The sequence below is a fragment of the Mesocricetus auratus genome, unplaced genomic scaffold (genome assembly GCF_017639785.1).
Source record: "Mesocricetus auratus isolate SY011 unplaced genomic scaffold, BCM_Maur_2.0 Super-Scaffold_100023, whole genome shotgun sequence".
In the NCBI taxonomy this organism is placed as follows: domain Eukaryota; kingdom Metazoa; phylum Chordata; class Mammalia; order Rodentia; family Cricetidae; genus Mesocricetus; species Mesocricetus auratus.
Genome location: NW_024429204.1, coordinates 18,435,043 through 18,507,131, shown reverse-complemented (window position 1 = coordinate 18,507,131; position 72,089 = coordinate 18,435,043). Strand labels below are relative to the sequence as shown.

General features: G+C 40.4%; 1 long non-coding RNA gene across 1 annotated transcript; it reads right to left on the bottom strand.

The window, feature by feature from the left end:
* Positions 1-31,422: 31,422 nt before the first annotated feature.
* LOC106022205 lies at positions 31,423-57,647 on the bottom strand. The gene is made up of 6 exons (XR_001197229.3): positions 57,512-57,647; positions 56,712-56,887; positions 51,054-51,206; positions 42,435-42,474; positions 42,047-42,147; positions 31,423-32,363 (listed from the first exon to the last, which is right to left on the bottom strand). It is a non-coding gene; the product is annotated as an uncharacterized LOC106022205 (long non-coding RNA).
* Positions 57,648-72,089: the final 14,442 nt, after the last annotated feature.

The window sequence follows — 72,089 nt, the reverse complement described above, 5'->3', positions numbered from 1 at the left end:
TCCTGAGGAATCTCCATACTGATTTCCAAAGTGGCTGTACTAGTTGGCACTCCCACCAACAGTGGAGGAGTGTTCCCCTCTCTCCACATTCTCTCCAGCATAAATTGTCATTGGTGTTTTTTATTTTATCCATTCTGATAGGAGCAAGATGGTATCTCAGAGTTGTTTTGATTTGCATTTCCCTGATGGCTAAAGATGTTGAGCACTTTCTCAAGTGTGTCTCAGCCATTTTAGACTCCACTATTGAGAATTCTCTATTTAGTTCTGTACCCCACTTTTTAATTGCATCCTTTGGAATTTTGGAGACTTGTTTCATGAGTTCTTTGTAAATTTTGGAGATCAGCCCTCTGTCAGATGTGTGGTTAGTGAATATCGTTTCCCATTCTGTGATCTGCATTTTTGTCTTGTTGACTGTGTCCTTTGCCTTACAGAAGCTTCTCAGTTTCAGGAGGTCCCATGTATTAATTGTTGATCTCAGTGTCTGTGCTACTGGTGTTATGTTCAGGAAGTGGTCTCCTGTACCAATTCGTTGAAGAGTTTCTCCCACTTTCTCTTTTAAAAGTTTCAGTGTGTTTGAATTTATGTTGAGGTCTTTGATCCATTTGGACTTAAGTTTTGTGCAAGGCAATAGACATGGATCTATCTGCAGTCTTCTGCATGCCAATATCCAGTTATGCCAGGACCACTTGTTGAAGATGCTTTCTTTTTTCCATTGTATAATTTTAGCTTCTTTGTCAAAAATGAAGTGTTCATAGGTGTGTGGGTTAAAATCATGATTTTCAATTCGATTCCATTGGTCTACCTGTCTATTTTTGTGCCAATACCAAGCTGTTTCCAGGACTATAGCTCTGTAATAGATCTTGAAGTCAGAGATGGTGATGCCTCCTGAAGTTCCTTTATTGCTTAGGGTTGTTTCGGCTATCCTGGGTCTTTTGTTTTTCCATATAAAGTTGATTATTGTTCTTTCAAGGTCTGTGAAGAATTGTGCTGGAATTTTGGTAGGGATTGCATTGAATCTGTAGATTGCTTTTGGCAAGACTGTCATTTTTATTATGTTGATCTTACCAATCCAAGTGCATGGGAGATCTTTCCATTTTCTGGTATCCTCTTTGATTTCTTTCTTTAGGTTACCATTATTTACAGTGCTGGATTTAGCCAGTGCTTGCTTAGGTTTTTTTCCCCTTCCTTTCTTATACATTCATTCATTTTTTTTAAAAATTCATGAGTATTTCCTTGCATATATGTATGTGCACCTCCTGCATGCATGGCTCATGCCTGTGGAGGCAAGAAATCAGACGCCTAGGGACTGGATCGCTGCAAACGTCTCAGCCGACTGAAAACTATCAACAAATGCAGCTGTTTTGAGTACTCACATGCTCTGTGCAGTGTTCTTCTCATCTGAATATTCTAAGTGGATCTTTATAGCTGCCATCGACTCATTCTTCCTTGTCGTCAGAGGTTGTTCAGATTTGGGAGACTCTCGGGCAAACAGACCTGTGTTGACACTGGTGCTCTTGTCAGTCTCCATGGGGAAACATCCTGCTCAGGGTTCTGACTCTGGTTTTGTCTGCATTGATTCCATGAGTCCTGCTTAAGATTAGCTCAGCGCTTCCACGATTGCCTTAAAGTCTTTAACGTCTACTGTCCTGCTATTTAACTTACTGAATTTTACTTAGCCTTCATCCAATTTGATTCTGTATGGGAAAAAATCTATGCAGCATATTTTGATCATGTTTCACCCCCCTCAACTCTCCAAAATTAAGTAAGACATAACCTAAACAGATTGAAGTCAGACAGTCTCAATATTGAGAGGGTGGAAGGGATATTGGGTCCTACCTCTAACCAAGAAGCTATCTGCAGTTGATACCCACTGGCAAAGAGAGAATCAGCTCAATAAAGCTCCACTTGAGTTGTTCTTTTTAAAATTAGTCTTTTTGGCAAATTGATTCTGATGACAGTCCTCTAAAGCAGCAATTTTTCCATTATCTCTATTTTCAGCCATTGTGGTATCTGTAAAATTTCCCAAATTTTAAGACCCATTAATTCTCATATTTTAAGGCAGACAGCACAGGCTTACATCATGGTTTGTGAACAATAAAAGTGCCTCCTTAGTTCAATTGTGTATTTATTGTGCAGCTACTTAGTTATTTTGTGTATGTTTTTATCGTGTAACATACACATGCTTGTGTGAAGTATGACCTCTTGTGTATAAAGCATGTGGAGGCCAGAGGTCAATGTCAAATGTCTGACAGCTAATCAAATTACTTTTTGTGAGACAGTTTCTCACTGAACCTAGAGTTCCCATGTCAGCTGCACTGGACAGACAGCAAGCCATTGGAATCCACCACTATCTTTCCCCACCTATGCTATGCAGCCTTTGCTACATAGGTAGTTACTAGGGATCTGATTTCAGGACCCCATGCTTGCCCAGTGAACATGGTCCCCAGAGAGCCATTTTCCCCAGTTCTTATTTGCAATTCATTTCTAAATATGTGAACATGTTAGATTAAGTACCCTTTCCAAGATGGAGTCACAACATTAAGAAAAGCATTTATTTCAGATGGATAAAACTAACCAATCCTAAGTTGCTTTAATACAAGACAAAGCAACAGCCATCATCAGACAAACTTTCCCCTGCAGCAGATGGGAAAAATTCAAAGACCCACAGCCAGACAATACACAGAGAGTGAGACTTGGAACACTTAGCCCTAAACAGGATCCAATTCCTCTAGTCAGGGCTCAGGGGACACTGTGGAAAGGGAGGCAGACAGAGTATCAGAGTCAGAGGTGATAGAAGGTACCAAGAAGAGAAGACCTCTAAATCAACAGAATCTACCTATGTAGGAACTCACAGAGGCGGAGGCAACATTCACAGGGCCTGCACAAAATGGGGTCTTAGAGCTCAAAGAAGAAGTGGACATCCACCCCCATCCCTAACCCGAAGCTATCTCCAATTGATAACCACTTTCAAATAAAAATTTCGTTTTTCCAAGGGAATCTCACTGGAGAAACAAACTACTCTTTTTTTTAAATTTATTTTTCAGTTTAAATTTAGATAAGAAACAAGGTTGCTTCACAAGTCAGTTCCAGGTCCCTCTCCCTTTCCCTCCCCTCCTCCCGTGCCCTCCCCCCACAACCCCCCCATTATCCCCTCATTTCCCCAAGGAGGGTGAGGCCCTCCATGGGGGTGTCCATAGTCTGTCATTTCATTATAGGGCAGGGCCTAGACCCTTCCCCAAGAGTTCAGGGTGAGAGTGCACCTCACATTGTTGGATGGGAGTCCAAAGTCCGTGTGTATACTCGGGATGGGTACTGATCTGCTGCCCAAGGCTCAATAGATTCCCTAGGCCTCCTCACTGACACCCCCAGTCAGGGGGTCTTGATCAGTCCCATGCTGGATTCCCAGGCTGATGCCTGGGATTCAAGAGTTAACCTTTGTCTGGTCAGCTGTTTCTGGGGGTTAAACCAGCCCAATCTTAATCCCTTTGGTCATCAGTCCTCCCTCTCTGTTACTGGCTTTCTTGAGTTCAGCTCAGTACTTAACCAAGGGAGTCTGCCTCTTCTTCGATCAGCCACTGAATAAAGTTTCTGTTTACCAGACTCTCTGGCCATGGGATTGTAGGCTGGCCCTCCCCAGATCTATGTCTAAAATCCATATATGAGAGAGTACATGCCATGTTTTATGACTGGGTTACCTCACTCAGGATGGTTTCTTCTAGTGTCATCCATTTGCCTACGAATCTCAGGATTCCATGAAACAAACTACTCTTAAGAGTAGGCTGCATGGCTGACAGAAGATGGCCAACAGAAAATTCCACAGCATCTTTGCCTGTTCCTTGTCTCATAATATAATTTTCTTTTGTTAAATTTTAACTTATTTTAAATTTAAAACTAGGCACACATATAATACATACATACATACATACATTCATTCATTCATACATACGTATCTTTGTGTATATATTATGGCTTCCAGTTTAGTGTTTTTATGGCATTCCCCTAGGACCAAATGAGTGGGTCTCTGTGTCTATGTCTGTTTCTTGTGTATTTTTTCCTTGGATTCTTTTCTTTCTGCTTGTTTGCTTTTTCTACCCAGATGTGTTAGATTTTTGTTTCATCTCATTGTGTTTTATTTTATTATTATCCCTTAAATGCCTGTTCATCTTCTAGTGATAGGAAGAAAACAGGTGGTTCAGGAGGGGAAGAGGGGTAGGACTCGGAGGAGTAAAGGAGAGATACAGCATGTGAGAAAAAAAATCTATTTCAAATAAAAGAAAAAATAAAAACAAAGCAGGTGGATAAAGAGCTATTTGAAAGCTTCTACTACTTTCTTAAAAGAAAAATGGACAGTTGAAGAGGAGGAAGTGTTTTAGTTGGTGCAGGCTGCTGTGAGAGAAGCCATAGGCTGCATTTTTTTTAACAATAGATGTAAATTCTTAGTTCTGCAGACTGGAATCCCAAGGACAAGATACAGGCAAATGCATTCTCCGGCAACAATGCTTGTCCTTGCTGGCAGACAACAATCTTATTGTTTCTTCAAAAAACAGCAAAAAGAAGACATGTAAACCCTATGCCTCTTCTTACCAGGCAGCTAATGTCATGCAGTGGGTCTTTTCCTGGTGCTGTGAGAAGGGACCCTGACAAGAGCAGCTCAAGGCAGAGGGGATCTGTTTTAGCTCACAGTTAAAGGCGCAGTTCATAGTGGTCAATGCGGCAGGTACACGGGGGCTGGTCACATTGCATCCTTAGTCAGACAGCAGAGAAACAAGAATGCTTACACACACATACACATGGTGGGAGGGGGAAGGGGGAGCAGGCTTTGACCATAAAATAGAATAAAATCATGACATTTCCAACCTCCTGATGCTAACTGAAATGTGAGGGACTCTAAATGACCAATGTCAGATGTTTTGTCTCAGATGATAAGCTGGGTGAACAGCAGGAAGGAAAACTGAGAGGAAGTGGAAGGGAGACTATGAGGATGAAAGGGAAAGAGGAGGCTGTGTGGAAATGAGAAGCAGTAATGAAGGATGGACATGATCAAAGAAATGTATGCATCCACAAAATGTAACAACGAAAGACATTCAGTCATGCAATTAGTACTTACCCTGTGACATCAAATGAGGATGGGGACATCAACATAAGGGTTTTGGTGGTACATAAAAATTCAGTCCACAGAATACATTTGTTAAAGGTGAGGTCATTGCTTCCAGGCCTAGGCATAATATATGACTCCTACCATGTGTACTGCCAAGTCCAAAATCCCGCTCTATTGTTTTATTGTTTACTTATCAGATTTTTATGCAAGTTCACAGTAGTTAATGCAGGCCTTCTCAGTGTCTAATAATTTGTTGCTATTTCACACTAATCTAGATACTTATTCAGTTGGACAAGGAGAAACAGATTTTTCTCTAAATATAATTTACACTGAAATGGGTTCACTTATTAATTCAAATTCACGTACTAGAGCTTTGAGATAATTCGGAAAAAACATTTTCTTCTCTCCAGTTTTTGTTTCTCTTTCATTTCCTCGTGATGCTTAATAAAAAGAGAAAACGTCTTAGGAGGCATATTAAAGTTTGTGAAATTTTGATAATAAAACAAATTCTGGGGCACAGCATTCTATCATACATTATTCATTTTCAGCATTTCAATAGACTCCCAGCTATGCCTGGGCACGTGGATCACACACAACAACTCAGCCGACATAGGTGGGTGCTAACAAGGAGGGCTTTCTCTCCTTTCCACTTGAGAAAGCCCTCTCTCTCTCTCTCTCTCTCTATTTTGGCAGAAGCAGGACTAATTAAGCCCTGAAAGCTATGTTCGTGTGGTGGAAATCTCAAACAACAGGCTCTCCCGTTCCCATCCCCCAACCTCTGTTAAATCCTAACCGGCTGCTTTTTTGTACACATTCCTTTAGTTTGATTAAGGCCTCAGAAATATTGAGGTGGCTTTCCCGGCATTTGAGTGCTGTTTCGTAATAGCTCCAGCAGAAGCCTAAAGGTAAGATGTTATTTTAAGGACACTTGCAGGGGTGCATATGACATGAACTTCTGTAGGAAACCCCAATAAAGTCAAAAGTTGAGTGAATATATTCAGCATCACCTGCTTTGGATGACCCAGCAGTGAGCAGACGTATGCAAGTGTCTCTGCGGTAAGACTTCAGGTCACCCCTGGATGTCTATCAACAGCTGAATGGATAAAGAAAAGATGACACACATACACAAAGGAATCTCATGCAGCCATGCAGAAGAATGACAACTGTAGGAAAAGGAATGGGACTGGAAGCCATGCTAAGCATAATAAGCTAGACTCAGAAAGACACATATCACATGCTTTCTCTGACATGGGGAACCTAGACGTGTGTGTGTGTGTGTGTGTGTGTGTGTGTATGTGTGTGTAAAACCACAATTACTGAAAAAATACCACATTTTTTGAAAGAGAGAAACAAGGGGTGTATGGGAGGTTTTGGAGGCAGGAGAGGGAAAGAAGAACAGATAGAATTATAATGTCAAATTTTAAAAAAAATATGTTTAATGAACTATGAAAAGCTAACCCAACTTGAATTTTTCCAGGCTATCTTTGAGTGTTTATTTAGACATATTTTATCTAACCTAACTCAAATCTTTTCCTTACAAAGCAGGATTAAAGAGTTATCTGTTCTAGGAAGTGACTTAATGAAAAACTTACTTTTTTTTTCTTTTTTTCTTACGAGCCACAGAAACTACCTCCACTATAGAATTTCTCAGTCTCAAGGAAACTGGTATTTTAAGCCAGATGATCTTGTGTACTGGGGGCTGGTGTGAGCATTGCAGAGTGTTGGGCTTACCCTGTTACTAGACCTTCTTCTGATAGGATGAACTAAAACACCTTCCGACATCAGTCACCTTCCCTGAGGGCCAAAATTACCCCCAGTGTTCTACCGTATCTTATAGAAAAGTATGCTGTGTATCTCTCAGAACTTTCAGGAATAACGAACAATGGGGCTTTAGTTCATAAGGCGCACTGTTTTAGTTTAGACAAAACAGAGGCAATAATTATGTGGTATTTTTCTGAATCTCATAAGTGAACGAAGTTTCCCAAGCTTACAATAGTTTTTCCTAAGACATACCTGGAAGATGTATCTGAAGGCATTCTCTGTAAATACGAAGGGCAGAACAAGTACTGGCTATGACTATGAATTCTCTACTGCTTGCCTAAAAGAGTGCTAAGTACTATGTTGGATCCAGAGGAATCAGAGCTCCACAACCTCAAAACATTACAATCCATTCTGTTTAATGGTCAATTTGACTTTGCCATGAAATCATGGTCCTTAACACTGTCCTTCATCCAGAGAAAGCAAGATCTGCTTTTGGCTTTAGATGACGTTATGGCTATTATTAAGAAGGACCTATTAGTCAGAAATAAACAATGGAGCGTTTCCACTTTCTTATTTGGAAATTTATGTAAAGAGAAGAGTAAGTAAGCAAGAGAGGATGGCGATGTGATGGATGGCAGAGGCTCTTCTCTGTGCAGCAGTGGAGCAGTGGTCCAGGAAAAGCAACAACCATGCACGTAGTACTCGTTACTGCTAATGGCAGTTGTGTCTGGCATCCAGAGTAGAGAATGCCCTTGGCGCCATACTTCTCCCTGTGGACAATGACACTGAAGGACTAATACTATAAATAATTCCTGCCACTCAAGAGAACATCCAACCCATTGCTGTAGAGGGAAGACAAAAAAAGTCAGCGAAGTCTGCAGAAGCAACTCAAAGACTTGGAAGTTCTCTTCAGGGAGATAACAAAGCAAAAAGAGAAAACAAGGAAAGCAAGGTCACTGACTAACTGGAGCCGTGATGGCTGCAAAGCACACATAGCAAGGTTCATCCCTGTAATCCTGAATGCGGGCTAAGTTGGGAAAATTACTCTGAGTTTACAGTCAGCCTGGGCTATGTAGTACCGGGAGAGCCAGGACTACATAGAGAATCTCAGACTCATAAAAAACAGAACAAAACAGAACAAGACAACATGTAAATAAAGTGAAGACACAGTTACTATATCCTAAACTTCTATTCTACTTAACATATTATAGGGATTAAATCAAATAATGAACGCATCATTTGTCCATTCCATAAAGGATCCTGTTTGCCCCTGACAGAATTACACAAAGCGTCTTAGTGAATATTAACATTGGTCAGTGTTATATAAGCAAAGAACAAGTGAAGGGAGAACAAACAAATTAGATAAAGAAAAAAAGAAGGGAGACGATAGGTACTAGGAATGTGAGGAGTACAAGGCGTGGCCAAGACAGCTCACACCCTGTTCCTGTTTGTATATTCTGACAAGCTACTGTAAAAACCCCTGTGTGTGTGTGTGCCCCTTAATTAAAAAATAGCAGAATGTGTTAACCTTTGGATAACAGGACGTCTTAACTGAAAGTCATGGGATCCATCATGGACTCCGAGGAGTCTCAATAAGGACATAAACATGAAGCCACCAACAAGACTTGGTGTTCGTGTCTCCTGGTATTCAAGATCCCTAATTGTGTTTAAGCATCCTTTAATTAACAGATAGATTGTTTCCACTACATTAAAAATAAAGACCCTGAGAATTTTCCCATGTGTTGTCTAGAGTCTCAAAAGCCCTAAACTTTATCAAAAGATCATTTACATTATAGTTTCTAGGGAACCATGAGAGGAAATAAGCTGAAAGAGAAATTCACTCCTCCCTGGTTTGGGATGGAAGGGTACCATCTTCTCCTATAGATATAGCACCCTCCCCATTAATAGTCCTAAGAACTTGGCTAAAATACATAGTCAGAACCTTCTGTGTTGAGCCTCCTCTCTCTTTGGGATACCAGTCTCTGCTTTCTAATGCTGAATTAAGTTCTGGTTAAATAGTCTGTGTCTCTTGCCTAAATTCTTTCCAGTAAGAAGATAAAAACCCGAAAGACCCCATGACTTTGTGCTTCTCCTCCACACAGCGACTCCTACAGGGATGCCATGTTATTTCAATCTGTCCTAGTGGCATTTTGACACCAGCTGTAGTCCATCGAGCCTGCTGTAGTCCATCAATACATAAAGGAATAAATGACTGTGAAAGACCGAGAGGGAAGATTAATAGTAGCTAAACGGGCAGATGGCTTTTGTGACTTATTCTCCTATCTCATAAAAAAGTGGGTCACACCATGCTCCAAACATAGTCAGCAATATAATCTGATTGTGCCCAGAACCACAATGGAAGGAGTTTGTTAAACAATAACCCATAAGCAGCCTTGTTGGCCTGACCACCATAAACTCTTTTCCAGTTTGATCTATCATTTAACCCTGTGATGACATTTTATAGTAATATATGAAATTCTCCCACAGGCTCCTAGGGTGAATACTTGGTTTCCAGCTAATGGTGCTATTTTGGAAGGCTATAGTAATCTTAGGAGGTGGGGCATAGCTGGAGAAGTATATACCTGGTAGTGGACCTCTGGAGGTTATACCTTGTCCCTAGTCATTACCTTTATCTGTCATTCATATCCAGCATGGAGTGAATAGATAGATTCCTTAACTACATACCTGCCACAGACTCAGAAACAACAGAGCCAGATGATAGATGGAAATTCCTCAAATTGTCAGACACAATAATTATTTCCTTTTTTGTTTGTTTGTTTTTGTTTTTGTTTTTTTTTTGAGATAGCGTTTCTCTGTAGCTTTGGAGCCTGTCCTGGAACTAGCTCTTGTAGACCAGGCTGATCTGGAACTCACAGAGATCCTCCTGCCTCTGCCTCCTGGAAGTGCTGGGATCAAAGGCGAGTGCCACCACTGCCCAGCTAATAATTATTTCTTTAAGTTGTTTTCTTAGGTATATTGGTTATTGCTATGCAAAAGTAATCCATACATCTAGCCTTGTGAATTCTCCCAGCTCATTTATGTCCTTTATTGCCTGAGAGGGCAGAACTACACATCATAGTTGAAGAAAATGCAGAGATGAGAAAGGAGGGAATGGAAGGAGGGAAGATGGGTTTGAACTCTCAAAGACTTGGGGAATGATATAGCCCAAGTGCCTCATTTTACAGAATAGGGCACTGGGTCCGAGAGGGAAGTGACTTCCCCCAAGGACACATCTTTAAATATAAAACAGACTTCATTCTACTTCTCTTAACTTTTTCTTCTGGATTCTCACAGATACAACAATACTTTAAAAGGCCAAAAGCAGCCAGGTGTTGGTGGTGTGCACACCTTTAATCCCAGCACTCGGGAGGCAGAGGCAGGCAGATCTCTGTGAGTTCGAGACCAGCCTGGTCTACAGAGCGAGCTCCAGGACAGCCTCCAAAACAACACAGAGGAACTCCGTCTCGAAAAACAAAAAACAAAAAAAGGCCAAAAGCTAGTATAAAAAATAATGACGTTTCCAGGTGGCCTCTAATTCTCTATGGCTATGTAACACTATCTAGCATTTTATTGGTATTTTGGGCTCAGGAAGAACATATTTGATAAGTATTCTTTAAGTTCAAACTAACAGTTCTGGTCCTCCACTTGAGTATAGTAATCACCAATGTTATCTTCGCTGACTATTCTTTGTTGAGGCTAAACAAGCCTCTAAAAATATGTGGCAGCTAGGACATAGCTCAGTCAGTCAAATGCTTGACTAGCATTTATGAAACCCTGGATCCCAGCCCAACACCCCATAAACTGGGTGTGTTGGCACAGGCTTGAAATTCCAGCATGTAGAAGATGGCAACAGCAAAGGCAGAAGAAGTTCAAGGTCATCTCCAACTACATAGTGAGTTGGAGGTCTGCCTGAACTTAAAATTCTGTCTTAACTGCATGAATATATGCATACAATATGTTACACATTTTAAATTATACATATAATTTTGTTTTAATTACTCTTTTATTTATGGTAGAATTTTTCAGATTGTGAGCAATGGAAAACAAATTCAGTTTCAATCCAGTGACACAAACAATATCATCAGAGTTTTCTCATCCTGTAATCCATTCATGCCTACTCACTTTAAATTCTCTCTCTAGACTGGCCTTATTCTCCCTTACTGCAAGTCACCTATTTCTATATCTTAAAAACAGTGATCTGTGGCAAGGTCCACCCTGCAAGCTCTCATTGTTTTCTTTTCTGCTGTGGATTGAACGTAGGTCATTGCGCATGCTCACTGAACCTGTCATCTTCTTCCATACCAATGCCCTTCCTCTGTCTAAATGCCCTTTCACTGAGTGTGTGCTCCTCTACCAAGACGTTCTCTCATCTGGCAGTCCTAAATTTTCAACTTGGCAGTCAAAACAAAAGCTTCCCTAAAGCTAAAGTACAAAAGCACCAGAGTGGACTAGCCTAGCTCATTTACTTGCCTTTCCATGGGTGAATTTGGGTGAGGAAGTCAGATGTCTTCATTAGGGCTTCTATTGCTATGAAAAGGCACTCATAAAGGAAAACATTTAATTGAGGTAGCAGCTTACAGTTCAGAGATTTAGTCCATTATCATCATGGCGAGAAGCGTGACACTGGGCAGGCTGACACCGTGCTGGAGAAGGAGCTGAGAGTTCTACATCTTGATCTGCAGGCAGCAGATGCAACTGGGTGTCATACTGAGTAAAACTTAAGCATAGGAGACCTCACAGCTCACCCCCCACAGTGACACACTTCCTTCAACAATGCCACACCTACTCTAACAAAGCTATACCTCCTAATAGTGCCACTCTCCATGGTGACCATTTTCTTTCAAGCCACCACAATAGATAAGGGAAATGACAATATGACAGACAACCATATAAGAATCTCAAGGAGTGAGGAAAGATTCCCTGCAGAAATAGCGAAGGGGCATAAGAAGTGTGCCAAACTGAAGAAAATATTAGCTATTGCGGTCCCCTCTGCTTTCTGGTTAGAAACAAGATATTAAATATGTAAAACCATAGTGTACTTTAATACAGAGCTACTATTCAAGTCACATTCAAAACCTTAGGAACCTAATACACGCAGGGCCAACATGCAGATTCCAGACCTTTTCCTTACTCCCCTCTAAATTAAAATGTCAGAACAGTAGCTGGATAGTCTCTGATATGGTCAACCTGCCAAGTGTCTTCTGTTATTTGTAGACCTGCAATGGAGAAATTAGGTTTGAAGTTATTTTGTTTACATCTACATCTACTGAAACGTAATCTTTACCATTGCCTCCTGTCATAAGGAAAACAGAATTATGCTCTGGGTTTGGGACCAAAGAGATGGATCAGTATGTAAAGGCATTGAGGGCAAGCTTGGCAATCTGAGTTAGACTCTCAGAATCTATGTGGGAGGAAAGAATGGATTCCACAAAAGTTGTCCCCTCACTGACAAATTTGTACTGTAGCACCCACACCACCACCATCACACACACACACACACACACACACACACACACACAAATAATAATTAATTAATTATAAACATTAGGTTGAGACTAGATCCATAAATATTTCCTAACACATCTTTTTCGTTTTTCAGGTCACAAAATTGAAGCCCATAGAGGAGAATAGTTGGAGAAACATATCCACGACTGCACTGAATGAACACTATTAAAACATCTCCTTCCAGGTAACATAGTTGGATATTTATATTATTATTATTATTGTATTCCACTGTACACATTTTCTTTGGTCCTCATACTCAAAGATATTTTTAATGGAAGAAAGAAGACAACAGTAAACTGAAAAGAAAACTTGTCAGATTGATAAATTGTGGCAACTCAATGAAACTTCTTCTCTGATCATGTTTCCCAAAATTCAGTTCTGTAATGCCCAGCAGGTGATATGGTGGCTCCTATCAACAGTGAATTCAAGCCACATGTAGACGATTACAAAGCGATTACCACATGAAATCAAAGTGGTAGGGATCATGAGGAACACCTTTTAAACTTGGCTTCAAATGTGATATGTGTAGAATGTCTCTCTCCTGCTGTGACTACGTGCAATTTTACACAGCATGATTCCATGTGAACAAAAAGGTTCTTCTGATACCACAAACAACTGCAATAGTGTTAAGTCCCTTGATTTTAAATTGTTTCCAAATGTGTTATGGGTAGTAGAAGTCATCATAACTCTCCTTATTTTAGGAGAAGTTAAGTCCTGGTTTTAATTTTTTTTTCTCAAAGCAAAGTATCAGGAACCTCAAAACTGTTACTAGGAATCACAAATTAGAATGAGATATTATCTTTTGACTCTCATGGGGCTGGTATGGATTAAGAATGAAGTGGGTAGCAGTGATTATAAATGAAAGTGTTTGAACTAACAAGAAAACGAAGGCTTCACTCATTTTCCTGGAAGGGATGTGGACTTACCCACAGTTATGCTTTCATGGGTCAATTTGTCAATCTAGATTGGGTATCACTTGTCTTTTTGTGTGTGTGTGGTTTTTTTTTTCAGTTTAAATTTAGATAAGAAACAAGGTTGCTTCACAAGTCAGTTCCAGGTCCCTCTCCCTTTCCCTCCCCTCCTCCCGTGCCCTCCCCCCAACGTCCCCCATTATCCCCTCATTTCCCCAGGGAGGGTGAGGCCTCCATGGGGGTGTCCATAGTCTGTCATTTCATATAGGGCAGGGCCTAGACCCTTCCCCAAGAGTTCAGGGTGAGAATGCACCTCACATTGTTGGATGGGAGTCCAAAGTCCGTGTGTATACTTGGGATGGGTACTGATCTGCTGCCCAAGGCTCAATAGATTACCTAGGCCTCCTCACTGACACTCAAATTCAGGGGGTCTTGATCAGTCCCATGCTGGATTCCCCTCACCCTCAAAGACAGACATTACCTGAGAGTTAAAGGTTGGGAAAAAATTTTTCAATCAAATGGACCCAAGAAACAAGCAGGGGTAGCAATCCTAATATCTAACAAACTAGACTTTAAAATAAAATCAACCAAAAGAGATGAAGGAGGTCATTACATACTCATCACAGGTGAAACCCACCAAGATGAAGTGTCTATCCTGAACATCTATGCCCCAAATACAAAGGCATCCACATTCGTAAAAGAAACATTATTAGAACTTAATTCTCATTTAAAGCCCCACACAGTTATAGTGGGAGATTTCAACACACCACTCTCACCACTAGACAGGAATACCAGACAGAAACTCAACAAAGAAGCAAAGGGTCTAATAGAAGTAATGACCCAACTGGGATTAACAGACATCTATAGAACATTTCATCCACATAAAAAAGAATATACCTTCTTCTCAGCACCACATGGAACCTTCTCAAAAATCGACCACATACTTGGCAACATATCAAACCTCAGCAGCTACAAAAAAATTGGAATAACTCCATGCATCTTATCAGACCACCATGCTTTAAAATTAGAATTCAACAACAACACAAATTGCAGAAAGCCTACAAACTCATGGAAATTGAATAATGCTCAACTGCCCCATCCCTGGGTCAAAGAGGAAATAAAAAAAAAATTAAAGACTTCCTCGAATTCAATGAGAATGAAGACACAACATACCCAAACCTATGGGACACTTTGAAAGCAGTGCTACAGGGGAAGTTCATAGCACTAAGTGCCCACATGAAGAAACTGGAGAACAGTTATATTAGAGAATTAACAGCACAGCTGAAAGCTCTAGAACACAAAGAAGCAAACTCCCCCAGGAGGAGTAGACACCAGGAAATAATCAAATTGAGGGCTGAAATCAATAAAGTAGAAACTAGGAAAACAATACGAAGAATCAATGCAACGAAGAGTTGGTTCTTTGAAAAAATCAACAAGATAGACAAACCTTTGTCCAAACTTACCAAACAGCAGAGAGTGAACATGCAAATTAACAAAATTAGGTATCACTTGTCTTTTAATCCAATAATTCCAATTTACAATAGAAAATTCTTTAAAAAGTATATTAATATTATTTTGAAATGTTAACTATAACATTATATACAAAATTTTATCAATAAATACCAAATGAGAAAATGTAGTTAAATTTAATTAATGATAACATTTTGACTAATAAATAGAACTAACATAATAAACAACTAGTGATTGAATATTTTCCTATTAACAAACCTTATTTATTTGATATATCAGTCTGGCAAAATGCTAATTCACAACTTTAATAGGTAGGAAAAAATTTATAATATTATCATATAATTTTTATAAAATATATGAAATATGTCTACCTAGATGTACAAATATACACACATGAACTGGAAAACTAAGCTACTTTTAAAGATACAGATATAAAAATATTAATAAATTTAGGTCTTCACATATTCAATGCAGCACCTATTTGAATAATGCTGCTATCAAGATTTAATTTGTAGATTGGGCATGGTGCTCATGCTTTTAATCCTAGCATTTCAGAAGCAGAGGCAGGAGTATCTCAGTGCGTTTGAGGCCAGCCTGGTCCACAAAGCAAGTTCCAGGGTAGCAAAAAGAGAACCTATTTCAAATAAAACCAAAAAAAATTAAAGATTTAATTTGTGCTTGTGTATGTATTTTTGTGTATCTGTTTGTCTGTGGCATGTGTTTGGGGGGGGTATAATAGATAGGTAGATAGACAGGTAGATAGACAGATGATATATATGTATATATGTGTGTGGTATTATGTTGTATATGCATATTTTCTGTATGTGTGTGTCATATGTTTATGGCATATATGGACTTGTGTATGTATTGAGTATGATGCTGTATTGTATATGGGGGTATGGTATGTGTGTTATACATATGCATGTAGTATGTGTATCATGAGGATGTGCATATGTGTGGATGTATACAATCTCCTACCAGCCTGGGAAACAGTAGATCTACAAGGTGACTTTGCTTGTCACCTTCTTGCCTTTACTGTCTTTGCCATATGTGACACCCACTCCACAGTGTTACTCCATTCCAGCCTGCCATGGCTGTAGGAGCAGACACAGAGAAATTTCTTGGTAAGAATAAGGCAGGTAGGCTCTGCAATGTCAAGTCAATGTCTTAGGTTGATGTCAGCTCAAGAATGACAGCAGGGTGACAGAGCTTCATCACCCAGCTCCGGATCTTAAGTCTATCTTTACTGAAGAATAGACTGCAGATAACCATTCCCTTAAGAAAATCTCTCTTATTACTTCGTAAAAGCATGAATCAAACCCAGGGAAGGGTTAGGGTCATTACTTTAAAACCACCACGAAGAGTGCCCACAGACACATATTTAGGCCTAATGGATACTGCCCCCTGAAAGAGACATAATTTTGGCCTCTCCTTCCTGTCCCCTGTTGGGTTTCCATAGGAACACATGTCAGGTGGAGGTTGTGTCTACTCTTTTCTGGTTGGGGAGCTAGGGTAAGAGGTATAAAATCTGCCCTTTTTGGAAGCTGATTAGGTCTAACTACAGGCATATATTTGACTGTAACAGAGGAGCTGAAGGCCCTAAGGAGATGTGAGACTTTAAGGTCAGAGCGGTGAGAGCTTCACAAAAGTGTGACATAATTTTCAGTTCCTCCAAATTGCTGCCCGGCAAGCTGCTGTCTCACCATCATTAGTTTCCTCTCCCTTTTGGTTCAAAGAAGAGGTAGATGCTATCTTTACAGACTATCAACAGAAAGAAAGCTTCTTCTACCCCATCCCACTAAGTGACTTAACAGAAACAGAAGCCAAACAAAAGGTAACACCGAAATATCTCTGCCCTGAAGAAATCATTACATCTAGAAACATAAGATGAGTGGAACTGCTGATACATCATTGCCAGTACATATCCCAAAGTGAACATCCATGAGCTAAAATCCTAGGAAAGGTTTGATCTCCTAAAGAATGCAGACTCCAATTTAATTCTTCAGATTTCAAGGCAGGATTTTAGTCTAAGTACAGGTTATTTACCCACAAAATACTAGGGAAATAATTTTTAAAGTAATTGGAAATGTTATATACAAGTCAGAAGGAGAGCTATTTCAAGGCAAACTATATTTTGCCAAAATTCAGGCATCAGTGAAAATTTTGACTGAGTCCCAGATGAATCATACTTCATTGCTATTACATGCCTACTCATGAAAAGAGCTTTAAAATCCATTATTAAGTTTCCTGATACCAACTTCTCAAAACCACTGTTCGCATCCACATGCATCTATCAGAAATGCTAAATATATTGATGTCATAAAAATCTCCAACAATAAAGAAGACACCAGCTACACTTTGGAGAAAATAGAAAGGAGTTCAACCTACAAATCCATTATATTGATGATATTTGGAAGTGGTAGCTTTGAGAACTAATTAGGATGGAATGAGACTATGAGGGTGGGACTGCACAATGGCATTTATTAGAATGACTTTGTCAGAAGAATAGAGACACAGTTATTCGTGGTTGTTCTTTGCTGCCAATGTGATGTCCTCCATCACATCATGATGCAGCAAGAAGTCTTTGCTGGATTCCTAGAAGATGCTCAGCTTTCAGAGCTAGGAGGCAAATGATGTCTAGAAATTAAAAATTACTGTCAGATGACCCTCTTGTTCCTCTGTATTCTTATCACGCTTCTGCTTTTTTAACAGTAGCCAGCTCTTTGCCCATTGCCCCTCTACTCCCTCTCCCCGTTAAAAGCCATCTTGTGAAACAGAGTTTTCTGAGATTGTTTTTGGAGGGGGGAGAACAGCTTCATTTTCTCAGGGAGTTGTTATTAAACAAATCTGATTTCCTCCCTACCAATGCTAGTCTACTAAGTTTTGGCTTTTGAGTGGCAAGCAGACTTCTAGTAACACTTCCATAGTTTATCTTGAAATTTACCACATTCCTCCTTATTTTTGGAGCCAGAAATGTCATCTGCATGTGAAGCTTGTTTACTTAGTAATTTCCTACTTACTGCTGAATTCTTCATGTTATAAATAACAGACACTACATATGTCAATACTCATTCACCCTAACCATGGCAAAAACTAATAATGTCTCAGCGAACTCAGTCTTCTCTTCCAACAGCAGAGAACTGTTGATATGGTTATGTGCATCCATGAAATGGATGCTATATAGTTATAAGAATGATGGCTTGGAAAAGATGTTGTCAATCTCCTTTTCATCACATGTTGTACTCCAAACTCACTATGTACATGTCACTCCTAGCAAATAACCACAATTCCTAACTCAGAGAAAATTAGAGAACACAATTAGGAAATTTCAACTTTTTGTCACCTCACATTCAGAATTTATGAAAATTAAAATTAATGCTAACAGTACTGTGTGTAGTTCAAAGGACATGAAGAGACACACAATTAGAGAAGAAAAGACTTTAGAAAACTTATGCCTAAATGGAGCAACTGTATCACACATGCCCATCCAAAAGACTCAGGTACCATTGTGGGAGAGAAGACAAAGATTCTTCGAAGCAGAGGTAGTGATGGCTATAGTAAAAGGCCATTTGATAGAAAGATTGTCATGAAGTCCCATCCCTATCTCAGAAGGTATTTCCAATCAGTGACTGTTGGAGGAGGGAGACAAGGCTTTCTTTAGGGACGTGACACCTGAAAAGTTGCCCATGCTTCAATCAATGGTTCTACCTGCATGAACATAGAGGCAGCACTAAGTGGACCGGGTAGATTTAAAACTCATGCACATACATGAGGGAGGAAGGGAGGAAGAGAGAGAGAGAGAGAGAGAGAGAGAGAGAGAGAGAGAGAGAGAGAGAGAGAGACAGACAGACAGACAGACAGACAGACAGACAGACAGAGACAGAGAGAGATAGAGAGATACAGAGACAGAGACAGAGACAGAGAGGGGGTTGAGGGAGAGAGGGAGGGAGGGAGGTAAAAGCATCATTGGGATAAGGAAGAGGTTGGAGGGATTGGAAGGGTGGAAATGTGGGGAGGATTTGATCTAAACACATTATATGCATGTATAACAAAAAGAACATGAAGAGAAAGAAGAGGGAGGGTAAACCAGTTCATAAAACAAACTGAAAAAGCAGTAGCCACAGCATGATGACATTTACAAATTATTATAAAATTGTATATATGTGAGAAGAATTTTAGGAAGAATTGTATTTTAGTAAAGCAAATATCTTCTCTATATATTTTTATCTCTTTCATGTACTGAATATATATGTATATATAATCTTTGACACAACAAAAAAGACACTGTTAAAATTTTTCCATGTTTTACCTATAGGTATGAAGTGACCCCGAAACTTCCTTCTCCCAGAGCTTCATCAGTTTAAAACTTACAAGTCATTTTCCCAACTTCTAGGGTATGCAGCTTCCCCCATGATTTCACCTTTAACCATACAAGAACTAAGATGAAAGAGAAACTCACATATGAACAAGCACACACTCCTTATGTGAGGTCTAAACTATGGCTGGAGACAATGACTGAGAAAAATTATAAAATAAGGCAGAGCTTTGTACTTCAGCATGGTGGAACTCAGAGTCAACAGCAGAGAGTAACCCCAGGAGCTGGCTTATGTAATCAAATAAGAAGAATAGATAGTCTGTAATAATTACTCTTCTCTTTTAATCAAAGTGCTCAAACAAAACTTTCCCCCAAACACAGTAGAAGGTTGCCTTAATATGTATTATGAAATTAACGCTTTCCATTACTTCCAAAAAGAGGCATCTTAGGTTGATGAAGGCATATCTTAAAATTAGAAGTGCAAACATTCTATCTTATTGAAATAGCTTAGAAAAAATGAAAGCCAAATAATATAACTAAATGAAAGTCCAAGGAGACAAGGAGACAAAACCAAAAGCACCCTCAAGCTTTTGAAGAAAAGAAATTTATATAGGAGCAACCACACTCCAAGTTCTCTTTATTATAGGCACCACAATGTTTCAAAAGCCTCACAACAACACCTTCTATTCACTACAGAGGAAGACAGAGGTAAAGACAGGGTAAATAATCTGCTGATTAGTTCAACTCCCTGAGTTCTCTTTGTTTTAGTGGTGTGAGGATTAGAAGGAGGACCAAGACTACCTTTTAAAAGGAAATATATGCTTATAAGAGCCCGCCTGATCTTAAGATCCAATTACCTCTAAAGGCTTTAGTTTTTTTAGTGAAAAGGTATAGATAATTCTGCCTGTGCTAACACAGCTTAACTCTTAAGGAAGACCTGATATTTAAACACATTGGTTGTATCAAAAGACAGACATACTGAAAAATTTAAGTGGAGATACTATTTATAGAAGTGTGGATAAGGTTAAGGAAATCAAGAAGGTTTGGCAAGGACTTTAGGTCTTCCAGCATGTCAGCCTTGCCCAGTGTCCTGAAGGTCAGGATGTCTGGGAAACTGATAGACTTGTGGAAACTGAACACAGTGAACATAGTAGCCATATGCCATGTGTCTTCCATGCCAACATCTTGAGAATAAGAGTCATCGTCACAAAGGAAAAAACTTAGAACTTGTTTCCAAAACACCAAATTAGAAGAGAAAAGTCTATGAAATACAACATCTACAGTGAGCTGTGTAATGGAGTGTCAGTGGCCAGACTCAGATGTAGGAGAGCAGTATATGCTCTCAACCGCTTAACTATCACTCCAGCACACAAACTAGTATATTTTTAAATCTACACATAACTGAAATAAAAACAAAATCTTGTGTTGTGTGGTGGCATACATCTTTAGTCCCATTAGGAGGTAGAGGAGAGCAGATCCCTGAGTTTGAGGCTAACCTGGTCTACAGAGCAGGTTCCAGAACAGCTAGGGCTACACAAAGAAACTCTGTCTCAAAAAAACAGACAAATAAAAAATCTACAAAACACATCCTGCACCTAATATCATCCTTCATGGTGAAGATCAGTAGTTTTACTCTTAAGACCAGAACAAGACCAAAACGCCCTATCTCTGCATCTATTTAACATTTACTGATAGCGCTAGATCAAGCAAAATACAAACAAGATTTACAAAGAAGTAAAATTCGGTTTATTGCCAGATCATAATGCTTCTTTCATGTGGAATATACAAAAAGAAGACATTAGAAGGAATGATTGAGTTTAGCAAAGTTCTGAATAACAAAATCAATATGAAAAATAATCCATTCTTTATGGTATTTCTAAGTTGGAAATATGTAGAAAAGCCATTTTACATTAAGTGTAAAATATAAAATAACTAGCGCTAAGTTTAATAGAAAATTCAGGGTGTGGAAGCTAAAATTGACAAAACGGTGCTAAGGAAAGTTTAAAAGTATCTAGATAAATGGAGAGAGATGTCACACCCTGAATGGCTACTGAAGGTTAAGATGTCAGCTCTCCCTGGGGGATTCTGTAAATTGAGTGTGAGCTCATCTCAAATGCCAGCAGAGATCTTCCATGGAAATGGTGTGCCCATCCTAACTGCATGAGTCACCAAGGAGCTCACATAGCCCATAGAGAAGATGAACCAAAGGACACGCACTGTCAAGGCATTTAAGAAGAAAGTTGCCTACATCAGTGCAGAAGTTGAGTATCCAGAATACAGGGAAGGGATACGGCTACAGTGTGATTGTCACAAAAGCACATGCCAGTTTCTGATAGAGACTGAACTGGCTAATGAATTAGCTGAAGTGCTGGGTGCCAGATGCGGAGGTATGGATAATGATTCACAGGAATAGGCTCAAATATTGGTTAAATATAATTGATTTCGGGGAGAAGTCACTTAAACAAGAAGCAGACGGCTGCCACAGGTTCCCGCTCTAAGGATCCACTCGGGCAGTTTCCTGTACCCCTTCTGGACCTGTGCCAGACCCCAGACCTAAAACCACTATCTGTCACATCCCCGCCTGTGACCACGCCTAACAGCTACAGCTGTGGGTGGGGTGGATATCTCACTACACTGAAGGTTCATGAGTTGTAAGTGGTTGTGGCTTTCTGAATTTAAGTGAGGATTTCTTTTCAATAAGTAGACTTTCCCTTCTGTCCCTAGTCACAAGTTTAAAAAACCTTACAGGTTGTATAATGTAGTTATTTAGAGTCCCCTACAAACAAACAAAGAACAAAAAACCCACTACCACCAGCAAAACAAAAGGGTAATAACAGATGGTATGAAGTCTTCAGATATGTTGTACACATCTAAAATAAATAGTCAGTTCCTTTCTTCTTTTAAAACACGATCTCATGTAACTCAGGCTTGCCTCAAAACGGGTGTGTAGCTGAGGATGACATTGAATTTGTGATACTCTTGCCTCTACCTCCCCAGGGCTAGGGTTGTAAGTATATATTACATCAGCCTGTTTCACACAGTTCTACAGACAGATCCCAGGGCGTTGTGCACGCTTGGCAGGCACTCTAATTCCCTAGCTTCTTCCCAGATGCCATAACTATTTCTTATAGCATAAGATCACAGGGTAAATAATCCAATTTTTATGTATATGTAGATAGATGGATGACTGATACATAGGTAGATAGATGATAGATGGATGATAGATAGATGATAGACAAATTAGATATCTAGAGAGATAATGACAGGCAATCAATAGATAGATACATAGATGATAGATAGATGATAGATAGATAGATAGATAGATAGATAGATAGATAGATAGATAGATAGGGAAGATCATGCACATGAAACACATGTGTTAAACTGTGCTTGCCTTTCGTTACACAAATGAAAACTAAAACCATTCAATCCCATACCACACACATTAGTATAACTATAGTTAAGATTATTAGCAGCCATTATGGATGTGCATTTGAAAGAGTCTAAGCTCTTAGTACTAGAGAAACAGACAGAGTTTCTGAGGAAGTCGCATGTACTCCAACCACATGCATACGCTAATCAAATGTCCACAAGTTATTTTCTTGGGGTTTTACACAAGATATATGAAAACATTAGTTCACCCTTGTACACAAAAGCATCTTTGTTCACAGTAACAAGTTGAGGATTAAAATTCTGATCACCATCTAAACGACTAAGTGAAATACAACTCAGCAATAAAAATGGCAAAACCCCACTGATTTAAAACAATAGTGTGACTAAATATCAAGGGTATTTTGTTAAATGAAAGAAATGTCTGTGCTTCTCTCATGCGATGTTGTTCTGGAAAGCCATCTGATAGCACAAAATAGATCAGCGGTTGTCAAAAACAAGGAGGTTGGCGGTTTAAGGAGATGCAAAGAAGCTGTGGAGACATGAGAATGCCTCATATTGTTATCACTGTGAAGTTTACATAATTATGCATAATTATTAAAACCTGGTAAGTATTCTGCTTAACATTGGCAAATTTTATTGTGTGAATTACATTTTAATAACACTGATGCTTTAAAAGAATAAGATGCCTACATCTCTTGAGACTTCATTGTCAATGGAAATTTTTTAAGCTACAAGAATTTATCTTCTCCTAATTAATGAGTTACATGTAATTTGACACATTCTATGGTAATGAGGCTATTTGCAAAGCACAGATTATTCAGAAGCCATGGTAACCAAGCCAACTGCTACTGAGAATATACAGCAACAAAAATCCTCACACCATGATGGACTGGAACCTGGCATAACTTCCTTAAAGCACTTTGCATTATCTATTCTCTCCAATGCGTGTGTAATAAATATATATAATTAATGTATGTATTATATATACATACTATATATGTTCTTATATGCATATATATATATATTCAGCCATTCCAGAAGTATTATGAATCTAATCAACATAAAATCATATGCCATTTAAATAAATTATACTATAATTTCATATATGCTCTATTCATAATTGACTAGAAAGACATAAAATACAACAAAATTAAAACACTGGGCAATTACTGTCATTGGGCAGTGGTGGTACAGGCCTTTCATCTCAACACTCAGAAGGCAGAGCCAGATGGGTCTCTGAGTCCAAGGCCAGCCTTGTCTATAGAGCGAGTTCCAGGACAACTGGAAATACACAGAGACCTCTGTCTTGGAAAAAGAAAAAGGAAAAAGGAAATTACCATCACATAGTCACTTGATAGAATATTACTTACTAATATTTAAAGGACATCTGACTGGGAATATAGCTCTGTGGTAAAATCAGCATGCATGAAGTTTAATTAATGACCCTGGGTTCACAGAAAACAAAGTCATACTGGCTTGCATGGGAAGTTTTGTTTTGAAGAGCTGCAAAAGAATCACTTGAAATACTGCAAAATATTCTATCCATGAAGGTTCAGGAGCCTGGCTTTTTACACATTTTTACAAAAACCCATTGAATTCATTTAAATTTAAAATTCTTATGCATACTATAAACCAGAGCGTGTCTCAAATATTTATGAAAACATTAATAAAAGTTAAAAAGGAAATTGATCTATCTGTAGTCTTAGGATACTAAATGCCATTTGTCTGCTGTGATACAATGCTTGGACTGGGTCAGGGGATATTTTTAAGTATACATTCCTTTGGGGAGTTCTTGTGGGATATTCTGTGGGAAGTTCTAGGCGCAAATGAGTCTTTAGGCCATTGAAGGAAAAAAAAAGCAAGCTTTCATTTGACCAAAATATCAACATTTCTCCTTTTTCCTGTAGCGTTTTTTTCTTCAGTTCCCTCTAGGGGCAGACAGATGGGTCATGCCTGGAGTTGACACTTTAAAAGCCAAGTCCTTTCTACTTCTGAGTGGCTGGGAGCTTTGGGAGAGTCTTGTATCCTGCCTATGATTTCAGATTCTTAAATGAAAAATATCACCATCAATAGGAGATATGAGAACTGTTCTTGGCTTCTAAATATCTGCCATGGCCTGGACACCATGCAGTCTCTCCCAACTCAGTGTCTACAATCTTGTATTTTCATTATTACTCTTGAGAGGCAATGTAAATATTTTCAGAGTTCAGTTTCCAGCACCCATATCAAGGAGCTCGCAAACCACTGTAACTCCAGCTCCAGGAGATATGGTGCTCCAATCTGGTCTCCAAGGGTACCCACACACATGTAACACACACACACACACACACACACACACACACACACACACACACTTGTTAAAAATTAAATCTTTTTTGAAGAAAAACAAGTTATATGAAATAAGGTTGTCTGAGCAAAGACATAGTTTAACTTCTATTTGTGTAAGCATGGACCTCAGTTTCTTAGTCAATAAAATAAAAAGGGAAAAAGACTCTTTACTTTTAATATTCTGGTCAAGATTAGACACATTAAAACGTGAAAAGCATCTGGGAGTTTCCCTTCTGACAAAGGACCATAAAACATATTTGCTACATATAATGGCAGCATTCGTTTTAGATGTGAGATATGAAAACTCACAGAGGTGGCAACATCCCACGCATGGGACAGGGACAATGGTATACTGAGGTGCAGGGGACTAGGTACATTGTCTGCGGGGAAAATTTTAAAGTAAGAAAAATATGACTTTGAATTGTCATCATAGCCCAAAAATTATAGCTCATAACTATGCTCATTGAACACAGAATTCTAGGACAGTTGGTCTTTTCTCAATTGGCTCTTCGAAGATGACTTCCAATTGTCTCCTTATCTGCATTGCCTTCCGTTAGAACTCTGCACATGCTTGCCTTTAGTCTGTATTCAGTGTGTTTTTGTTTCTTTCGGTCTACATTTTATGTGTGCCAGTGCTTTGCCGGCATGTACATATGTGCACAGCACTTAGGTTCCCTGTGATTGTGGAGGTCGGAAGAAGGTATCTGAGCCCCTGGAACTGGAGGTCAAAGGATGACTAAGCATCTCTGGAGCTTTCTATTATCAAATTCGTATCATTGGGATGTGACACAGCTAGTGTGTGGCTGTGGTGAACATTTGCCAAGTTTCTTCCTGGCTTCCATCATCTCTCTCATGTTACCTTGGGGAAAAGTAGAGCTTCCGTCAGGCAGGATCCCAGGGATTCATGGGGGCCATTGAGGAATCCAAGCCTGTAACTCAGCATCACTGATCACCCGATGCCCCTCAGTAATATGAACTCGCTGTCAGCCTCTTTGAAGAGCTTATCGTGTTCTTCAGATCAGCCAGGAATACAAAGCATGGAGTGGGAATTCACCTAGGCACAGAAATCAGGCAACTCTAAGTGGATGGCCTTTAAACACTGGGTGGGAAGTGGGACACTATCAATAAAGCATCTTTTGGAAAATAAGTTGCAACTGATGTGGAGGCAATGCAATCCAGTATTGCAGTTAAATCACTGGTCTGGAATGTAAGACAGATCATGTGACGTTTGCAAGACCCTCTCACTCACTCTCTCTCTCTCTCTCTCTCTCTCTCTCTCTCTCTCTCTCTCTCTCTCTCTCTCCTTACTCCATTTGTCTCATATTTATAAAATGAAGAATCACATACATGAAAATATATGAAATGTTTAGCAAAGGCTAAAAGGCAGGTGTCTATAGAGCATATCAATACATTGTAAAACATATGAATCTAGAAAGTGTATGCATTTCACCTCAGTTCAAGAAAGAATTTGAAATTAATTGAAAAGATCGTTTGGAAACAGGGTCTTTGGAAATGGGGTTAGCTAAGATTGGACATCATGTAGAGGGTGAGTCCCTACTCTGACATGGCTGGTGTCCTACCGAAAAGCAAAAATGTGGACATGATGGGGATGTCTTCTGTACATAATTCTCTCTTACTGATTGATGAATAAAGCACTGTGACCAATGAGGCAGGAAGACAGGCAGGTCTAGGAGAGAAGGAGGATTCTGGGATGTATAAGCAGAGTCATTCACCATGTAAGCTGCTGGAGGAGTACCACCATGCCAGGAATTACTGGGTAAGCCACAACCTCATGACAATACATAGATTGATAGAAATGGGTCAAGAATTAAGACAGAGCTAGCCAATAATAAGCCCAAGCCATCAGCCAACAGTTTCATAATTAATATAGCATTCATGTATTTACTTGGGGGGTTACAAGGGGGCTGCAGAACCAGGAAGGAAATTCCATAACATGGACACATACCTAACCACAGGGAGAAAGACACATACAACTGGAGTGAGTACTACAAGCCTAGGAACTGCCAGAAGTCAGAAGGTCCCCTGCAGTAGAGGGCAGCTTCCTCTCTAGTGTGTGCAAGGCATTCTCCTATTGAATGTATTTACATGTCACATGTGTGAAACATACTGATTTTTTACATTAGCCTATAGATTGTTACTGAAATGAGAAGCACAAATAATAAAATGAAAATAACTTTATTTTTGAGACAGAGTCTCCTCCTTTGTGGCCTAGGAAGAACTCATGTGCCTCTTGTCTTATCTTCCAAAGTTCTTGAATCACAAGCTTGTGCCACGACACTTGTCATATGCTTTACTTTATAATAGTAAAAGTATTTAATGAAAATTAATAAATTCTCAAAAGTGAGATAGAGGACAGAAAACTATTGAAACAATTAAAAGATAATTGATATCTGTCTTCCATGATAACAGCACGAAGATAAGCATTTGTAAAATGCATGTGAGCTGTAACATAGAAGCATTTTGTGTACCATAGAAAACCCATGGTTCGAATCTGTCACTGAAAGAATATTCCCAATGATGCTCCCAGCAATGGCTTTGGATAGATCCTTAGGCAGTGCATACTGTTTCATGAACTGGTCAAATGAGGTTACCTTGATGGACCACTTAAGTTTGATGCTATAACCCCTCAGTAATACACTGGAGATACCGACTAAATGCTGTGGAAGAAGCTAAATTAAATGTAAACAAGACGCGGAATTCAATAGAAGAGTGAAGTAAAACACAGTCTTAAGAAATATTGCATTGCATATGGGAGTCAAACTTGTTTAGCCATTATGCAAATGAGTATGGCAGTTCTTCCTGAGGATGGGAATTAATCTACCTCAAGTTCCAGCTGTATCCCTGTAGGACTTATACCAAAAGGGCAATGCATCCTACCACAAAGACACTTGCTCAGCCGTGCTCATTGCTGCTGTGTTTAGAGTAGCCAAGATCTGGGAACAATATCGATGGCCCTCAACAGAGGAATAGATAAAGAAAATACCATACACTTACACAATGATGTATTTCTCAGCCATTAAAAAAAATGACATCATGAAATTTGCAGGCAAAAGCATGGAACTAGGAAAAAAATCATCCTGACTGAGGTATTCCAGACTCAGAAAGAAAAATATAGAAATACGGTATGTACACTTACATGTAGATATTAGCTGCTAAGCCAATGATAACCAAAGTACACTACATAGAACTGTAGAGGTTAGGAATGGAGTAAGGGATTAAAGGATACAGAGAGGTCTTGTTAGGTAATAAATGGGTGGTTTTGGAGGGATGACTATGAGTGAGTGGGAATGCTGGAATAGGAGGGTGAAGTGGGGAGAAAAAGGGAGTAAGAAGACAGACAGCTAAAAATAAAAACCATTTGAGGACTAGTATGGGAGAGGGACCAGGCCCTGGCCCAACCTATTGTGTCAGACTATGTTGACTCCTCATGGGAGCCCTAACTCTTGAGGGGAAGTGGACTGGGGGTGGGCTGGGGGGGAGTGGCGAGGGGTGGTGGGAAGAGGCGAGGGGGACCGGGAGGAAGCGTGGGAGGGATTACTGTGGTTGGAATGAAAAATGAAATTTTGGAATATAAGATGAAATTTAAAAATTAAAAAATATTTCTTTGCTACTTAATAACTAATTTTGCTGCTACTAACGAAACGTAGTATAAATATCTGATATGCAGGATATGGTCGCAACCCACACAGGTTGAGAACCACAGCCCCCTGAGCATAATTAAAATCTTACCAGCTCAGCTTGAGTGCACTGCTTCCCCGTGATCTCATGTACAACTTTTTGCAAACACCTAGACACATTCTTCCTTGCTCTGAACTTTCTCAGCTCACAATGGCTGGGACTGTGAGGCTGCTGCAGGTTTTGCTGATGAGTTGTAACCGTCAAGGTGGCACAGACTAGAATCACTTGGAAAAGGAGTGCTAATGAGGAATTAATTAGATCAGGTTGGTGGTGCCATATCTGTGGGGCATTATTTGATTGTTAATGGCCCAGATCAGTATTCTATAGGCAGGGCATCTTGAACAGCATAAGACAGGAGAAAGCTAACTTAGAGTAAGCAGCATGTGAGTGTCTAGTTCTCTCTGCCCTGGATGTGGATATGCAGTTTCTGCCTTGGTGATGGACTGTAACCCACTGTAAGGCAAATACAGCCCTTCTTTCCATAGGTATCTTTTGCTAGGTATAGGCATGTTGTCACAGAAGCAGATATGAAACCAGAACATGGGTGAAGTATGACGCTGAGCTACCGTCTAGTTCACTAATCCCACTGACCTCCCTGGGACGCTGAGTTAAGAGGTTAGGGTGGTCTTGGGAAAAGTATGTTTCCTCATCCTCTAGGACAGTCATCTTTGATCCACTCATCATTCCTAAATCAAATTGCCAGGAGACAAGTATATTTTAGGAGTAAAACTCAAGCGGGCAAACTATGTTCTGGCTTCTTTGAAAAATGTATTTTTGAAGGTATATTTGAAAGTTTTTGAAAAATATGTTCAATTCTTTCTATTCTAAAATACTGGGAGTCTATGTAATGCTAAACAAGACTGGAGTTCACCTAAGTTATAGTGTACAGTTAGTAAGTCGTGAAGGTTAGAGTGTGCTCCAAAAGAAAGATGTGACGAATAAATTGTTAAATGTTGCTCCTATAAAAATATTTTTTTGGAACTTGGAAGATGGGTCTGTGAGAAAAGAGCACTTGCTTTTGCAAGCATGAGAGCCTGAGTTTGAATCCCAGCAGCCACAGAGAAGCTGAGCATGACTCCACATACCTGTAACCCCAGCATGAGGTTGCATGCTGGAGATGATCTGAGAGCCAGATCAGAAATAATAAGCTTCTAATTGAGTAAAAGATTCTGTCTCAAGCCAATAAAGCTACAGAAAACACCAGGCATCCTTCTCTGGCCTACACTGGTGAGCACACAGGAGTAGATATACCAGTGCACTCACATGCACCACACACACACACACACACACACACACACACACACACACACACATTTTGCAGAACATATTTTTTCATCTTTATTTCATTATGTCCCCGATGTTAAAATTTTTCACATAATTTGGAGTTTTACTGACAGAAAAGCCAAACTAAGAGAATTTTTTTGAATTATTGTAATTCCTAGTATATTTAATTAATTCTAATTCAGAAAAATGTACCTCTTTTGGGGCAGCAGCAATTGAAACTGTCAAGGAATATTTTGAGCAATATTTAGATCCAGAAATTCATCATTATTTTATGTCGTGTTGAAATATTTTAATGCGATCACATGCAATAAATTATCACAGAAGATGTCATCCAATATCTCAGTTTTACCACAGAAGGCACAAGAACATTGTCATTGTGTCATTTTTATGTGAATTATTCTATCATACAATATTTTTGGTTTTATTTTATTTTTTATTGAAAATAGATTATTTTCTCAAACAATATATCCTGATTATGGTTTCCCCTCCGTCTACTCAGTTCTCCATCTCCCCTCCCATCTGTATCCACTCCCTTTCTGTCTCTCATTAGGAAAAAAACAGGCTTTTAAGAGATACCAATAAAACATAACAAAATAAAATATAATAAGATAAAACAAAGCTATCACACTGATATTAGATAAGGAAAACCAACAGAAGGAAAACAATCAGGAATTCAATTAAAAACATTAAACTGGAAGCTGTAATATATAAGCAGAGGACCTGTGCAGATTTGTGCAGTCCTGTGCAAGATCCTTCAGTCTCTGTGAGTTCATGCGAGCTTTTGCCCATGTTGATTTAGAGGGACTTGTTTTCTTGGTGTCCTCCATCTCCTCTGGCCCTTACATTCTTTCAGCCTCCTCTTCTGTGAGATTTTCTGAGCTCTGAGGGGAGGGATTTCATTGAGACATCCCATTTAAGGCTGACTGTTCCAAGGTCTCTCTGCATAATGTGTGGCTGTGGGTCTCTGTATTTGTTCTCATCTTTGATGGCGGCTGAACAAGGCACTAATCTGTGAGTGTAGCAGAGTATCATTAGGAGTCACTTTATCACTACATTTTCCTTCCTTCTTTTTTTTTTGACAGCATCATTTAGTTTTACCCTAGGTTATTGGGATATCTACTCTCTGGTTCTTTTCTGCCCAAGGAGTATCAGAATGGCATCCCACCACAGGGAATGGGCTCCAACAAGCTAGCTCATGTACTGGGATTATATCATGGTCCTACTGCCACTGAGCATGGGATTCCACTCTAAGGAATGGACTCCAACAAGCTAGCTCATGTACCAGGTTTATATTGTGGTCCTACTTCCAGGACCCCTCAACTAGTCCAAGCTTCACATACAGAGGGCCTAGTTCAGTCTCCTGGAATCTACACAGTTGTAGGTGTAATGTCCATGAGTTTCCACATGCTTGGTTCAGCTTTCTCTGTAGATATCTCCATCATGGTCTTGACCTCCCTTGCTCATATATTGAATCCACAAGGAGTACCCCCCAGATAAGACTCCTAGCAACAGTGGAGAGGATGCCTGAACTGGCCTACCTCTGTAATCAGATTGATGAATACCCCAACTATCATCATAGAGTCTTCATCTAGTAATTGATGAGGCCAGAATCAGAGATCCACAACCAAGAACCAGGCTGATCTCTGAGAATCCAGGCAAAGAGAGGGAGGAACAAAGAAATAACTTTGTGGCTGGAGGCCACCACAACATGAAGAATTGTTTTAAAGGGTCGCAGCATTAAGACGGTTCAAAACCACTGCTCTGGGGTCTATGTAGGAGAAAATGTTTGGTAGTAATGTGTTCTTAAGCCCTTCAGGGATTGAGAAAAATCATGGACTTCTTTCCCTCCTCTCTTCTCTTGGCCTATGGCTGGATTTCTCTCATTTGAATATCATGGTATAAGCATCTTGATAAGAATGGAGATGTTTTACAAGAGTCACTTGTGCACACCCCCCCAACCCCCGCTGTGGCTGTGAGGGTATTAAAACAATGTTCCCTAAGGACTTGGATTTTACCTGGAAATCTCATGCTGGGAGAAGGAAAAGTCTGAAGGCTGCTGCCAACTTGAGGTGAAATCTATCTTTCAAGAGGAGATTTCATGCATTTCTTTTTTTTTTCAAGAGAGATGGACAGCAAAGACAGACCTTCCAATCAAGCTGACAAATGCGTAGCCCAGGCTGGCCTCAAACTCGTGATCCTCCTGCTTGTGCCTCCTTCAGCAAATCCTATCGTGTGTGCCACCACAACCAGCCATGCATTTCTTACAATTTCTCACACTGTCTTGCAACAGAGAATGGAGCACAGGCAATGATGATGGATCATACCACATCTTGACCAGGGCTGCTTAGCTATGCATTATTCCTGCTTAGCTAAACCTCTCCTTAGGATCACAAAGGGAGTGGTGGGACTCACTAAACCACCTCCTCCTCCTAGTGTAGAAGCATTGAAGGAAACTCCTTCTGCTGCTTTTCACCAGTTTTTATTAGCCGACAGAAGACTTATTGGTGGTCCAGTCTAGCTCGTGATGGCTCCTGAGGCTTCAGGCTGTGGCAATTTCAGTAGCAATGGCTCAGGTGTAATACCATCGGCAGGCAGAAGACTGGGAAGAATTAAACACATGATTATGAATAGTCCTCACTGCTCCAGTAGGTAAAGATGCTGCAGTCTCCTGTTTAACCATTGCTCAGTCACGCAAAACTTCCCCTTATAGACATTTTCCTCTTTTATGTCGTTCCACACTCCAGGTTTTACTATAATTTGAAAACAGATAACATAAGTCCTAAAGAAATGGTTATTTTACAATCTTTTATTGTTGACTATCTGGGGAACTATCCATACCTGGACCGGTGGTAGAGTTGCATGGTGGGTTACTTTAATCTTATTTACCTGTTTTTCTGAGAATTTCACACATGTGTGTGATATATTTTGATCATATCCACCCCGCCCCTTCATCTGGCTTTGCCCATATTCACCTTCCCAACTCCCTGCTCAATTTCATATCCTCATCATTTTTTTTCTGTTTATTTTGTAATCCATTGTATCCAGCAGGTGCTGCCAATGTATACATGGGTCTAATCCATCCACTGAAGCATGGGCAACCTTCAGGTAACATCCCTGAAGAAAGTTGAATCTTCATCCTCCAGATACCATCAATTGTCAAGTCCTTTCACGTAGGGATGAGGCCTAGGAATCCCCTTCTCCATCCATGTTGGTATGCTAATTGTCCTAATCTTCTACCTGGCTTGTTGAGTCATTCACAGCTGCTTTGACAAATTCATGAACATAATGGCCCAGCCATGTCCAGGAAACACTGTTTTATTCCAGTCCTTCCCAGCCTCTAGCTCTTACAGTCTTTCTGCTCTCTCTTTCTGTTTCCTGAGCCTTGGAGGAGGGGTGATATATACATGTCCACTGAGAGCAGACCACTCTACAGTCACCTATCCTACACTTCGATCGGTTGTGAGTCTCTGTGCTAACTAACCACTGTCCACTGCAATAATACACTTTTCCAATGAGGCGTGAGGATTGCATTGATCTATGGGTATATGGATAAGCATTCAGGTTAGAAGACAGCTGACACCATGCCAGCTCTGTGAAATAGCAGAAATAGCAGGAGTGGATTCTTCCCCTAGTAGTAGGTTCTTCCCTGTCTCTTGTCATGAGTGATTGATCAGGTTTCCTAGATCAGGTGTGCATTTCTGCTGATGCTGCAGGGCTTAAATCCAATCTAAAGGGTTTGTTTTTGAAGGATATTCACTCTGAGAAAAAAAAAGACAAGAAGGTCCCTCTGGATTGCGTTCATCCTGGGTAGAGCAATGATATTTTGCAATAAGGAACACCCTCCCATTCATGCATCCTAAATGAAACCCAAGCTCAAGCCAGGCTGCCCATCCCATCCAGGGCCATCCCTGTTGCCAGTGGAGAGAGGCTTTGATGGAACTGTTCATTTGAAGGCTCCTGGCTCGGGTTTCACAAGAGCAGCTGCTGTTGTTTGGACATCTGAAACCTTTGAGCATTGTCCGTGAGATTATCCATCAGGCTTACACGGGAAGCTCTATGTTCTTATTCAGGAGATAAAAGAGCATTGGGAGGGAAAAGCTAGAAAGAACAAGACCGAGAACAAGGCAGACATCCGGGGTCTTGGAGGGCAGAAAGAGGAACATGTTTTAATGTGAAAAGGGAAGGAACCCTCTCAAATGAGTGTGCATTCAGACAAATATTTATTGCAGGAGTGTCTGCGATAATACCTGGCTCAAATGAGGGTCAGGAGCCCGAGAGAGAGAGAGAGAGAGAGAGAGAGAGAGAGAGAGAGAGAGAGAGAGAGAGAGAGAGAGAGAGAGAGAGAGAGTTGTGTGAAAGAGAGGCGTTTCCCTCCTGCCAGAGCTGGAAAGGTGAGCTAGAACACAGAAACTACTATTGAATATTAATGGTGTTAACCAGGGGGGTGAAAGGCATGGGTGCCTATGAGTGCATACATGAATATGAATGCTCGCACATGCCTTCCAGTGCTCGCACACACACACACACACACACACACACACACACACACACACAGCTCAAATACAGAGAGCTTATAGGTTAAAAAATAGACATGCAAATAATGCTTTTAACTCTCAACCAAAACTAAGAAAAAGAAATTCTATTCTTATTTTATGTGTATGGGTGTTTTGCCTGTATGTATGTATGGTACCTGCATAGGCCTGCAAAGGGTATCAGAGACCGTGGAACTGGAGTTACAAACAGTTGTGAGTCAACATGTGTGTGCTGGGAGTTGAACACTTGCCTTCTGGAAGAGCAGCCAGTGCTCTTAACTACAGAGCCATCTCTCCAGCCCAAACTTCTAAACTTTTTCTAGTAACAACTAATTTGTTCAAGTGCATGAGAGTGATATGAAATGTCTAATCAAGTTATAAGTATAAATTAATACATAGCATATAATTCTCTAGTCCTTTATGTATTTTTCCTGGAGTTGTGGGGAGACGAGCTGTGACAGAAAGCCCCAGAGAAACAACTTCCTGTTGCTGCATATTAAAAATAGTGAAGTAAATTGCATGTTCTTTTAGTGTCCCAAAACACAGGACAACCAATTGACCGGCAGCTTATGATCTGAGAGCATTAAGGCTTCAATTCTGTGGCATTACATTTTAAATTAAGGGATTTTTTATCTAAAAGAGATGCGAATAATTTCTGTCAAGTGGAAAACTTAATTGCAGAGTCTAGGTTACTAGTCTTAGGACTATCCTCGAAAAATACATTTTAAAGTGGCTTGCCAAGGCAAAAACTTATTTCTGATTAAAGGTGCGTGCCACTCACAGATGCAGAGGAGCAAGCCTCTTGTCCTACCCAGACATCTTATTTTATTCTTCAAAATATTTCAATTGAAATACACTTACATAACTTTATCCCTACTTTCTTCCCTCCAATCCCTTCCATAGCCCTACTCTCAAGTTGATAGCCCTTTTTCTTTGATCAATATTGTTATATATACACACACATATATATACATGCACACACGCAAATGTATATATGTATATGTATAACTATATACATACAACCTTCTGAGTCTAGCTTTATGATTATGATACAAAACGGGACTCATTCCAGGGAGGGGCTCATTTTCCTTCCCCTAGCGGTCATTAGGTTCCTGTATTTCTTTTTCCATGTTACTTTATCTATAGATATTGCCATTGTTCTGGCCTTGTTTACCTGGCCATTTCTAGGAGGGCCTGATCCACAAAAGATTTCCTGGTATTCTAGCTCTTATAATCTTTCCACCCTGTTATTCCTAGAAATTATTTTATGTAGTATGTAGTGGCATCTTGTTTCACCATGCACTTTTGGTAGAGGGCGTGGCTTCAGGTGTGCAGACGTGACCCCTTTAACGGAAGAGGAGGGGTTGACTGGCTCTCTTGGGCGGTAGTAGAACTCCAGAAGGGCAGAGACTGCGCCTTTCAGGAGCAGGAAGACCGCGGCCGTTATTCACTATCAATTGTGTGAGCACTTCTCTAATAAATACCTGTTCATCATTTATCCTGCGTCTTGTGGACTCATTTAAATCTCACCTTCAAAAGTACGAGTGATTAAGGATCGCATTCCATCCCAAATAGCAAGACTCTGAGAAAAAAAAGAATGTTTTCTTATGGATGAAGGAGTTTATGCCCCTTTTCTCTGTGAATAGAAAGCTCAGGAAAAACAATTCCGACCCAACGAATTGGGTGATGGATCAACAAGGTGCAAAACATGTTTCTGCATTGATCTCCTCCGCCTGCAGTTTTCATTTTCAAAGCGTTGTTTTTTTTGTGACTGTAATATGAGTGTTCATTCTGAAGTTTGAAGTTTATAATCCAGTAGAGTGACCCGCAAAGCTGAAGGGGTAGAGGATGAATACAGTTTAACTAAATGAGACTCCTTTTAAAGGGCTTCCCGGAATTTCCTCTTAGCATCTCTTAGTAACACCTTCTGAGGGACAGAGTTGTGACACACAACCCCGTAGTTTCAGGGCAGAACTGGAAGCACCTAGTTCTCTTGAATTAAACCAGATTCTCTTAAGGATGAAAAGAGGAAAGTGTAGGGTAGGGATGTAGACATATCCACCATACCTTTTATCATTTCTATTTTGATAATTTTCTTTGAGCCCTGATTTATTTCTCAACATTTATAAACAATCAACAAAGAGATAAATATTCATATGACATTATTTGAAGTCAGATGGTGCTAGACATCGGGACAAATAAAGTGGAGGATGGAGAACAGCCTAAACTATCAGGTATATTAGACATGCTGGAATTGAAGCCTAATCATGCGGTTTACTGACTGTAACACCTCTTACAAATTTGTCTTAGTGTTATCACCAAAACAAAGATAAAAGAATGTCATTTGCTAAGGTGAGTTCTTTAGAAAACAGATACCATGACAGTCACATGTTAATATGCTTATAAGTTCCAGTGTCCAGAAGGCAGGCCTGAGATGAAATGAAAATAAGAATTTTCAATGCCGTTGTAAGTAATGTTATAATGCATTTTGGAATACTGAGACAAGTTCTGTTCTATTAGTTTTACATGTAATAAAATTATAGGATAACTTTACTTCTGAATGTTCCTACTGACAAAAAGAAAAGAAAAAAATAAGAAAAGAAAAAAATAAGAAAAGAAAACTGCCTCTCTATTAGTTCCTACTACTTAAAAAAATATTCCTGTTCATTTGACCTTGAAGGTTTCATCTTCACATAATATTAACAGATAAAGATGAGGTGTTCTCTATTTAAAAGACTCATATAGCTTCCAGAAAAATGTCTAAGACTCACTATCTTTAAATAAAATTCGTGTTTCTTTTAAAGCTATTATATATACAATTCCTTTTATTTTTTTGATAGTTAACTCACTCTCAGGACCCTCAGGACAAAGAGGCCACCAATTCCTTTACACTAATAAAAGAAACAAAACTATGTGGTCGCAATAGTCACTTTTCCATTGTTATAGTAATAAAACACCATGACAAAAGCAACCAAAGAAGAAAGAGTTTCTCTTAGCTTATGGCTTCAGAGAAATAAGAATCCATGATGGAAAAGTGGAGGCATGGCCACAGACATTAGACTTTGCATGCAGTGGCTGGAACGGCAAGCTGAGAGCTCACATCCTACAGCAAGCATGAAGCAGAGAGCTACTGGAAATGGTGCACATCATTAAACTCTCAAAGGCTGCCTCTGGGAACATTCTACCACCACTAAGGCTATACCTCCTGAGCCTCCCCGAAGACAGCTACCAACTGGGGACCAAGCGTTCACTCATATGAGTCTATGAGACATTCCCACTCAAACTACCACAATGGTTTATGATAAAAGTCGGTGTATCATAAACCAAGGACAGTGCATGGATTGTTAGGTTTTCGCAACTATCTCTAGCATAAATTTATCTGCTGGCTCCTAAATTCTGCTGTCTTTCTTTGGTCAGTGTTCACCCCCAGTGTTTCACACAATTTTGTAATTAAAGCTGTCAGATATATACACTGGATACCCAGCACATTCAACTCTTTTTTCCTTGTGCTGATAAAACAGAATTTCTACTGGTAGGAGAATGAAAACAGATCTGCATTTTTACTCCACACCAAAGTGCACCAAAAATCCTAATTTAAAATCAGAAATGTTAAAACTGCTATAGGAAAACATGGGGAATGTGCATAAGGATATAAATATTGGCAACACTTTTTGGATGGGACCCCAATAACACAAGAAATGGCCCAAAGAATTAACAAATGAAATTAAAGTTTCTGTATAGCACGGGGAGCAATCAACAGAACAAACATATCTTGCACAATAAGTGAATCAATGATAGCTATACTTCAGAAAGTGGTTTAATATCTAGGCTATATAAAGAACTGCAAAAATAAATGTACAAAGTATCTAACTAACAAATGGGCTAATGAAATAAATGCATAGTTTATTTTAAACAAACAAATCAGAATATGACAAAACAAATAGAGAAAAGACCAAAGAAAAAGCATCACACACACACACACACACACACACACACACACACAGAAATCCTATTAAGATACAAAATTGGAAGCCATAATACATCAGTAAAAAGACTTGTAAAGTTAAAAGAAACTTCAGATGATTTTCAAATAAGAAGCACAAATAGCCAATAAGTACTTTTAGAAGGATTCACCACACTTAGACATCAGAGAAATTCAAATTAAAACTACTTTGTATTTCATTTCACTCCAGTCTGAATGGGTATCATCAAGAAAAGAGATACTAATGCATTTTGGCAAAGATATGGCAATGAAGAACCATTATTCACTGCTAGTGGGAGTGTAATCTAGTATAGTCATTATGGGAATTGGAATGGAGTTTTCTCAAAAAATTAAAAATAGAATTATTTGTTTATAATACTTCTGAGATGAATCCAAGGACTCTAAGCCCTACTACAGAGATGCCTACACATCCATGCTCATGGCTGTATTGTTCACAGTAGCATGGAAATAGAACTGTCTCAATGGCCACCAATGAGTCAATGAATGGATGATAACAATGTAGTGTCGACAAACAATGGGAGTTTACTCTAGTTGTAACGAAAAATGGCATTGTGAAATTTTCAAATAAATGAATGGAATTAGAAAGAATTAAATTAAGGGAGATGAACAAAACTCAGAAAGAAAACAGTTGCTTATTCCCCGTCATACCCAGAGCCTATTTTTTATTTAAATTACAATCTTATTTTATATACCAATCCCAGTTCCTTCTCCCTCCCATCCTCCCACTCCCCCCACGCCCCCATCCCACCCCTTTCATCCACTCCTCAGAGACGGTAAGACCTCCTATATGGAATCATCAAAGTCTATCACATCATTTGGGTCAGGACTGAGGCCCTCCCCCTGTATCTAGGCTGAGAGAGTATCCCTCCATAGAGAATGGACTCCAGAAAGTCAGTTGTTATACTAGGTATAAATACTGGTTCCTCTGCCATTGCCCCATAGATTGGCCAGGTCTCCTAACTGACACCCACATTCGGGGACCTGGTTTGGTCCTATGCAGGTTCCCCAGCTGTCAGACTGGAGTCAGGGAGCTCCCACTTGCTCAGGTCAGCTGTTTCTGTGGGTTTCCCCAACATGGTCTTGACCCTTTGGCCCAGACCTGCTTTATAACATTTATAGACATATGTAAATATGAGAAAAGATCAACTAGAGGGGAAGTCGAGTCACTTAGGTGGGAATGGATGACTAGTGACATGAACGAGGGAGGCAGCTGTGGGTGGAAGGGTACGAGGTAAGGTCATTGGGATGGAATGGAAGCAGTGGGGCAGAGAATCTACAAAACAACCTTTGCTTGAAAAAGAACTCAGCCAAATGCTGTGTATGCTAAGTAAACTTTTTTTTACATTTAAAAACAGCATAGAGCCGGGCGGTGGTGGCGCACGCCTTTAATCCCAGCACTCAGGAGGCAGAGGCAGGCGGATCTCTGTGTGTTCGAGGCCGGGCTGGACCCACAGCCTCCAAAACAATACAGAGAAACCCTGTCTCGTAAAAACCAAAATAAATAAATAAATAAAATAAAATAAAAATAGCATAGGTCTGATTAGTGTATAAATGCATCATCAGTCATAACTTGTCATAATCCTGTGGCTTCCCATGAGAAACTTCTGAAGTCATTTAAAAATTTGCGTTATCATCATTATTAGGGAATGAGCAGGGTGGTCTGAGAAGAGCGGGTGGAGCCAGTTGTCTGAAAGAGGAATCACATATGCTCCCCACTCCCTGAGGAGGCTGAAAGAGAGTGTCAGCAAATTAGCTCTCATTCTCTTTGCTGCAACAGGTGATAGTGTCTTGTTGAAACAGTTGCTGAGAACAAATACTCAGTAAGAACACAGCAGAGCCACACGGAGTATAACGGAGCCAAACAAAGCTCAAGGGATGTTTTATTTCCTCACAAAGCAAGATGCTAACACTAAAGTTCATTTGTCTTTTAATGTGCTGGCACCATTAAGGTGTCTCCTCTTCACCTGTGGCTACTTGTTTTGAGGGCGTTGGCTTTAGTTAAGACCACCTAAAGGACCCAAGATAGTTGACAGTGAGGGTAACATTCATGTACTTCCATGTGTTGTCCTAGAGAAATGGCTTGAGCCTGCTGGTCAGACATTTGAAGCTGATGAAAAAGTGATGGGTGATGTGGAGTTATTGGTCTCCATCAGCAAGATTGTGAGGACCGCAACAGATAGGGAGCATTGAAAGCCCAAATGTATGTGTCCTGGGTGCATGCATCTCTCTCTCTCTCTCTCTCTCTCTCTCTCTCTCTCTCTCTCTCTCTCTCTCTCTCTCTCTCTCTCTCTGTGTGTGTGTGTGTGTGTGTGTGTGTGTGGTCTACTGTGAACTTGTTCCACTCACTTTCCTGTATATCCAGAACTTAGAATGTATAGCTTGACTTTTGAAACATGTACTTTTCCAGCTTGACATTAGCACAGCCATGAGAAAAAGCATGAAGCTCTAAACACTCAGCAGTTAATGCTGTGTGGCCCACAATGTATGACATCATATTCAAGTCCATGATCATGAATGTGATGTAATAATAGTTTAAGAGATTTTTATAATGCTGAAGTGGTCAGTGGAAAGGTACCCTTGTTTATATTCAAATATTAGTACCTACCCTGGATTATGGGGAGTGCTGAAATATCAGTGTTTCGGGCACAATTTAAAGAGTTACATTTCCCTTTCATCTTTATCTCCACGTTGATCACCCGTTTTATGAATAAGAACATTTTGAGCTATGCCTTCCTTATTCAGATCCTCCTATACTTTAACAAGTTACACACCTGGGTAATTATTAATAGGACTTAAACAAGTGTGTATTTTCTTTTGAAAAACCACAATCTTATCACAAAACATGTTCTTAGGAAAAAACACCTTTCCGTGTAATTCAGATGATGACCGTTGTTCACAGTTACTATGTGAGTGATTTTTGTTCCAATCTCTTTTTAATAATGAATCATTTATTTGGTACACAGTTATGAATGGAAATTTTTGTTTAAGAACTGGAAGGAGACAGTAGTGATTTATGTTAATGTGTAAGAAGAAAGTAGAAGCAGGAAGAAATGAAAACCAGAATCAAAATGTTCCAATCAAAGGTTCAGATTCTTCCATCAAACTATTCCTAAACAGTTCCTGAATTTAGTCTCTGTCACTTTTATTTTCAGAAGGGAGTCAATTTCAGTTGTATCATGATTTGTTCAGAATTTCTCATCTGACTTTCCTAAGATTTAGTAAGCATTAGTTACACCATCCTTGAACATCAATATGGTTAAAGCTACGGATGAGGTATTGAACTCTTCCACTATGTTCTCGTTACACCCTAGGGATTTTGTGGGTTTAAAACAGTCTTCTTTACACCCTTATACACACTTGTGTTGCTAATTTTGTGTGGTATTTTGTCTTCAAAAAACATGGTCCAAATCTTAAGAGTCTTGTCTTGACCCGAGTCCTGATAGTCTCATAAAAATTAGATTGCCTTGTTTCTGCTATGCTTTCAGTATAAATCTTTGAAGCTGTGAAAGAAGTATGTTTTGTTTGCATTTCCATTCCATGATTTCTAGTTGTGTGACCCTAGGCTGATGATCAGTAAAAAGAGGGTGATGTTGTCTCTTAGCACATAGTAGCATTTCAAGAAGCTTGAATATGATGACAAGTGTGTAGCACTTCCCATTGGTAGGAAGCAACTGATAAAATACTCATCACAGACAAATCAGACATCGGAATGAATTCCTCCATAGTTCTAGGAGAAACTGCACTTACCATGGAGAAGATGTAGGCACTTGGAGGGGACACCAAGGAGCAGTAAAGTCTCTTAGAGATTCTGCAAGGTGGGGACCTCAGCATGTTGTTTCGTGTTTAACCTGGAAACAAGAAGGGACAGAGAGACGGGAGTCTGAACGAAAGAAGATGGAGGGAAGCCAAAGCCTTTCCCATTGCTTTCCAAAGACCTGTGGACAACCACCAGGCTCATCACAACTGCACTTGAACTTCCAGAACCCAAACATCTGTTGACTAATGAATATTACCAGGAAGCCATCTAATTGCTATGTAACAACTGTGTGAGAAGAAAAAACTTCTAACAATTGTCTGACAAATGAACCTCTGAATTGTGGTGGCAGCTTGTGTACTCTGTATGATCAAGTTTTACCGTCTTTTGGTCTCCAGTCTCCCCTTCAGTTTGATCCACCCTGAAAAACAAAAAAATCAAACACTTGAAGTTGATGAAAGGCTGGTGGGTTGATGTGGAGCTATAAGTAGCTACTAACAAGTTTGTAAGGGCTTTAAATTAAGCTGATATTATTTGGTCCTGGAATTTGACTCTATTTATGTTTCCTCTTGTTGTAAACTTTTGTACTATCTACTTCTGTGATTGGCCTAGGAGTGGACCTAACACATGTGAATCCTTGGTTTCACAGTTCAGAGAGCATAGGAGATAATACTAAATATAGGAAATGATGATGACGAAAGTAAGACAGTACAATAACTTAGTTATCTCCCTTCATAAGAACGAGGCATGTGCACACATGAATTACCAGGAAACTGAAGTTATCCTCTCTAAGTTTCAATACTGTCATGATTTATTCCACCCCTTCTTACATAACACCATTTTTACATACTTTTGAAGTAATTTTGAACATAGTGTTTACCTTTGTTTGAAAACTGGAACATCAAAACTTTGCTGACAATGTCCTTTTAAATCTTTCTCTCATTCTCCCTCCCTCCCTCGCCCCCTCCCTTCCTACCTCCTCCTTCCCTTCTTCCCTCTGTCCTTCCCTCCCTCCCTCCCATCCCCTTCCATCTCTGACACAATCTCATTGCATAGTCCAGATTGACTGGGACCTAACTTGCTATGCGTGCCAGGTTGGCCTGGAATCCAGGTTCATACTGTCCCCATCCCCTGAGTGCTGGGATTACAGGAATGCACCACTGTGCCTGGCCCCTATTTCTCTGCATCTTTTCCTTCTCACTATGACTGTAACAAAATGCCAGGTAGTTGTTAGTAAGGGTGCCGTTTCTTTTAGCTTTGCCTGAGTTTCTGCCTTTTCTCATATATTGAATGTGTGTACTGGTGCAGTGAAAGGGACTTGTGAAAGATCAGTGTCATCTCCAAGTGAGAAACATTATAAAGGCACTTTGCAAAGAGGTGGAGACAGCAGAAGTCGGTGTAAGAGCTGGAGCCAGTCTCTGGGACAAATCAGATGGGGGCAGATCTTAGAGACTGAGAAAATATGGAGAATGGTCAGAGCCAAAGCCCAAGAGACAACAGGAGTAAGTACCAGAAAGGAAAAGAAATAAGCCTATGACAGCTTGGTAATCTAGCTACTCTTCAGATTACCACCATGTGATTTCTGTGCCATCAATAAGCCCTTTCCTGTATGTGCTGAGGTCTTCTTCTCTCTACCCTCCACTGTCTCCTCTGACTGCCATTGGTATGGGTTGGAGAGGTGGTACACTGACTGCCTAGTTGAAGGTGACAGGGGAATGAGCTCAGAACAGTCATTTCTCTGGGTAACTGATTGATGCTGAATCTCTCTCCCTAAAGGACAGTCATTTGCTGGACCACCTCTCAAGGGCATGGCTCTAGTAGTTATTAATTCCCCTAATTATTCAGGACTTTAGTCTTACAGTTGATCCCTGCATAAACTTTATGAATGGTATTTGTATACCCCCCCCAGTTGTTAGCTTAGCTGGTCTAGGCACTATGGTTTATTTTCTCTTTAGGTAATGGAATATAAGTTTGAGGGATTTTGATGTAATATGCCCATATTCATGCATCTAGTATCAGGCAGTTCTGGAACCATCTAGGTTTGTTTGTTCAAAGCCCAAGTCATATGCAAAGCACCACAATGTGTCAAAATTCACATAGGAATTAAGAATAGTCATTTTAACTGAGAGGAGGTAACATTGTGGGATCGTACTGTTGGATACAAAATTTAAATGGCTTGTTCCGTCTGAAATTTGCTGAATTTTAATTGCTCCTGATGTGGTAGTGGAAGCTTTATGGCCATATAGGACAATGAAATATCATTTTCAGGGAGATCAATAGTACTAGAGATCATCGTGCTGAGTGAATTAACACAGATCAGAAAGACACGTATGTTTTCTCTCCTATGTGGGGTCTGAGAAAATAAGATGACACGAAAGTGGAAGAAGGATTATTAGAGAAGAGAAAACAGATCAACAGGAGAGCAGATATGATCAGAGGATATCATACAGGTGCATGAAAACGTCACTATGAAAATCACTATCCTGTATAATCAATTCTAATAAAATGAGATGATTGGGTGATTAGAAGGGGTCAGTGCCTTTTTGCTGGGGGTATGTTCTTCTCTGCTGGGTCTGTATTAATTATTATATGAGTAGACTATTGTAAAAGGAAGCTGTTCTTTGTGATTTTCTTTTTTTAGTGTTGGTCCAATTACCCTTTAGTTTTCCTATGCAAAACTACCAGATTTTGGACTGTTCTATCTTTGGAAAATGAAACAACGTACTTCTAGCTTCTTTATAGGTCATTGGGTCTGGAGTGTTCTCTTGAAAACAAAACTGAATGGGGATGGAAAAGGACCACATTTTATACTGCCACTTGACCACTAAGATTTGGAGCCTATAGGATCATGAAACGTTAAGGCCCTTATCTGTATTGGTTTTCACATTGTGGTTATTGGATGCCTAGCACGTCCACTTAGAAGCTTCTGGGATTTCCACTGGACCAAATTGGATAGTAGGAGGATTTGGGATATCCTCATTGGCTTCATCAAGAACCAGTACAGCTTAGTTACTTTTATTGTTTTTCTCTAGATCCAATGGACAGGAATCGTAAAAGCCAAGGTCTTCAGGTTTCTCTTGTGCTTTAGAAGTTTTGTCATTTGGAAATACACGCAAGAGAAATGGTTTATGAAATAAAGGTTAATTACAGTGTGTGGCTTCAGAGGCTTTGGTCCCCGTTGTCTGGCCATTGTTTCTGCAGAGTGGTGAGGCAGAAAATGATAGTGGCACGCCGGGCAAAAGGCCTGTGATGCTCACACGTGAGCAGGGAGGCAGAGAGCAGCAGGGAAGGAAGGCACGCCTTCCAAGCCCACTTGTGAGAGCTAATTGTCACTGTACACTGTGAATCCCCCAGGAGACGATGTTGCCTGTGTCTGTTAGGTGTCTCCAGAGAAGTTTAAATGAAGAGCAAAGACTAATGGGAATTGGAAAACAGGAAGGAAGGATATGGTCTGAACTGAATCAAAAGGGCAAAGAAGAGTATGAGTTGGGTACCAGCATTCATCTCTTTCTGTTTCCTGAATGTAGATGCACTGTGGCTACTCATTGTGGTTCTGTTTTCACATCTAGAGACACTTTTTACTACCATAGTCCACAAGAAACTCTTTCCTTCAGTCTCTCTCTCTGTCTCTCTTTTTCTCTCTCTCCCTCCTTCCCTCTCTTTCGCTCTTTCTTTGGCAATTTGCCAAACCCACAGAAATTTAGCTGAGTACACCTAGCTCTGTCTTACCTCCTAAAGTTTCGACAATCTCCCAAAACAGGACTACCAGCTAGGGACCAAGCCTGTCAGACAGAATCCTATAGAAAATAGTACAGATCCAAAGTATAATACATTAGTTTCCACATTAAAATGAGGCTATAAGTCCACAGAATTATTGAGGCTATTAATGAAATATCACATATGAAAACTCTGTTTTTTAGTTAAGTTCTACTTCTCTAATATTTTCATTCTTTGTGCATGCAGTCAGGGAGAAAAAGAATCTGCTTTAGGGTCTAAAACTTGTAATTTGATCCCTGATTTAGTTGCATTTGGCTAACAACCAATAGTTTTCTACATGTGGCTTTGTTCTGAAAAACTGTAGCAACTGGAGGGTGGAGGAGACAGATGTAAGCTTACCCTAAATCTTGGCATGACAAGCATGTGCTTTGTGTAGGAAGATGTAGTGGTGACCACTCTGCTTCATATTAACACAGATAATAAAATGACTAATCCATGAACAGTACTCTTGTACCCACTCATAAGCAGTCAAGCAGCTGGTTCTAATGCCTTTCAATCCCTCCCATGGCACTCTGTTCTTTTCTTAGAGCCGGCTAAGTACATTTTAAGTTGGAAAATATGCTTGAGTAGTGTCTGTAGCAGTAATGTTTGAGAACAACTGATCTAGGTGAAGTAACTCTATATAGATATATATACTCTATATGTGAGTACACAAATACTCATAGAACACAAGCGTACTAATTCATTCTATAATGTAATGTTAGTTGCTAAGGAATCAGACATAACAAGCCAATGACTCTCAAGTTTGGTTGCCTAATACAAGCACAAAGAGCATTTTCAAAGGATCAATATCAAATGGCTACCCAGATCATTTAAATCAGTAATTCTGGAATTGGGACTCCAAGTTTCAAGTTAAAAATGGTTATAGGTTAGATATTTGTTTATGAGATGTCTTTGAGACCCACTGGCTTTTTTTTTTATGAGACAGGGTTTCTCAGTATTGTTTTCGAGGCTGTCGGTCCAGCCCAGCTTCAAACTCACAGCGATCTGCCTGCCTCTGCCTCCCAAGTGCTGGGATTAAAGGCGTGCACCACCACCGCCCGCCTCCACACACTGGCTTTTTAAGAAGAAAAATTTACAACTTTGTGTAAGGTGTTTTCTGCTGCTCGTATGATAGGATACATGTGAGGGGACTTTCTCACTCAGTAAACAATTAGAAAATTCTGTGACAGATATGAGGTGACAATCTCTGGACACTAAACAGTAGGCAGTGCAGGAGTCTGATCTCCCAATTAAGGGAAACCAGGAAGATGAACCTCAAGTTCTGAAGGACAGTGCAGGATTGAGGAGTTTTGAACCAGAGCACAAAGCACAGGGGACAGGCTGGCATTTTAGGGTGAGATGTTTGTAATCTAGAGGTAGAGAGAGCACTAGAAGAGAGGAAGCAGCTGGACAAAGACCTCTGAAAATTGCATAAAGACTGCCTTGAGTGTTGAAGCTAAGCCAGAAGGAACAAAGAAAAACAATTTGAAGAGTACACAAAGGGTAGGAAGATCTGGGAGTTCTGGTCAACCACAATGAAGAGATCTTGTTGAAGCTCTGAGGCGTTCAATGTAGACATTAGGCAGTCAGATCCCACAAGAAAAACAAACTAGCTCTGGGATCAAGGACTTGCTCAACCTTCCCTAACAAAGCTTGCAAGAACAAGTTTGAAAAAGCTCAATTTTATTTACAAGTGATTTCAGGGTTTACCACAATCTTGAACAAAGTCTTAAAGAAAGAAAGGCATATTTAAACCTCAGTACCCAACAGAATTCCCAGGATCAAGTAAAAATAAAACAAAACAGAAAATAAAGAAAAACAACAACAAACAAAGCAACCATATCAAACAAACAAACAAACAAGGCCAGTGGAGTAATAGAAATTTCAACATAAGCCAAGTGACAAAATTGTCATTAGAAACAGTCCCCAGTTGGCAAACAGGGATCTTGAACAGATTATAAATACTTTGAAGATTTGAAGAATAAAAGGTTAATGAGAGGGTGAATGATTTAAAAATAGAATGGTATATGAAAGACAAATCTTCAGTGAAGGAGATTGACAACTGATTAACATAAAGATGGAAAATGAGTATTAAACCATTGCAATTGAAATAATATAATGGAACAAAAGAGGAGAGAGACAGGATTGAGCATGGATTTAGAGCCCCAGGGATGACATAAGACACTAACTTGTGTGTAATTTGAGAGTTTTGATAAGTAGATTGAGAAAAGAAAGTAAAATTATGGAAAGAAATGATTTTGCAAGTTTGCTTAAAGCTACAAATCCACATATCCAAGATGTTGAACAGAACCCCAACCAATGTCACCCAACTAACAGACCAGCATGTGTGGAGAGTGCCACCCACTTAACAGGCTGAGAACAGAGTGTCCCCATCTTGCTTCCAAACACAGGCTCTGGGTATACATTGCTCAGGCATGGTGTTATTATCTTTTATTTTTAATTTGTTTATTCATCTATTTAGTTTACATCTCAGGAGCAGCCCCCTCCCTTCCTCCCTTCCATGCCCCCCCAATCCCCTCCTCCTCCATCTCCATTCAGTAAAGGAAAGTTTTCCCTAAGTATCAATAAAATGTGGCATATCGAGTTGCAGTAAAACTAAGCACTTCCCCATGTATTAAGGCTGCACAAGGTGACCAGTAGGAGGAAGAAGGTCCCAAAAGGCAATAAAAAAAGCAGGAGGCAGCCCCTGTTCCTGCTGTTAGGAGTCTCACAAGAGGACCAAGCTACATAGCTGTAACAGTATATGCAGGGTGCCTAGGGCCAGTACAATGCCGGCTCCCTGGTTGTCCATTCAGTCTCTATGAGCTCCTATGAGCCCAGGTTAGTTGATTGTGTGAGCCTTCCTGTGGTGTCCCTGACCCCTCCCTCTGGCTTCTATAGTCTTTTCTCCTCCTCCTCTGCAGGATTCCCCAACTCTGCCTAATGTTTGGCTGTGAGTCTTTGCATCTGCCTCCAACAGTTGCTAGACGGCACCTCTCTGATGACAACTGGGCCGTGCACCGATCTGGTCACAGGAGACAGGCAATTCAAGTGACTTATCTGCTATTTCTAGGAGTCTAAGCTGGGTTCTTCCCCAAAGACTTCTGAGAAATTCCCCCAGGCACGGTTAAAAGCACAACCTTTAAACTTTTGTCTCCCATTCCACAAAGTCCTTGTGTAGTCCAAGGTACTTCAGGATGGTCTGAAGAAGTCGCACTGGTTCATAGTGTTATCCAGTTATAGACTTCTAGCCTTGGGAGCCATAAGAGAACAAGTATCTTTGGTTTTAGGTCTGTGATCATTTGCTGCATCAGCTCTATTTAACTCATATATTACCTCTGTTTCCAAGTTCTCATTTGGGGCAGCAGAAGAGGTGGCAGAGTAACACAGACATCTTGACACAGAATCAGCCAGAAAAACTTTGAGACTATTCCAATGTTTGCCCAACTTCAAAAATGTAGGCATTGTCATCTAGGAGGAAGCCCAGAGGTCTGTACTTGTAGAACAGCCCTGTGTAGCTAGAAGGAGCAGCCAGGCTTACAATTGTTTCAATAGCACTGGCTGTCATTTCCCAAATCAAAGGCATGGAATGTGTGAATATAGGGGAAGAGGCTCCTTGGGAAGCCAGGAAAAATTCTAATCAGCCCAGGAGAAACTAAGGAAAGACTGAGTGGTCTGCAGAGACTGAAGAATTGCAAGGCAAACACTAGCATAGCATCAGGCTAAACGCCTTGTTTTCCTGGGCCTCATGAATTCATCATCACCTCTACAGGAAGAAACACTTCAGAAATGTGTGATTTGGGGAAATATTGTATCAAATGGCAGGCCAATTTGCTTCTGTGCTCTGGCAGAATAAAAATCAAAAAGATCAGCAGGAATTCAAAGGGTCCCCTTCCTACAAAATTCATTCCTGCATTCATGAAATGTTTATTGGGTAATTTCTTACAGGTCATTCAACATACAGTCACTCTGCGTGCTGCCTATCCGGCATCTTGCTAGAAGTTTGAAGTCAACCAGTAAGCCCAATCGAGTGTCATATTATCTTTCATAGAGTGTTAGGAAAGGAACACTCTGTAATGAGAAATAGATCAGGCGTGTGATAAGCAAATGGGTAGAGGTGGGATGATAGTATGCATGTTTGGACAGGGAACACCTCACTGAAAATAAATGTAAGCAAAGCCTCAAGTGGGGGAAAGCAAGGACCATGGGCATACGCTTAATAAGCTTCCAGTCACAGGCAGCATGCTTCAGAGTCATGGCCACATCTGTCAGTGAATCTAGATCACCACTCCCTCCCAGAACTCCATCATTTGATTAAAGAACCAATGCCCTAGTTCACACTCAGTTGGAAGTGGAAAACAGACTGCGTCTGTGAAGCTCCGGTGTTTTGAGAAAGAACAGGGTCTATCCACCAGACCCTTTATGCATTTTAGCAGTGGAGACAGCAAAGGGAGTCTTTTCCAAGCCAACACCCCCAAAGTAAAAATTAAGCCATTGTAGAACTTTACAATCCAAAGGGCACATTCCTCAGTGAGTAGCTCCAGGGAGGAATGGGACCAGGGCAGCAGAAGCCACCAAGCTCCTTTGCAAATTGTGATGTGATTTCCCTTTTATCATTTTTGGACCAGTCCCCTTTCCAATTAGGGACCACAGCTGCTAAGAATAAAGTGGTGTCTGTTCAGCTGGCAGAAGGCACAATGGCCCACTCACGCCATCAATGGCAGTCATTGTTCAGAAAATATTGCCATTGAGATTTTTAAATGCTAATGGAATTAATTTCTCTTTCAATGTTGATTGTCACCCAGCTTCTTCTTCTTTGGAAAAAAAAAAGAACATGGGAGGATGGGCTTTATTTTCATTGAATAAGACCAAAAACACTTTCAAAAAATACAGATTCAGAATTTTAAAACCACTAAGAACTTTTGGTATTATTTATTTACCCAACTCACTGCTAGAAGAGATCATAGACCCCAAAATGCTGACCATCTTATTTAGTAAACACTGTGATTTTCATGGTACAGTCAAAGTCAACCCCTTCCACTCCCACCCAGAACTGTTTCTAGGGGTCTGTACCAGCAGAAATATTTCTGTTTGAGGGATCTACAATTCTCCACTAGATTCCCTTTGCTATGAACAGATGTCAAATGAGTACCTCCCTGAGCTGTTGTTTTCTTAAGGGATCAAATAAAAGATTCATATATATATTTCTGATAGTTTTCCTCTGCTTGTAATCCACACTACCTTTTTAGACTCCAAGGAAGATCTTCTTTACACATTGGACAGTCCAGGACCAGCAAAGACCAGCATGTCCTTTGGCTTCTGTAGACTTCGTATCTCAAGATCAAAGATTTATGGGTTCATCTTCTTTGGGCTGCTCTCACGTAGTCCTATAAACTGGGTGACTTAAAAAAATTAGACATATATTTCTCATGGACAAAGAGAGAAAATTTCCATTTCCAAGGTTGAGAGTTAATTTTGACCTGGGTGAAGGCCCTCTTCACATCCAGCCCATTCACATTTCCTTATTTGATAGAAAGAAAGAGACTATTATTTTGAGAATACTAGTGGCACTGCACACATGACCTCATCTAAACCTAATTGCTCTCAAAGACTCCAGGCTCCATCTTCAAACACGAACAAATTGGGAAGGACTTCAGTGTGTGTGTGTGTGTGTGTGTGTGTGTTTGTGTGTGTGTGTACTATATGTATGTGTGTATAGCTGATCACACCCATATGTATGCATACAACAGCTAGAAGAGGACATTGGGTATCTCCTCTTCCTCTCTGCCTTATTCCATTGGCATGGGGTCTCTCACTGGGAGCAACATGGGCACAGAATTTTGGGAGTGTCTTTGCATTTGATGAAGGTCTTTCCTCTCACCTCAGGTGGGCTTAGATTGGGGCAAATAGGATACTGGAAAACGTAACAGCCCCCCAAAACTTTCCTGAGCCTTTGGATTCTTGTCTTCTGAACTCAAAGAATGGAATTTACAGACCACAGAGGGTGGGCTATATGGAGAAGTTTATAATAGATTCATAGGAGAGAAAGCAGAGTGTTTAGACCAGGAATAGGTCCCTGTGAACGAGGTTCCATTGAGCTAATACCAGGCTCTTTTTAAAGGAATTACATCAGAAACTGGGGTGAGGTATGAGGAAGAGGGAGATAAGCTGGCCAATCCAGTGGGCCCAACCATGAGGTGTCTCATTTCAGTCACGTTCTCACATACAGCTTTGAGGCAATAGATAAGAAAGCAGGAAACAAAACTCTCTTCTGGCACGGCTGGCCTCCAGCAAGGCATTCTGGGAATTGCTGCCTTGGGGTCCCTGACCCACCTGACCAGTTTGTGTCTTCAGCTCCCACCAACATAATGTAGTCCTTAACAGGCGGGATCCTTTGCTCGTTCTAGACCCCTCCGAGGTAGTCAAGATCAATCCCTCAGACATGGCAGTAACTGAGCCACAGGGAAGTGACCCTAGTGTGTGAGGCCAGGAGGAGAGGGTTTGGAATTCAAGCCATCTCTTCTCATTGTGAAAGTCACATATACGTGCATACGTGCGTACGTACATACACACATACATACACGAACTTAAGGGAGAACAGAGGTGAGGCAGGAGGAACTGCAAACCCTTGACAGAAACTAAGCACACTGGCTCACATGAGTCCATACACTTGCAACGATGTCCATCTTCTGTCCTCAGCAATAGAAATCGTCTCTGAAGGCCGGACACCTTATCTCCAGACACAAATCCCAGAGCCATCAAAAGCAATAATTGAAATTATATCACCAGGTCAATCGGCCTGGGAATTTGACAAGAGATATGTGGTCTCCACTATCATTTTTTCTAGGGCCAAGCAATTTCGGGGTGATAAACTCAGATACAAAAAGTTTACCTGAAACTCACAGGAAGAATTTCCAGGACTGACCCTATTTCAGGCTTAAACACTCTTCTTCCTGTTGTTTCAATCGCAAGTGAACATAAAAAATGAAAGAAAAGCCTGAAAACCCAACCAAAAAAAAAAAAAAACCCGAAAACCTTCCTAATTCGATAAATTCTCTATAACATCATCTATCCTGGCAGAAATTGTGGGAGCATAGGTTTCTGGAATTTATTCTCGTCTTCCCTTGAAGGTGACACTGGGGCCTTAAATGCAAACACAGACTGAAATTAACCTCATAGCTGGCTTTGACTCCAGTTACTGAGGTGTTTGCTTTAGCTCTTCTGACAAATTTACAGCCACACTCCCATTCCCAGGTAATAACCCCAATCCTACCTCACGGCGACCTTGAAATGTTAGTTTGATTACATCTTAGGCAGAAGAGGTGTGCTCTGAGAGATGAATCAACCCTCAGATGTGATTTTATGGGAACCGGCTTTCTCTGGGAGCCTCCAGTAAGACCATCAGGTTAGGAACGTACTAAATGAAAAGAGGAAAAATCTAACAATGGCTGAAGCCAGAGGCCAAGTCTAGAAAGTGATCAATAGTTGAACATCTTTTCAATTAACTGCCTGGAACCAAAGTTTAGCACCAGCCTCTCTCTAATGTGGAAGGGTTTTTTAAACATTTATTAAAAAATTCAGTGTTATGTTTTCATTGTGTTATTTTGTGTGCATATGTGTGGTGTGTGTATGTGTGTGTGTTGTGTGTGTGTTTGTGTGTCTGATCGAATCTTTGTTTGCATACAAAGGACAGAGGGGTCATTGTGTGTGTTTTATTATTCATTCTCTTATTCCCTTGAGACAGGACTCTCGATGAACCCAGAATTCACCATTTTGGCCAGGCTGGCCAACCACTGAAACCCTAAGATTCTCCTGTCTATGCTTTCCAACACTGAGGTTACAGAGGTGACCATACCTAGGATCCAAATGAATACTGGATATTCAAATTAAGCCTCTCATACTTGGACTCAATGAGTCATCTCCTTAAGCTCTCACAGTATTTGTCAAGGTTTCCTTTCTGTTGTTTTACATAGGTCATCTGCCAAAAAGCATGGGTGGGTTCCAATGGGCACCAACATTCTTGGGGCCCACACATAGGCCCCATGCACAGTGCAGAGTTACTTGTTTGTTTCTTTATTGCCAGACTGCAAAATATCAGTGTCTCTCTTCCTTTTAACTCACCTCAAGATCCTTCATTCCTCCTTCTGTTTAGCCATACCTTAATATGTAGCTGGAAAGGTAATATCCCATTTAGAAGCAAGATGACCAATACCTCACACAATGACATTATTTGCATTTATGTGTCAAAGTCTTCCCCCATTGTTCCATACTGCCTGGGAAGGATATCATAGACACGTCTAGCAGTGTGCTTTCCTAATCTCCTAGGTATTTCCAAATGCAATCAAGTTAAGAAAATTAACCATCACACACAATGAAAGCAAACATACCTAATGCCATGCTGTAGACGGAACAAAATGTATTATACTCAGCACAGCTTTTCCTTTCTTTTTTCTCCTCTTCTCCATCCTCTTTTCTCCCATAGTAGTCAATAACTAATAAACTCCTTCAATTAAGTCAAGTTGACAGCAGAATCACTCAGTGACTAGCAAATCTGTGCCCACACTCCTGTTCCAGTAATCCTAATATAATAATTCCAAAGCATTCTAAAAAAAAAAACCACCACCTTAGCTAACAGAGATCTTTTGTTGGCCTTATATCAAATGGGTCTTGAGTCCAATTAGACAGCTGTAGGTTACTCCAAAGATATAAGGGCCACTGTTGCACTGCTGTAGATACCCTGCCATTCCAGTCAATGTTTTGGTTTACAGGGTTTACAGCGAGATAGGAATACCAGTTGCTTCTCTCCCTTAGCAACTAGCATAGCAACACTGGATACTGTGACAGCCCATCCTCAGGGAAGGGGAATCCAGGCAGGTCAATTCCCTCTTGAACCCTCAAAGTCCTATGTCCAAAGTCTGTGATGACTTCAGCAGTAGTTTCTTAATTTGAAGTTCTGGGAAGAAACCAAGGACAATGGAAATATTCTACATTGTCCTAAGAGTCTCTTAGATTGCCCTGATCACCAACTCAAAGGGAGGTTACTCATGCCTGACACTGGGTCTCTTAAGGGGAACGATAGCTCTTGGGGGAAACATTACCATCTCATGAGGTATAACTTAATCTAAATTATTGATATATGCATGCACATACACATATATACTATATTAAGTAGACATAAAGTTATACACTTTCTGTGGCTTTTCCAATGGAGGAGAGAGGGATTCGGTGTTCTTTATCCCTCCTTTCTTGTTCTTCTGTCATCTTGCCATCCCTCCTCCCTCCCCAGATGAAGTGTTCCCCCATTTTTCCCATTTCTCTTCGAGTCCATTGTGGACCACGTAAGTCTCTTTCCGTCTACTGGTACTGGTACAGGAAGAGCAGTGATGTAAGGAAGCCAAGTGAGCTAAGTGAAAACCTGAACATAGCTGCACATAGAACAGCTCACTGGGGCCTTCAAAGAACCGGGGCAAGAAATGGTGCCTAGAGTCTAAAATTACAGTATCAAAGAGCCGAAAACAGGAAGCTTATTCGAGACACGTCTGGTCTACACATAGAGTCCAGACCAACCAGTGCTACAAAGCAAGACCCTGCTTCAACTAACAATGGTGAAAACGAGACAGGGGCTCCACTCTTCTTCTTCAGCAAGCCCATCATTCCCACAATGCAGCCTTTGTTTTTCCGCTTAAAGTGAAAATGCAGTCTTAACTCTGGTCCTTAAATACATGACCCCAAGCAAGCCTCTGACCTCTCCACTGAGGAACTAAAGATGCCTAGCCAGCTACTTTATTGCAAGATTTGAATGGGTCTCGTGTCTGAAGGTGACCAGAATTTTGTGATTAATGTTATTAGCAGAGGCCGGCTGTCTGCATACATGGATGAGAAAATGGAGCAGGAGAAAGGGGAAACCACATAGCTTAGGAAACATCAAACACGTATTTAGAAGTCAGGTACTGGTGTTGATATTTGGTTCCTCCCACAAGGGAGAAACACTGGCCTTCTGCAGAGTATGCAGAAGCAAAAGCTTCTTTTTTGCAGGATTTTAACAAGTGTTGGGTGAAAGAGAAAAGGGAGAGATGGAGGCAGAGAGGCAGAGACAAAGAGAGACAGAAAGAGAGAGGCCACTAAAAGAGAGCAACAGAAAAGAAGGATGGGAGGGAGGGAGGACAACGGAGAGGGAGAGAGGAGGGAAGCAGGAAGAGAGAGAGGACAGGAGGGAGGGAGGGAAGGAGGGAGGAAGGAAGGACGGAAAGGAAGGAGGGAGGGAAGGAGGGAGGGAGAGAGGACAGGAGGAAGGGAGGGAAGGAGGGAAGAAGGAAGGACAGGAAGGAAGGAGGGAGGGAAGGAGGGAGGGAGAGAGGACAGGAGGAAGGGAGGGAAGGAGGGAAGAAGGAAGGACAGGAAGGAAGGAGGGAGGGAGGAAAGAAGGGAGGGAGAGAGGACAGGAGGGACAGGGGAAAGGAGGAAGGGAGAGAGGACAGGAAGGAGGGAGGGAGGCAGAGAAGGAGGGAGGGAGGCAGGGAGGGAGACAGAGAGGGAGGCAGGGAGGGAGGGAGGAAGGTAGAAAGATAATGAACAGGGCAACTGTGGTTGATATCAGTCAAAGACACTTTGAAGATTTCAGCATTTATAAACAGTACGATGAGTGATTATTAGGCTAAATGAATAGAAAGATGTTGGAATTGCTAAATGCATGTGGTTGCAGAAACATTTCATCCCAGAAAGCATCTCTCTCAGACACAGAAAAAGAAATGGATATTTCTTGCAGAAAAGCGAAAGACTAGGTTATGAGAAAGGTGGCCTCTTACTGGTTTCCCAAGACAGTCTGTGGAGCACTCTTCTCAGACGCATCTTTAAAATCCTCAGGGGGAAAGTGTGCTTACATTTTTCATACTCACTCACCAGGACACACGCATCCGGTATCTGTTCAGTCTCATTATCCCCTGTGCTTTTGTTCATGTATTACTTTGCTTGCTTGATGTTAAGACAAGGCCTTACATTGTCCAGGCTGATGGTGATCTCACAATGCTTCCTCTGCATTCCTGCGGCAGGCTTTCTTTTGGGCTACCAACCAGCTCCTAAATTACGACATGGAGACAATGCTAATTGTGAATGCTCAGCCTTGTCTTACGCTTGTCCCACAAACTCTTATCACTTAATTCAAACCTGTTTCTCTTCATCTATGTTTTATATCAGAGCTTTTTAATCCTCTCTTTTTCCCTCATTCTTTCTTCCCTCCCAACTTGTACACCCTAAATTTCTCCTCCTACTTATTCATTCTGCCCGCCAACCAGTCCTGCCTATCCCTCTGCTGCCTAGCTATTGGCTGTTCATTTTTTTACTAGACCAATCAGGTACTTGAGTCAGGCAAAACAACACGTCTTTACATCACTCATAAATGCAGCAACCTTTACATAGTTAAAGGAATATTCCAAAACATAAGCAAATGTAACAAAATTTTTACATAGTTAAAGTAGTATTCCACAACATCCTGATGCTGGGGCTATAGGCTTAGCTCTCACACCTAGTTTGCCCCTTGAATTTTATCTAGTTTTTCTGTCCTTAATTAATTTCTGGGCATCTGAATAATGGACAACGTTTTTTTGATGTGCACCCCCCCAACACAGTTGTCTCATGATTTTCTCTTCTGATTCATCTCCCTCCTCTCTAACTGGCTACAAAGAGGCTGAGAAGAAGGGTACCTCTGTCTTCCTGGACTTGGGCCAGGTCTGGCATATTCTTGTCTTCCCATAGGATCCTAAACTGGCCTGTGCTGCGAGTTCCTCCAGTACCCAGTCAACTGACGTTTACAGAATGTGAAACAGGCTTGGAAACGCTGGAGGAAAGAGCAACAAATCAAGACTTGCTGTGAAGAAAGCAAATTATATTTTTTAAGAAAGAAAAGAAATAACAACAAACTTTCAAAGGGGAGTGGAGGGGAAGGGGAGGGGAGGAGAGGGGAGGGAGGCAGGCAGATCTCTGTGAGTTCAAGCCCAGCCTGGTTTATAGAGACATTCCAGGACAGCTAGAGCTACAAAGAAATAAGTGTGTCCTGAAAGAGAAAATAAAGAAAAAGAAAAATTAATATTGCAGCTTAATCCTGCTTCTGGACAAGCTAGAGATGAAGGAGTTCTCCTCTCCTAGTCTGTGGTTTCTGTTGGCCTCTGGCTTACTAGGTTATGGATAAAATAAACAATTATCTGGTAACCTTGGCAACATTTTTCTACTATTAAATTTTGAGCCTCAGAACACCTTTCTTTTGGAGAACCATGCCCTTGCTCCCTCTTGGTTCATATACAATGAAACCGCAGAATTTCATTTTCCCTACTCCTTAGAAATTCAAGTCCAGAGAGCTCTATATGTGACTTAAATAGATCAGTTGAGGGATAGTTATGATGCCAGTGGTTAATGAGTGTTGACCCTCAGGACCTCTGTTCACACTTGTTCTCTGTGGTTCTGAGCAGTATCGTTGTATGTGGTTTATGATAAGGAGTCTTAGTGACCATGTCAACTATCCTCCTAGACATGGCTTCCTGGGAATGAACAAAAACCGGGGAACGTAGGGCCAAGACAGAGAGATTAGGACATAGTAAGAGAGCTGCATTCACCCTACTGGATCTGACTTCTGGAAGTCACGAAGGAGCCCTGGCTTGCCTGTCATCTCATTAGCTCACCCTCTCACTCAGTTGATAATACTTGAGAATTGGGATGTATACGCTGGCCTCTTTGTGAGCTTTTGGGTTTTGTGAGTCCATTTCCTCCTTGTACCAAACCCATTGTATGTCTAAGACAGGCAACACACACACACACACACACACACACACACACACACACACACGAAACTCACAGAAACACAGATACACACACACACACACACACACACACACACACACACACACATGCTCAGAGTTTTCTCAGGATGAACATATCCATTCACTGTCTCATTGTTCCAGCACACTCTTCTTTCTTCCCTTCAAAGCAATGTTGTCCTTACTTTAACTAGCACTGTAAGTGCTTTTAAAGAGAGTTGTTTATTCCAGCTGTGTTCCTAGCAAAGTAAGGGTTTAACAAGGAATCTTAGAACTGTGTTTCTCACAGTAAAATGCAAGTCGTCTTCATACTGGCACAAACAACTCCTCAAAATCTGTACTGTAAGTGGCATTGCAATGACAAAGGAAAATACAATTTTCCAGTTGACCATTCCTTTTTTCCCAAAATGCTGTTAGACTAAAAGTCTAAGAACAGAGAGCATATTTTTTGAGCCTTCTGAGTCATCTTAATTAGTCAATGTTTTTAAAGTCCTTTTTGAGATGAAATCATTATTCATCAGCAAACCCAAGTTGGCTTTTTTGTTGTTGCTGTTATCATAATGATGGCTCTTTTGAAAGATGCTAATTGACCCACCTGCCATGAAAGAACAACTTTACCTTTGCATTAATGACTAGCAACAACATAGGTGGGTATCCTGTTTATTAATTCACAAATTAAAACTTCATACCCAAGAGCTATATACACTTGCTTTTCCAGTAGCAGTGCAGATTGTTGCAGTAGGAAGAGTATATTTTGGCAACTCTGAGAGCCTCCTGAAGATAGGATGGTGTATGTATGGGAGCCAAAAGCTAAAACCCATTGTTTTCACACCACTGTTTCTATTCATGAGAAATGATTTCATGTTTATTAACAGCTTAGACCTAATTGAAACAATGCATTCTCAACACCTGTCATATGGATGTTATTTTATGCTATTACTGTTTTCTTTCTATGGAAGAAGAATTATCAAATTCCATGTTTATTATTTAATAAAAATTGATTTTTAAAAGCATATGTTTAGAAAGACTATCAAAAGGCAAGCTATTTCTCAGATTCTTTCCTGGCATTAAAGAGAATATTATGGCCTCTATGATGTTGTCCAAATAGTACTTGGCTTTTTAGAAATTATATCCATGTAGTATTACACTGAATATCAGATATTTGATATGACATTTGAAGTGACTTATTTTTTCCCCTGTGACTTAAGTGAATTCTTAAAAATCTTCTCTGCAGAATCAAAAATGTTTGCAGAGCAACACTAATATCCTTCTCATCCCAGAAGACAGAGAGGATACAAAAATCTAGCAGAGAGCCAAGTACAGTACAGCTCTTTTACCTTAAATCTAAAAATAAACTGTTTCACGACACTTGTTTGAAAAGAGCTGGTCCAAAAAGAATATTCTAGAAATAAATTCAACACAAGTATCTCTTTTTTTAAAAAAAAGTTACCTTTGAAGCTTTTGTTCTATAATAAAATAGCCTACATGGGAGCAATTTGCTAGTGGCAGATGTTTTCGGACACCAGTTGTCTCTTTCCTAGACCATGGTGTCCTTGCAGGATGGAAGTACTCATTTGTTAAAATGGCATCTCAAGGTCAAACAGTGGAGGGAGCACTGAAAATCACCTAAATTACTGTCAGCAACCAGACTGTTCTGGGATAATCTATCTGGTTCATTTCTAAAGTAAAGCCAACTGAATGTTTAAAAAATCTGATAATCTATAATGCTGAGAGTTGGCTTCTGGATAACAGTGAGATTTTTGTTTGTTTCAAACGGCTTTATTTCCTTTGTGATTACATGCAGGTGTGTGGTTATGTGAGCGTGAATACTATCACCTAAGAAGTCCAGAAGAAACTGTTGGATCTCCAGAAGCTGGAGTTAAAGGATGTTCTAAGCTTCCCAGTGTGGGTGCTGGGAACTGAACTTGGGTCCTTTGTAAGAACAGTGAGCACTCTTCACTGCTGAACCATCTTACTAGGCCCCTAGACATCTGGTTTATTTTCAAATACAAATCAGAGTGGTTTATACTATCCAAACCCTTGTCTGTCGTGGATTCTCTATATCAAAGATAGCATTTAAAGCAACTGGGCAATGAACTCTCTGACATCGAGACCATTTATCAGATGCATTTAAAGGGCTGTAACTTAAGACTTGGAAGCTCCTACCTCTATATGTTTCATTGTCGTGAGCAAGTAAAAGATTAATGGAGTAGATCTGCTTCTCTTAGTGGTCCGAAGACTGAAAATGAGGTGCCCTGTAAATCGGCAGTTAGATGAATGTGTAGCAAATCTGTAAGAGGATGCTAGTCTCAGTAGCTTGCTGACAAAAAGGGAAATAGTAATCAGCTCAAAGTAAGTAGCCAGAGAAGGTGTTTCCTCCCTCCCTTTCTCCCTCCCTCTCTCCCTCCCTCTTTCCTTTCTTCCTTCCTCTCCTCTCCCTCCCTCCTTCCCACACCCTCCCTCTTTCTTCCCTTTCTTCCCTCCTTCCCCGTCCCTCCCTCCTTCCCTCTCTCCCTCCTCCTCTCTTTTTCTTTCCTTCCTCCCTCCCTCCCTTCCTCCCTTCCTTCCTTCTTTCCTTCCTTCCTCCTTAGTGTATTTTCCTGTTGCTAGCCTAAAGTACTTTAACAAAAGCAACTCAAAATGGAAGGATTTATGTCAGCTCACAGTTCATCACGTTGGTGAAGTCAAGGCAGCTGGAACATCACACCCACAATCAGGAACCTGAGAACCATGAATGCGTGCTGGTGTTCTGCACTCTGTCTTCACTTAGAGAGCAAATGGCCACCTTAAAGAGTGTCTCCACACCTCAACACAATCAAGGTAATCCCCCCACAGGTGAGCCTTGAGGCCCATCTTGCATGCAATTACATATTTTTGCCAAGTTGGTAATTAATCTAAGGATCATGGTTTCCTTCTCTCTACTATACGTGCCCCCTTTTTGTGACAGAGTTTCATGTAGCCAAGTCTGACTTTGAATTCCTGATCCTCCTGCCTCAGTCTCTTGAGTACTAGGATTCTGGACTATAACGCCATGCTCAGCTACATCAGATGTTTTCAATAAGATTGAAAGACAAGGAGAATGATGAGAATCCCAGCAGAGGCTTGAAACATTATGGCAGGGTTAGGAAACAGTGAATTTTATGTATGATGGGAGCCTTGAGAGCACCTAGGGGACCGTGAGAATTCACGACCCAAGGACGTATGTGCACATGCATATGTAGGCAGTTTTCCTGTCCCAACCACCTGTTCCCAAATAACCATCAGCCACTTCCCAAATAACTGACTCAGACACTTAATATAAATTATAAATGCTCAGTTGATAGCTCAGGCTTGTTAATGTCATCCCATCATTCTCCTAGTTTGGTTGTCACTCTTATAATTCTTGCATGGATACCAGTCAATCAGAATTTTATTAAACTAATGTGAGTGATAAATCTTTACAGTGTACAAGCGTATTATTCCACAGCACAATATTTATATTTTAATATTTTATTCTTTTAAGTACATGTATTTAAAGATCAAATTATGTTAAGAAGGGTACATTATTTGAAAAATTCTGCACACTTAATGATTGAAAACAACATAAATTTATTATCTCAATTGTTCTGAGGCATGAAATACTGGCCACACCTTAAGTGAATCCTCTGCTCAGAGGCATTCTGTGTGAATCTCCTATTCCACTGATTTACATGTCCATTTATTTCAAAAGTACCCTATCTGTGACAATTTCATCAATGTGTATAGTGCATTCCGGTCAATGGATCTCTCATCTTCCTCTGTCCCAATCCCTGCTGCCATCTTCCAAGTGTTACCATTCCACTTCCTCATCTTTGAGTTTGTTTTGTGTTGTGACCAACTGAGTAAACCATGGGCACGGGAGTCAAGCTCCCCTTGGAGCATGAAAGGCCCACTAACAGCTACATCACTGGAGAAGATGACTTCCTCTCCTGCAGCAGCCCTCTACATCCTTTAACTTCCCTTGGCAGGACCCCCTTGAGCCCTACAGATATTTACAACTGAATGTTTACTTGCTCAGTCTTGTACAGTGCAATTACAGCTGTTGTGAGTTCATGAGGGTCATGGCTATAGAATGCCCACAAAACAGTATTCCTTGGCCCTCCTCCATACTGTTTGGCTCTTACATTCTTTCTGTGCCCATTGTTGGTGCTAGCCTCTGGTCCCTGACAGAGATGATGTGAGTAAACAGGTTTGCTTTTGTGTCCGTGCACTGTTGTATTTGCTCTTTAGTATGGCTTGAAATCAAATATGACATTGGTTGTAGCATTATTCTTTTTTGCTCAGGGTTATTTTGGCTGTTCAAAGTTTTCCTGTGCTTCCACATAAATTTTAATAGTTTCCCTGTTTCTGTGAAGAATAACACTGAAATTCTGAATGTGGTTGAATTCAAAATAGATGGCCTTTATGTTTATACTCAGAGAATGCTGTCTCAACTGTGGACTTCTTGTTTCTAGATCTTTGAGCCTATTTGTAATTTACACAACATCCACCAGAAAGCAGTAGAAACAGAAATGTCAGTTAACGTCTATCCTAACTATATAACTATTCGTTGAATTGTATAGACTTTGGGTCTTGCTAATTTTGATGTGTAATCTTTTAATTTATCTGCAAGATTATACAATAAAAATTACACTTTTAATCCAACTGCCAGCATTCTTACAATTTGATTTCGGTGATCTATCAGCTAAGCATAAAAATCTGGACTCTCTCCTCTGTGTTTAGAAGAAGGAGACCCAAATGAAAGAAATTTCTAAGTATTTCTGCTGGTGTGTTTTTTTAAACCTTTGATAATACTTTTTCCTTTTGTCCTATAAACTAAATTACACCAGTTAGTGTACAGGTGTAAACACTGGAACCTGTCCACCTAGTACTGAGAGCCTGCACGCACAGCTCTTCACATCTCTCCACACTTTTTTCTCCCACTACTCCCAGTCCAACCCGTTTGCTCTTGGCTTCTGACCTTTGGTTGGATGTCTTGTTTTTGAGTCTCTCCTGCCCTTTGGACAGAAGTCAATATTTGTCTTTGCTGGCCTTCACGTTTCGTGATGTTCCAGTTTTGCTTCTGTCTTTCCCGTTTGGCCTTGAGCAGAGGAACCATGCCCCAGTTTCGTCCTGTTAGCCTTCCCAGATAATTCTAGAGTGTAACCACATATTCAAAAGCCATTAGCTTAATAGAACTACTGATCTGAGCTCGCCACCCTTTGGTAGTAGATATCATTCCAAACAATACACCATCAGTCATCTAGTCCACCTGATACCAGAGGTGACAATGTCATATTCCCCTCACAAAGAGGAAGTATTTATCCCCAGAAATCCATTAAGTTTGGGAGCTTTGGAGTAATGAAGAATCTAAAAAATAACTTCATCATATCAAAATGTAGGGGTGCTAAGAAATAAGAATTATATAAGGTGGAGCACACAAACTAAAAGTTATATAAAAATAGCATTTCTTTTGTACTCCTCTGTCTAATGCCAACAGGTTGAGAAAATATTCAGCCACTGCCATTATCAGGGACTTTTCTCATCTAGGACTGCATCAGAGTATGGGCTATCTAATAACTATCAAAAGATAGAGCAAGAAGAAAAGTTAACAAGATGGTCATATTCAGACTCAGAGTTAGGGTCCAAGCCTGCAATAATCCTTTTGCCCCCTTGTATTGTAGGATTGTTATCATCTTGCCATTGATGGGATCTGGAATCTCTTCCTAAGATGAGGAACCTTCATGACAGAGGTCCCACCCTATGAACTCTGAACTTTAACATATATGTTCTTCTTTCAAGATAGCTCCAAAGCAATAAATAGCAAACATAGATCTCTTGATCTGGAGACAAAAAAAATCTCTCTCCTTTCACCTATTGTGGGGACCCTTTTCCTTTGTCCTTCAGGCTTTCCCTTAGGACTTCTCCTTTTAAAGACAAAAAGAGTCAATGGCTTCATGGTAATTTTTCCTAAGGCTCTGGCTCCTGCCAGGCACAGAAGGCAAGATTTGGTGCAAGAGAGAAGAATGGGAAGTGTGGAAGGTAAAAACACAAATGGAACAAGCACTGTGTGGAGCCTAGCAACTGAGTGGCTCTGTAAAAGTGTTCTCAGTAGGACTAGAGTCGTGAACAGAGACTATACATTATAAAAACGAATGAATGATTGGGTGGGTGAATGGAGGCCTACTCAACACAATTTTCATTGAACCAGACTTTTCCAAAACTTTATTGAAGTTACAGGATCTCCATCTATTCTTTTCTCAGGATACCTGTATAAATTGATATGCCCATGTAAATTAAATCAACAATAAATAAACAGGCATTGCAGCTATGGTTTGAGCTTTTCAGAATATGAGACATGCAAGACATAAACCATGACACTGAAAACTTCATTTTAGCAAGTGTATTGGCTTGTTTTTTTTTCTCAATTTGATACAAGTTACAGTTATCTGATAAGAGGAGAACACAGGTGAGAAAATACCTCAAATAGATTGGCATGTAGGCAAGCCTGTTGGTCATTTTCTTAATTAATGATTCGTGTTGGAAGACGAAACCCATTGTAGGTGGTGCCATCCCTAAGCAGGCGGTCCTGAGATGTATAGGAAAACAGGTTGAGCAAACCATGAGGAGCAAGCCAGTAAGCAGCACTCCTCCATGGCTTCTGCTTCAGTCCCTGCCTCTAGATTCCTGCCTTGAGTTCCCACTGTTGTTTCTCCCAGTGACAGATTTATAAAACTACATGGTAAAAACAAACCATTTCCTCCCCAAGTTGCTTTTGGTCATCGTGTTTGATCACAGTGATAGAAACTCCATCTAAGACACCAAGCAAGAAGCTGCAAGGCCCGTCTTCTTCCCATCCTCTTATGAGAAAACTCTGTGGCAAGACAGTTAAGTTACCAGCTGATTTTCATAATGCAAGAAGGTAAAAATCACTGGAAGGGAAAGAAATACTGGAAAATCAGCATCTACCTACAAAAAAAAATCAATGAAAAGATGACTTGGTCAAGGCTGTGACACCATCATCATGTTCCCTGGCTGACAGAATTGCTTTGTCCTGTGAGTAATTGTGTGTGTCATTGCTGTCATTCCTCCCTTCAAGCTTCCTTCAGCATAAGAAAGTATATTTTTGAAAGAATATTCCTCTAAATGTACTTGGGATCTGTAAATGGTCAGTTTTGTTCTAACAACAGACTCCAAAATCTTAACTTTAAATATGTACCCCTGGGCTGGTACCATGAGTCGGGGGATAAAGGTGTTTGCTGCCAACCTGCCAACCTGTGTTTGATCCCTTGGACACATTTGGTTGAATGAGAGAATTGCCTCTGATGTCCAGATGTGGAATCACACACATCACACACACACACACACACTCACACACTCACACACTCACACACTCACACACTCACACACTCACTCACACACACACACACACACACGCACACACGCACGCACACAACATATGAGTAAGTAATTGTAATAAATATGTAGTTCTCAGTGACATTATGAATGGGTGAGAGGAGGCAAATGCAGCTAGATCCAGGTTACATTTCCACATCACACATCTTCTCATTTCAGAACGGCTATGGGAAAAGGGAAGAACAAGAGGGCTGATGCTGTCTGTCAACTCCAGTCGTATTCTCTTGTCTAAGGAATGTCAATAGTCAAAGCTGAAGTCAGGAGGATGACCATGTGTGCCTCCACCTTACAGGGAAGGAGCAAGAAGTAATTTTTCACAATAATGCACTTTGCCATAGATCCTCCTCATCAGTCCTCCATAACTCCAACATTTCTTGCATTGAAGAGGGCAAGTCATCCTAAAAATACAACTTCCCTCTACCATATAACTACTCTACTTTGCCCCAGGATTGAAGAGATACCCACACTACCATCTCGATTCCTTCGTCAGCATCCCACATTGTGACATTTCCCACTCTACCAACAAAACTTTGACAAGGTTGTTGCCAAGGTTACCAATCCCCATCTAGTTGCTAAGTGCAACAAGAACTTATTCTGTCTTCATCTTCCTTGACCTCTGTGTCAAGACAGAATATTGTTAACCCTCATGGAGGCTGTCACTGCATTTAGTAACTGTAATATATGCTTGTCTGCTTGCTCCCTTCTCTACAGATACCAACTCTACGTGTGTTTTGAAAACTCCTTTTCCTCCTGTTGTGGATTTGGAGAGGGCCAACAAATGATGCTGTTTCTTTTGCATTAGTATATGACCAACTGAGACAGGGGAGGATAAAAATTTGAGGTGTATGTACTGATAAAGTTGTATCAGAGATGTGATTTTCACACACAGGAAGATTCCTAAGTCTGAAAGGGAGGCATCAGCTGTCCCTCAAGTCAAAACAGTGGTTAAACTCCCACAGCCCTCTGAAAGCAGGTGGAAGTTCTTTGCTTTTCAAAGATGACTTCTCAGGGTGAGCCTGTCCTCCTGTGGAGGACTTTCCTCTTTCCAGGCTCACCAGTCTCTTGAGGAACTTTACCTTCTGCTTAAGAGAAGAGTGACAAGTCAGGGCTGTCACCTAACGGAAATCCCTCATTGAAGAATCTTGAGTCTGAGGAGAGTTGCTTCCCTTGCTACATCTCCTGTGGTGTGTATTTCCTTAACCTGTGTTTCCCTTCTTATGCATTTGCTGTAGCTGACACTGAAAGACTAGCTAACTAGTCTTACGGAACTTACACAACTCAGTATTTTCCTTCACAGCTCAGCCTCCTGGCAAAAGCCTACAGTCCTAGCTAGTTGAGACTCTGAAACAGAGGGATCATAAATTGAAGGCCTGCTTAGGCTGATTAGTGAGTTCAATGCCAGCCTGGACTACTTAATTAGACCCTGTATCTGAAGAAAAGCAAAAGAGGGCTGGGAATGTAATTTGTGCTGAACAGCTTGCCTAGGAGGCATGAAGCCCTAGGTTCTGTCTTCAGTATGGCAATCTCTTTGACTTACAGCTGTTTGCCCTGCATTCTGTACACTTGCTTAGTTTCTCTTCCTCCTCTCATAGGTCATATTGGATTAGGGCATTCCCTATCACTCTCCATTTTTAAAGCGAAGACACTATCCAGTGGGGTCTTTGTTTAACACCAGACTATAGTTTGCTTGTAGTGCTACCACAGCAAATCTGTTCCAATATAGGAAAAGAGTCTTCCATTCTCTTCCAGATGCAAAAAGTGGCTTGTGTACAGTGGGGAACATATTGTCTATCGGTGCCTCATGGCTTCAGAGTAACCCGAGACAGCAAACAAGCAGCATACACGAGTATGGAAGAGAGGTGGCACATGTCAACACAGAACATGGCCAATCCAGAGCTGTGACCTACTCTAGGGAATGCTAGAAAATCTGAAGGATATGCTGCAGACAACCTTTAGTATCGCAGAAATGTAGACATGTGTCTTGAGTAGGAACTCTGGTCTTCACGTGACTGTTTCAGATATGTTTGCCATGAGACCCCCAAAGAAGTCTAACAGAGACGACATATGAACATCTGCCTTCCTATTTCTCTTCCACTAGCCCAGTTCCCTTGGAGTTGACTGCCATCCCAGGACAAGCTCTCTGTAATGCTCATAGCTCACCACACAGGGTCCCATATCTATGGTGTAGGTGCTCTCCTTTGCAACAGCTGTCTTGTCCTATGTTACCCAATGATTACTACCCCATTTTAACCTTCAATACTCTATTGACACATCATATGTTGTTGGATTCCTTTCTGAGTCTCCCTAAATTTACTGATTACTTCTGATATGAATTTCCATCCTCTTCCTTCTTGCTACCTTGTGGTGACTCCGCCTGTAAACAGGGAGTCTACATGGAATCATCTCTATGAAAACTGATTGCTCTTACCTTTACAGGTTCTAGTCAGAGGTGAGCCCGTACACTGTTGTGTAGTTTCCAGTAATGACTAGTCCACAAAAAAATGGACAGGGATTAAATACAAGAACTTTGTATGCTGTTTTTTTCCAGTTTTTAACATATCATGAAAGTTGTTTAATTAAGCACGGGAGGAGGGGAGGGAAAGGGAGAGGGACCTGGAACTGACTTGTGAACCAACCATGTTTCTAATCTAAATTTAAACATAAAAATAAAAAAATTTAAAAAAAAGAAAGTTGTTTAATTAAATTGAAAACTAAAGTAAACATTTAAAGAATATACATATTCAAATGTACCCTTTGCTGCTATGCACCAACAAATCCACTGAAATGTGTTACAACCTACATGCTGAACATTCCAGCTTGGTGACACAGCATACTGCAGAATATCAGTACCCTTTCTTTCATGTTTACATGATTGATTGGGAACTGTGGCTTGCTGACACTACCCAGAATCCCTAGCCCACACCACATGCTGCTAGCTCAGAAAAAGAGCAAAAACTAAAGAGGAAGTATGATTTCCTGTAGAACACGCATGGCTTTTAAATCATTGCACTGTCACCAAGTCAGGAACATCTGTGTCTATGTTGTGTGTAGAAGTGGTAAGTACAGAATGTTTTAACAATGTGTGTGTGTGTGTGTGTGTGTGTGTGTGTGTGTGTGTGTGTGTGTGCGGGTGTGTGTTTACCCACCCATTATGTAGGATCTGGATTTTGAAAAGATAAAAGTCAATTTGCTATGTAGAGCAGGATGACTTTCCCAATACTCCCCATAAACTATAAAACATACACAACTAAAGACTGTAGAGAGAAGCCTTTTCCTTGCCAGCCGCTTTGGTTTTTCCCCACCAGTTGCCTGGGCTCTGCCGCATTGTAGTCCCCAAATAACACACAAGACGCTGTATTAATTATGAAGCTGTTGGCCTGGCTTGTTTCTTACTGGCTAGCTCTGACTTAAGTATTTAACCCACAATTGTTAATCTAAGTATTTCTCTTACCAGAGAAAGGTCCCAAACTTCTTATGCCTATGGCAGCTACATCTTGACTCCCCATGTTTCTCCTACCCAGAGTCTTCCTGGACTCCTAGTCCCACCTCTCTTGCTTCCCTATTGGTCAACAGTGCTTTATTGACATATACACAGGACTTCCTCATCGAGAGACACCACTGGTTTTCATGTGGAAACAATCAGTTCTACCTAGGGCTCAGAGTCCTGCCCTATGAGAACCGTTTATTTGGCATTTATATCAGTAGTGCCCCTGGACTGAAGGAGACTATCATCCTCTGTCATTTCATGTTTCCATCTAGAGGTACTCCGCTAGACTCTCTCTTCTTTCTTAAGATTCTCATCCCTTGAGAGGAAGGATTTCTATAAGGATTTGGAGAGAAAGGCTAGTTCAACAGCATTCCTTTAAGACTCATAAGGAAAACTGCCTAGTAAGAGGAACCCTGTCTTTGTCAACAATCCCAATGATAGAGTGCAAAGACGGATCTAGTTTTGGAGTAATTATTGGGATGTACCATCCTCCAACACGGTGATGGACTCTCTAAGACCCCCAGACTGCTATGGCTTGCTCACTAATAAGCAATACAAATGTAGATATCAATGTCATTTTCCTTTCTCTCAAGAAATTCATGAGACATAGTAAGAACCAGAAACGGAAACTTGTATAAAATATCACATAGTAACTAAAGCCTGGGATAAACTCTCTGTGCTATGTTGAAACAGCAGATTGACATTTCCTCAAACTTGAGGAGTTCAAGAGAAGCTGAGACAACAAGACCAGTGTAAAATTATCAAGTCTTGTAAACAAAATCATAAATAATAGTTACCATCCATTGATGACTTGTGTTCCAGGATGTGTAAATAGGTGCTTTCCATCAGCAACCTCTCTTAATGAGAGTTTGTGAAACATATTGTTATTTTCACTGGACAATGCAGAAATTGAGACTCAAAGATTGTATTTGTAGACTTCATACATTTTTAAATACGATGAATAGGCATTGTATTCAATTAGTTTTTAATCAAGCACATGAAATAAGGATTCAGCATCACATGTTTTTATGAAGAGCCAGGTAAATATTTTGGGCTGCACAAAGCATGTTTCATTTGCAAGCAATTTGAGCAGAGCTATGTTATATACATAACTTAGTGAGCAAGAATGTGTGTTTCAATAAAACTTTACTGACGAACAATGGAATTTGCATTTTGCTTATTACCTTGAGTTTTAAATTTTTTCTGTTCTTATTTGTAACATGAATAATAAAAGATCCAGAGACTGATATTGGGGTTCAACCACCAAGCTGAAGATCAAAAAAGCAAAGCAGCCAACCCATTAACTCTTACCTCGACCTCAGGCTGAAGGGAGTGATCCTGTCTCCATGAGATGTCCGCCAAGCCTCAGACTTCTGCCTCTCCTCAATGGCTGGAGAATCACTTGAAACCCTTTGCTTTTTATACCTCCCTCATGCTAGGATTAAAGGCATGTGATCCCAGATGCTGAGATCATCTTTGTGTGAGCTGTTTCTCTTTAGGACTGGACCAATTTTGTGTAACTCAGTGTGGCCTTGAATTAAAAGAGATCAATCTACCTCTACCTCCCAAGTGGCGGGATTAAAGGTGTGTAACACCACCACCTGACTTCCATAGCTAACTAGTGTGGCTGGTTTTGCCTTCCATACCCTCAGGCAAACTTTAATAAATTATAAATAATTTATCACCACACTGATTCTTTCTCAGTCATTTGAAAATCAGAGGTAAAATATTTGCCTAGCACACACAAGGCTCCACTTTCCAATCCTAGCAATACATGTGCGCGCACACACACACACAGAGAAAGAGAGAGAGAGAGAGAGAGAGAGAGAGAGAGAGAGAGTGAAAGAGGGAGAGAGACCTATTCCCACCTGTACAAAGACAACCTGTCTGCAAACAGGTGACACAAGCAGGTAGTTGACCCATGTGTCCCATGAACTAATAACCAACCCCTGTTTCCAGTCCTGGTGTGTGAAACATCCTGATTCTTTCCTGTAGTTTTCTGCTGTGATGCCCTGTGTCAGCTGGGTTATTTGTTGGCTTTATTTAGTTTTATTAAAGTGCAAGTTGCTCGATGTTCCTTGACATTTTCTAAGGTAGGCAAAAATTTCTCACCTTCACAGATTGCCACTTAACTGAAAGTAAGAGCACTATAGGACCTTAAAGGCATGCCAATTAACACCCAGTACAGTCTATCTGCTCTTTGAAAACCCCAAAATACTTGGTGGAAATTTATTTCTGTTTTCTGTCAGCCTTGAACTCTAGTTACTTCTCATTTTGTTTCCTTTGTCATTCTCTGGCACATCTGAGTAAAGGAGATCATTCCTTTCTAAATCTAGATGAGGAAACTGATAATAAGCAAAATGGTTACTTCCGGAGCTTCAGTTGCTTACTGCATGGAGGAACAAGGTGAGTGCAAAACATTCTTCGTGAATGTGAGAAGACAGCAGCTCTTGCAGAAACTACGTTGTGTGAGCCTTCTTACACACAAGCTCTGACTTTCACATCTGACCGTTGTAAAAATGGTGACAAGTGTGACTGTTCCCTGATATTTTTCCATCCTTTCTTAGAGTC